Source organism: Anguilla anguilla, chromosome 10, assembly GCF_013347855.1.
Source record: "Anguilla anguilla isolate fAngAng1 chromosome 10, fAngAng1.pri, whole genome shotgun sequence".
NCBI lineage: Eukaryota > Metazoa > Chordata > Actinopteri > Anguilliformes > Anguillidae > Anguilla > Anguilla anguilla.
This window is the reverse complement of record NC_049210.1, coordinates 21,744,091-21,816,179: the sequence shown is the minus strand read 5'-3', so window position 1 is coordinate 21,816,179 and position 72,089 is coordinate 21,744,091. Positions and strand designations below refer to the sequence as shown.

At 40.1% G+C, this 72,089-nt stretch overlaps 1 protein-coding gene and 1 long non-coding RNA gene across 2 annotated transcripts; one reads left to right on the top strand and one right to left on the bottom strand.

The window, feature by feature from the left end:
• Positions 1–25,215: 25,215 nt before the first annotated feature.
• Positions 25,216–26,262, bottom strand: cmlc1 (cardiac myosin light chain-1). The gene has a single exon (XM_035436089.1). It carries the CDS (start codon positions 26,166–26,168, stop codon positions 25,569–25,571), a length of 600 nt encoding a protein of 199 aa, XP_035291980.1. The 5' UTR covers positions 26,169–26,262; the 3' UTR covers positions 25,216–25,568.
• Positions 26,263–50,523: 24,261 nt separating this feature from the next.
• On the top strand, positions 50,524–51,301 carry LOC118237102. The gene is made up of 3 exons (XR_004767121.1): positions 50,524–50,666; positions 50,911–51,092; positions 51,222–51,301. It is a non-coding gene; the product is annotated as an uncharacterized LOC118237102 (long non-coding RNA).
• The last annotated feature ends 20,788 nt before the right edge of the window (positions 51,302–72,089 follow it).

Sequence of the window (72,089 nt, the reverse complement as noted above, 5' to 3'; positions counted from 1 at the left end):
TAACTAAACCACAGTTGACAAATAGCACACACATAAATCAAAAGCCAAATGCCCAATGCATCCAGGTGAACATATTGTATGCAATAATTTAAAATGCAATGGTATAATGATTGCGGAAAATGTGCTGTGGATTGGAAACATGTTTTAGAGAAATACATTGATGAATCCACAAAATTTCACCTAATACAAACTTACCAGAATCAACACCAGACAATGTATTTTAAAAAATCAAGTTTCCCTTGTCCCTCCGACAGAATTTAGCATTTTCTCCCATATGACTGGACAGACAGATACACACACACACACACACACACACACACTCGCACAGGGATGTACCCAAAACATACTCAAACAAAGTGTGGATGGTTTTTTTCCACAATGCAAATCTTTTTTCTTCAATAATTTCTTTCCTCTCTGTTACTAAGTGGCATGTGATAATGTGATATTTCTGTTTTTTATTTTGAATAAATTAGCAAAAATTTCTGAAAACCTGTATTTGCTTTGTCATTATTGGGTATTGTGTGTAGATTTATGAGAATAAGAATGAATTTAATCAATTTTATAATCAGGCTGTAAAGTGAAGGGGTCTGAATATTTTCCGAAAAGCACTGTATATACACCGATCAGCCTCAACATTAAAACCACCTACCTAATATTGTGTAGGTTCCCCTCGTGCCGCCAAAACAGCTCTGACCCATCGAGGCATGGACTCCACCTCTGAAGGTATCCTCTGGTATACTTGGATTTCTGTATATATTTGTATCTACTGTATATTTGTATCTGATATTTTGTATTTACTGTAAATTTGTATCTGATTGTGTTACCTTGTTGTCTTTGATGCTGCAACAGTGCAAATTCCCCCTGGGATCAATAAAGTACACTACTACTACTACTACTACTACTTATTACATTATTGGTTTTTATTACATGAAAAAATTGAAATGAATTACATTATTGGGAGTTATTACACTATTGGTAGTTTATTACATTATTAGTTGCTACGGGGCTATAAAAAGCTAAGATATTGTTAGAGGGTGAATTATTTCCACATGATTTAAAAAACTCTCGACGGGTCAGAGCTGTTTTAGCGGCACGAGGGGGACCTACACAATATTAGGCAGGTGGTTTTAATGTTGTGGCTGATCGGTGTATATGCTCTGCGTTTTACAGCACATCAAAACTACTTATCACATTCTAAATTGATCCAGCCGTGTATATATTCTTCTAGTTTCCACTGAATTAGCTCTTAAGCAAAACATCTTTATTTTATGGCTTGGCAAAAAAACTTCAGCTGCTGAGCCACAAACAGACACATGCACACAGAAGGATTAGCTGTGAGGTCTTAGGTGCTTACCGTTTGTCTACATGCCACCAAAAGGCATCCCTCATTCACTCTCAGTTCACTGATTCAGTCCTGTCTGCTCAACTGCAATCAGTCTCTCTAAAACACCTGTTCTGTCATGTCAGCAAGCTAGCCACCTAACATTGGCTGAATAGCAATAATGCAATGCTAATAATTAACCAGCAATCAATCTAAATACATATTTTACAATGGGAACCAAAAGTTAATAGTGTTTAAAAAAAATAAATAAATTATATATATATATATATATATATATATATTGGCTGAACTCCCTCAACATATGCAGTGAGTCAAGTGCCAACAAAGATCTTCTTCTACTAAGATTAAATTTCAACTCCTCTCATTTCTCTCTGGTTTGTGCATTGTGTGTCAATGAATAACCCTCTCTCATCACGGCAATATCTTGTCACTGTTTTATCATTTCTGGTGCCTGTTTCACAGAGTACCATCATGTAAACCTATTTTGAACATCTGAAAGAAAAGAACAAATATCTACACTAACACTATTTGCGATGGCCCACTAGGACCAATTTCACCTAGTTTTACCTGTCGCATTTAAGAGGCAATATCTCAAAAATTATTCACTGAACATCCATAGTTGAAAATTTAAATTAAAGCTGCAGTTGTGAAAACATTTTGAAAATCTGACACCGCATCTGTTCAACCCCACCTGCTCCCAACTCTCTCGCCACTTTCTGAATTGCGCTCCAAGGTTTATTGAAACTTTAGAGTAAGCTTTATCCAATTCTCTTTTCCTCTCGTTTTCTACTGAGTATTGAAAGGGACAACCTTAACATGTAAAACAATTAATAATATTGTATATTTATTTCATATTTAGTCACCGATATTGATAGCAGAATGACATGGTATAATTATACAAGAATTACTCTTGTATATTTTGCTATTCAGTGAGCAGCATTTTTCACTGCTGCGTTGGCATACCTTTGGGCGGTTATTGGCTGTATCTTGTTCCTATTCCCAGATGGATGCTGTTTTCCCAGATGGATGCTGTTGTCCAGTGTGTCATGCTTGGAGGGTATAGTTGCAGTGAGGGGGTGCTTGTTAAATGGATGACCTATGTGACAATGCTGACACTTAGAAACTCCATATTTGGCATAGTTGTCCTGTATCATCTGCTAATAAAGCTAGAACCGAGAGTTTGTTGTTTCCACCCATAGTTTGATTGCAGGAGCACTGAATGTCTGAGTTGAGCAGGAGCATCCTGGCCACTAGAGGGCTTGTGTGAAGTGGTTATTAAAACAGCATGTTTTCATTAAACAGCATTCTGGTCAAAAACAGCATGTCAAATGCACTTGTATGCATGTGTAGTACAACATATGCCACAATAGTCAGAACATTTTCTCACTGGCAAACCAAGAAAACATAGGTAATGTATATTATATTGATCAGTTATTGGGATTCATTGTGTAGAGTGTCCTAGAGTCTCTGTTCACCAAGATTAAGGTGATGATTCATAATGGGGGTTATGAAAGCCTGCTCAAGCAGAGTGTACTAGTGAACCCGCTGGCCTCCAGACCTGTCACCAGCACTCACAAATGTCTGAGGCAGAACATAGCTTTTGTTTCAGCGTGCACCATGGTGAATTTAACAAACTGGCTCAGAGACCCCTCTGAGCCAATTGGAGTTGCCCACGTAGCCAGAGCGAGCAATGACGGTACCACTTTGGACACTTAGATCTAAAAATAAACTAAGTGCAGGATACAGTGATAAATGCACATGCAGAAGCCAGTATTCACTGCATAAAGCAGTATGGCCCTCTGTCTCCCCGACACCAGGTCTATAAAGAGAAATTAACATCTCAGACCAATTAATCATTGGTGGTTCTTTTTCCATTTGTAAACATATCAAAGTCTAATTCACTTTCGAATTCACTCTGCAGATACCCGAATGTTGTGGAATGACTACACACACACACACACACACACACAGCATGTATAATTTAAACACAATTTTAACCAATGAAACTAAGCACAATGTGCTAGAAATATTAAGTTATAAAAGTTAAGGAACATACTTCAAGTTCAGAAACATTGTGTACTGTACTGGAGAGAATTGAAAACCTGAAAGTTCAGATTCACAGATGTGCAAGTTTTAAAATAGACAGAAGTGATGTGATGTTTAGAACTTGTATAATCTCCTGGGTAACAGTGAGCAGCAGTGACAATAGAAATAAAGACAGACATTTCTAGGTGACTTTGAATGACAGCAGAAATGTTTTACCTTCAGAGTCCTTTTTTGTAGTTTTCCTCCTGAATTACTGAATTAGTGCTTTTCTATCTATCGGAATAAAAAACCCTCAGTCTGGAAACTATACTCAAAAGGCTTTTCCCCATGTTTATTGAAGATGTTTTTAATCATAAAGTGGCAAGACTGTTTGGTATATGCTTTTAATGAGGTTGTACCCTCCTTGTTACATTGTGATTTAGTTTGCCTGACCTCCAGTCCCCCAGTCCTGTAGGTTATAGAGCATGGAGAAAACAAAATTATTCACATTTTTCAAAATCATGGCATGTAATTTTTTTATAATGGCACCGCAAAAATGATACCAATAGAAGATAAAACACACACACACACACACACACACACACACACACACACGCAAGCACATACTTAAATAGAAAATGTTCATGTTCTGAGTTCTGAGCAATTCTCACATAATGTATTGGGCTGAAACATCAGTAACATTAAATTGAGATTTGGCAAGAGACAGTGTGTGGGAGTGTTTCTTTATACATCTTCTTTCTGAGCAATGAAATCTGTGGTTTCATATAGATTGTCTCTATTTAAAATTTGATCAGTTAATATGAAGATACCACTGAAACAATGGCATTTCATTACCATACCATTAATCTCTGAACTCATATAGAAAATGCCCTAGCATTCCCTGTCCTCTCACCCCCATCATTGTCTGTCTGTCCTCTCCAGCCAGTTCAGTTGGTCTCCTGTCTCACTGTGGACATGGAGCTCCATACTCTCATTGTATGATTGTGTAGTGAAAGATTAGCCCCTGGTTGTCCCTGGCTGTCCCAGATATCTCACTGTTACTGGGGAGGGGGGGGGGGGGGTCCACAGCTAGAGTGGGTTGGGGGTAGTACGGAGGTGACATTGCCGACTCACTCAATATGGCTGAATTGCACCAAGGTGAAAAAGTGCAGGTGAACTGCTTACCCTGACTTTCTGTGTGTATTATAATGTCTCATTTTCATTTATAAATGCAGACTTTCCACATTTTGGGTACAAATGATTGTTGTGGCCCAGTCAAGTTTCCACAAAAATGGTATTTAGCTATGATATGTTTTCAGTGCTGGTGATGCATTCACAAATGAAGTCTGTTTCCACATGAAGGTTGATTTTTATAAAAATGCATTCTAAATCATACCCTCTATGAAGATAATTGCACATTGGCTACAACCAGACCTGGGTCAAATACATATTTGCTTTGGATTCAAATACTTTTTCTGAACTTTACTGATCTTGTCTGGTGTATTGGAACCAATGACACACTCTCAGAAAGTGCAAACCCCACCTTTTGGTCATATTGGCAGGCTCAATTACACCAGGCAAGATCAACAGAGCACAGAAAAGTATTTGAATCCAAAACAAATATGTATTTGACCCAGGTCTGGCTACAACATAGCTGGTCAATATTTTTATATTTGTTTTTATAACATTTTGAGAGAAAAGAGAATATTTTATTTGAACATCAAGCAGTGAGACCTTAATGGTTTGATACACACTCAGTGCCCACTTTATTTGGTACACCTATCTAGTACTCGGTAGGTTCCCCGTTTGCCTCCAGACTTTTTTGTGCCATGGATTCAACACGATTTTTCTACTACACATTCATGCAGTGACCCCCACGCCCCCACTTTCACCTCATCCCAGAGGTGCTCTATTGGATTGAGATCTGGCAACTGTGCAGGCCATTGGACTAAACAGAAGTCACTGTCATGTTAGCGGAACCAGCTTGAAATAATGCATGCTTTGTGATATGGTGCATTGTCCTACTGGAAGTATCCATTTGAAAAATGGTGAACTGTGGCCATAAAGGTATGTACATGGTTGGCAACAATGCTAAGGTATGCTGTTACATTCAAATGATGCTCAATTAGTATTAAAGGGCCTAACGTTTGCCAGGACAACATACACCATACCATTACACCACCACCACCAGCCTTCACCATTGACACAAGGATGTATCCATGGATTTGTGCTGTTTAACCAAATTATGACCCTACCGTCTGCATGTCACAACAGAAATCAAGATTTCTCAGACCAGAAGATTTTTGCAGTGTTCAGTTGTCCAGTCTTGGCTACAATGTCCCCATTGTAATCTCATCTTCCTGACAGTAGTGGAACCCAGCATGATCTTCTGCTGCTGTTGCCCATCCACTTTAAGATTCGATGCATTGTGCATTCAGAGATGCCCTTTTGCACACCACTTGTGTAAGCAGCTGTCATTGGAGCTGTTGTGGCCTTTCTGTTAGCTTGAACGAGTCTGTCCTTTGTCCTCATTAACAAAGTGTTTTTGGTCATAAAACTGTCGCTCACTGTAGTGTCTGCAAACCCAAAGAGGGCAGCTGTTTCTGAGATGCTGCTGGAACAACCATGTCCAGAGTTTGTATACCTTATTTCCAATAAATTGGCTGCAGATGGAAAGGAAACCACAAAAAATTTACCAAAACTTTCTGTGGCTTTGTCATTAATACAATAAGACAAGACACTGTTTAGCTGTCTGGGGACACCAACAAATGGGAATCTCCTTCAATCAGAGCTACAATCAAAAATCCCGTAGTCAGTACTTTCATTTCACCACTAGATGGCTAGATTTTGCAATCAGCCTTTGTTGGTGTATGTTTGGGAATGACCTTAATTGTAATAATGAAAAGTAAAATAGACAAATAAAACTCGAAAACAAAATGAACAGGTCAGTTGCTTCAGTTATAACTACTGCACTGCACAATGCATTTAACTGGTCCACTTGCTGTACCCAACCAACCGGGACTGCAGGAGTTTGCATGCCTTATATACTTTAGGAACATGCCAATTGCAATAAAATATAACTGTATAAATATACCAGTTCACCAATTACCTAAACAGCAAAATAAATACTAAAATACTGTAACAGTAGCTATGTCACAGTGTATATCTTTCACCTGCATCAATGACTGTATAATCATGCTTTGTGTTACAGTTGTTTTACTATTGTCTATCATTTGATACAATATAGGACAATACTAGTGACTGCCTTTTTGGGCCATTTAAATAAAAATAACTATGGCTTGAAAGTATTTTTCAGATTTATTTATTTATTTAATGAAGCAAAACCAACAAACATTTTTTTCCCAAATTTGGAGTTTCATCAATGTCCTCTGGTTTGAGACAACTACCATGACATACCTGTACCACATCAATACTGTGGCGGGGACATGTTCAATCTGAACGCTTGTGGCTTACTGGGCCTGGCTGTTGACATAATTTCCTGGCATACTCTCCTGCCTGTCTGGGCTGAAGCAAAACAGCAAATGTTCCAGTCAGCGATACTGATATGACAACAGATGGATGCTAATGCAGATAATTTCAGGAAACACTGCAAATCACAGGGCATGCTTCATTAAGGGGCGAGCACAGCTATGTGCAAGGGATGGGGGATGGGCAGAGAGGCTTCTCTCTTTGTTCTTGTTCTGGCAGTTGAGTCAGTGGGATAATTCAACACACGGTACTTCATATAGGGCCCCAGGCTCCTTGTAGTCTCTTGTGTAACACTGAACACACACAGGGGACCTACTGACATGTTTGTAGCAGCTAATCCGGTCTGTCTTCATTTTCATGCTTTTGGAGCACCGTACCAAGCCCACCCACATACAGGGTACCCAGAACACTCACAGAAAGATAGGGAGAATATTCCCATGTTATTGTCTCAATTTATGGAAGTCCATTGTATGTTATTACACAAAAATACATAGAACAATGTTAGAACTAGTCACAGTGATTAGTCACATTCATTTCATCTGGAAAATGAGCAAGTAGAATGAATCTGCCATTTCAGTGCCTACGTTTAGAACATTTTTTTTCAAATTATACTGACACTGGACAGATATGATGCTTTTTATGATTAAATAACAACTTTCAAGGGATAGAACATTTATAGATGACCTGTCTGGCATATTTTTCTGTAACTTTAACAGAACTTGTTTGGAACAATATATAGAATATAAGTAGGGACACCAGTTTATCTTGGCTATGTGACCGATTTCTTGCATCGTCTAAATCCGCACAGGACACTGTAGCATTGAATTGTTGCAAGATTGCTGCCTTCTTGGCCAGGACTCCCTTGAAAAAGAGATATTCTGATCTCAGTGGGACTAGCCTGGTTAAATAAAGTCCAAATAAATAAATAAATAAATGATTGCAACAATCCATTTCATGTAACGTAATGGATTGTTGCAATCACTTATTTATTTATTTTGGCTTTATTTATCCAGGTTAGTCCCACTGAGATCAGAACATCTCTTTTTCAAGGGAGACCTGGCCAAGAAGGCAGCAGCAGAGTTACTGACAAAACAAAACACTTCAGCGGAGCGTGTCACACAGAGTGAAAACAACTCAATACTCCTGCAAAGCAACCATGAGATGAGGGGAGAGGAGGAAAGAGGATAGAAAAAAAGAGACCAGAGCAACAAAGCGACAGATCAGAACCAGACAGCATCTCAGTCATAAGCAATGACACCTCCCAGTGGATTAATTTTCCAAAGTCCTGACTAGGACTTTGAACTATTTGTTTGTACAATCTGTAATCAATTGTGACCCTCATGAACACAATTAATTGGCATAATACATCAGGGGCCTGTAAGCAGGATTGCTGAGTTAGATGAATAACTCACTGAGTAAAACCCAGAACCATCCCAAATCTGGAACATGGACTGAAGTTGAAAGAGTTACTCAATGCAGTAATCCAGTTAACTCAGTAATCCTGCTTCATGATATACAAGCCCCAAGATTATGAAGAAATGTGACATGGATAGAATGTCAAAAACGAAATAGTTGCTGAGTGACCGGGTGCAAGAGTGCCCTTCTGGTAGCCTTTACATCAACAGAGTTCATTTATTTAGCACAGTTTGCTAAAAATCCATAGACTGGCATTTCCAGATGAAAAATATCAATTGTGGTCTGAAATAAACAACAGTGCATAATTTGGGATTCAACAGGCAAAACTTCCTTTCAGTGGGACTCCGCTCCAAGCACACATGTATCATATCTCCACTTAAGACAGCCAAGCCAGGATGTATTTAGGGGGGGAAAAAACACTTTAACTAGCATGTAAATTTGAATTTAGCACGAGTACTGTATCTCAAAACAGGATCAGTTCCACTATGAATAAATGACATACTGTTCGGAATGTATGCATTTAACATGTACAGAAAGCCTTGTTTTAAAACTTTAAATTCATTTATTTAAATTGAATAATAACAGATCCACCAGTGATATTACAATTTCAATTAATGCATTTTAAATATAATTTACAAGTCTTTTCATGTTCTTCAATGTCTGGCTAGTGGGCATGTATATATTGGGAACATACTTGCATCACGTAGGGAAATAACTCACGGTTTTTGAATTGGCTCAATTCTGAAAACATTACTTGAGATAAATTTTTTAATACAAAAAACCTGCATCCCTTGGCTATAATTATGCGGCGTGGGGTAGACCTAACAGTCTTAATAGCTTTAAAAGATAACACACAGTAAGACAATTCAATAGAATTTCATTTTAAATGATACAAACAAACTTTAATTTTTTATTGATTACATTTATATGTTTTTCGAGGCTTACTTATATTGGTGAAAATCCATCACAAGACTGTACATTATTCTCTGGTTCCCGTCTAATGTCTGTTTCATCCAAACAGCTGTATCACTTGATGTCACATCACCACGTAGCCTGAAGTTAAAGTTAAGTTAAATATATTTATGAAAATCCGTTCCGAGCTGAACAAATCCAAACAATTGGTTAATTAATGGTCTCCTGACAATACGCTAAGAACCCACTTTTGCCAAGCTAGCAATCCCAGCAAGCTTGCATGCTATATCAAAACTATGCGATCTGTTAGTCACTAAAAGACCGCTTATGTTTACTTACATTTTGATTCCTTGACATACACACAATACAGTAGCTGAAGAACACTTCTGTTAAAAAAAATTCACTTGCATATAGCAAAAACAAACTTTTGGCAATATCTCCCAAAATATTTATTGAACTCTTCCGCCGTTCGTTGGAGACAAAGAGATGAGAATTCTGCACATTAACCTGAAATACGTTGTTCAAGCTCGATGTTTCTACCTAAAAAGTTTGTGTTACATTTTACCCCGTGTTTGGCTTTGCCCCGCTCTCCCTATTATGCATTTATGGCTATTATAAAAAATACATTTCTAAGGATGGAACTGTCAGAATTCTGACTTAAATATAGTTTGGCTTTCATGGCCCCCTAAAATAAGAAAAAACATTTCATTCAGGGATCTAACATTTTCTGCACTTAAAATGTTTTTCTTTTTTCACCACAATTTTCATCATCAAATTCTTTTTTTCCCCCACCTTCGTGTTTTTATCTTCACCACTTTTGACATTCATAAGGCCTTCACCTAAATCTGAGTATTTCATGCATCAATGATAAAAAGTTTTTTTGGTCTTTTATTGTCATTTGCTTGAATGTGGAAAATCACTTTAAATGTATGCTTGAATAAGTGAGCTATGATAACAGCTGTCATTTCATTCTTTTCCACAGAGACAAGTACAGATTGACAGTCACGTTTTGAATTTTTTTCATATGTGACTGCATGGATTTCAGAGGTTAATAACTGTTTAAATGTTTGAGATATCTCAACCAGAATAGTTATTTAAATAGTCATTTCCATGACTAGTCAATAGTCATGGAAATTGTCTTTAGTCCAAAAATTGACCAAAAGTGAATAAACTCCATCAAAAATTTCATCCTGTCTGATACCATTAAGGGCCATGCAACAAGTTAAAAACACTCAGCCTGTTTGTCTTCAAACAACGTTTCATTGAATTACATTTATTATTATTTTCATAACAACATTTTCTAGAATTAGTTCACTCATTCTAACTGAAAAATATCACTCTATAACCAAGTATGACAATGAATAAAGTTTCTCATTAAGCCAGGCCTGGACTGTAACAATAACATATTTCAATGCGTAATGATACATTTGTAATAGCCTATAAAAACACACTGTGTCATTCATCATACCCATTTAAAACATCTTCCTTTCAGTGCTTGGTTTATCTTGCCACCACCGTTGTTGGGACAAGTCATAAAACATTTATTCATTCTTTAAAATCAGAACATGTTTCCCAAAAGAGAGTATATTTGTTTGAAAAGTGATCAACATTTCCATCTTATAATATAGCTCACACATTTTTTTTTTTTTCGTATCCACATTTTTTTCTGGCTGTGGCACCTAGTGGGAGGGATGTCTGCAGCATTGACCGATTTAGACCACAGAAGTCTTAAAGTCTTACAGTTCTCAGAAGATAGGAGAATAAGGTCTGCGGGGATATTCCTAAGAATGTTATAGCACAACTGAGGATTTAGTAGTTTGATAAACCATAATGATGTACAGCTCTCACTGCAAAACACTGACATGTTTTAAAACAGTTCTTTCAAAAACATTTGTGTTCAATACACTTAAGAAAGAAGAAAAGCAGATTGTAGGTATCATAAAAAATAAATAAACCGACAAAAAAAGTTCAACAGTAGAAAATGACAGTGATTGGCTTTAACTATTTGTCTGTTGAACACATGAAAGTAAACAAACAAGGAGCTTGCATTCAAGATTTGCCATTAACGTAACAGTAAAATTTAGAATATTCTAGCATCAGGAAGATGCAGGAGCAATAATGCTGGAATGGCAGTTATGCCAAGTTACGGCTTTCAGGGGGCATGCCCCATACCTATTTAGCATCGAGAGGTTGGCACTTTTCAGAAGTTTCCTACAGAAATGACCACAATGACAACAGCCTCTCAGCCCTAAACAACATTAATTTCTGTACTTTATGACATCACATAAAAACACAGAATTCAGATACAACTTCACACAATGAAGCCTCTTGGGTTATTTTGTGTCATTCTCCTTTTTCCAACTGATTTTATCATCACAAATGCTACAGTCCCACAATCAATAATTATCTCCATTGGACATTTTGCCACATCTGCTAATCACAATATCTGATCAATGAAGTCTGCTGAAAGTACTAGGATACCCAGATACACAGGCAAAATGGACATATAAGGAAGTGCACTTGATGCTATTTAACCTGCTTTTTTCTTCACTAATAATTGTCTATTACTTCTCAACAATTGCCTTTGCACAACATCTACCCAGCGTTCACCGAACGTACACACTGCATTATGACGTACCATCTGCACATTAACTTAACCGGCTACAATATTGCCAGGCCATATGGCCATTCAACCAGAGCTCAGCTGTGCTTACTGGCCTGTGTTCTTCTTTAAAACCATGGACAGGTTTGACCATGAAATTTCACACATTGAATAGTTATGTCATGGTGGCCAAAGTTATGCACTGGAAAGCCAGAGGTCGAAGAATTTCATCCCGCCTGGCCCTCAGGCAAATATTTTCCTATTTTACACTAATGTATTCTTACACTTATATTTGCTTTACCAAAAGTCACTCATGGCCAGCCTTATGCATTTCATGACGGCAAATGTATTCATTTTCTTAAAAGGTTACACCAGCTGACCACTGTGCAATTTCTACTAACTATGTTTATTCACTTGGCTACTGTAGAAAATGTTCTTATCAGCAAACGCCACGTTTCTACATTCATGTTACCTCACCCTGTTCTCTATCTACCCACATACAAACAATTACTAGGTATGTACTGTCTGCAACTCCCCATTAAAACACTACATTTAAAATCATGACTCAATCATAATTATAACTACTAGTACTGAACATGAGAAAAGTACAATAGATTTCCTACACATTATCACACGTTACTTCACCCACCACTTTAATGAGTGATTCCTTATACCGTCTGTTATATATACCATTCGATAAGGAAACTCATCTCGCCCATGGTCCCTTTATTTACTTTGCACTATAGTATGTGATGTCAAACTTCACCTACATGCCCATTCTGCTAAAACATATTGTTTCAACTACTCCATTTCATAATTTCTCATTTCTGTCATACTATTGTTATTTTATCATATGCAAAGATTGCTGGGACATATGCATCTGCTCCTATTCTCCACTGTCAAGTGTTCCGGTTCCACTACTTCCAATTCTCACGTAAGGTCACTGATCTAGCTTAGCAAAACAGCAAAGAGGACTCCTACCTGCAGATAAGCCTATCAAAATGCCTTATAAACCTTACAAACACCAAAAGTGCATCTCTAAAAGTGGTGCTCTAATTCTACAATAATTTTGTCAATCAAGGCTCGTAGGATGGCCGTCAAATCCGTGAGTACATGCATTGAGCATAATTCAGCTGCGTTTCTCATGCGGTTATACTTACGCCACCGCACCCTTTGTCACAGCCACTGTTACACATATATAGGAAGGCTAAAGTGCTCAATGGTACATGCTCATCATTATTATTATATATGTTTAGAACACTAATTGAACAACAACAACAACAACAACAACAACAATAATAATGAATTTTATTCACAATGTGCATTGCATACACCCAAAGCACTGGATGCCAGAGGTGAGGCCACGGGTGGGCCTGGGTTGGCCTTGGTCCTCCCGTTTAGAAGGCTGGCCCACCCAATAAAAACGTATGATTTTGCACAATTTGAAACGTGTGTAATAAATAATAAATAAATAAAAATAATTTCATAAATGTAGCCTATGTAAATAATTTAATACTACCAGCAAATTTCTGATAAGACTAATCTCTTTCTTTTATCAAAATGATTTTATCGCCTCATCAATATAAATCATCACTTTAAATTCGGGTTGGCGTTCTTTTCCTCTATGCCATTGCTGCGTGATATACTAAGGCTCACCCACATATCAACACTTTGCCACTGACGTGAACACTGATAACGTTAGCTGAAAGCTCATACGGATATGCTAATGCTTAGCTGGTACAGTTTAATGTTAGCTAAAAATGGCGAAACAAAGCTCAATAAACCAGTACTTTAAAAAGGCCAGATTGGAGGAAGAGAGTACACCTCTCCAGGCTGCCGCCGAACAGCCAATGGTAGCCTGTCAGGATGACAGTGACCACTCTAACGAGCCCACTAACGTCGTTACCAATAACGAGATCCCGACTGCTGTGGACCCGGCGTCAACTTCAGGGGACGTGGGAGTAGTCCTACTGTCATCAGTGGAGGAGCCGCCAATGCAACAAAAACCGCAAAAGTTTCCAGTGACTACCATAGCTGGAAAACCATGCTCTTTTTCTTCTGGCTGGTATGAGAAATTTCGGTTTGTGCGATCTCAATAATATACTAAGGTAAAACAACTGATTATCATATTTCTTGATGAATATTGTTAGAGTCCCTCAGACTATGTGTGTATAAAAAAATTGGGAAGATCTGGATATTATATTGTTCAGTGACTAGTGCCCACCCTGTCTTGCCAAGGCCCACCCCCTGTTCCATCTCTGGCCTTACCACTGCTGGATGCAGACAATTATTCAAACATATAGTATAGTTTCCAGTTTCACAATTTGTAAGCCACAGATAGGTGAATTGAAGATTATTACCACTATAAATGATTTGACACTTTCATGTGACAAATAAAGTTTGAATGACCACATTCTCTTCGGATGGTAAGATAAAAAAACACAGGGCCAAGTTACATTAAACAATTTAAGAAACACTGGGTTGCTATGCTTTGGAATCGAGCTTGTTTGTGAGCTAAGATACACAATATTGTTTGTTGTCACTTGGCTTCATTTTGATAGCAATACTTTTAATAGCAGGCCAACATTTTGTAAGTTTTAATTAATATCTTATAGACAGCGCTTTGTATGCATAATTAATTTCTCATTTTTGTAAGTTGAAAATGTGTTTTTGTTGAGATTGTATCTAACAATAAAATTTAGTAGGCTGTTGTTTGCATTGGAATCCACATTCCTGTTTAATTATACAGACTTCTTGCTACACATCAGGAAGCTAGTGATCTTGTCCTGCAATTGGAAGTGAGCAAGTGGCAACATTGTTTGCTTATCACATTTAAGTCAAAATTTCCACAGGGAACACCCACAATAGTAGGTAACACCTGGGCAATGCACATGTTTGTTTGTAATGGGAAAAAACAACAACAACAAAAAAGAAAAACATTTAAAAACATTTTCAAACAGCATTGCATTAGTGCAGGCACATATCTGAGGAGATACCAGCATATACACATGCATCAACTGCTTCCACACTCAGTCAAGAACCAAAAAGGTTTCTTCTGACACGCATGCCTTATGCACAACACATTGTTAACATGTGGTGTTGCATGATAGAAGCATGTTCTGTAAGGCCAGCTCTATTTTTAATGAGAAATGTCAGCTGCTTCAATTTAAGACATCCCCTTCTGGGCTTTGGTACAGAGCGCCCTGGTTCAGAGGCATAAGTGCAGAGAGCAGCTTCCGCCCTAGAGCTACTGCTGCAATGATACTGTACCTATGTGCCATTTACCAGGTATCTATATGTTAATTCATTCATTCATTCATTCATTCATTCACTCACTGATAGGACCTGTTCTACATGACTTTAGGCCATGGCATCTCAAACTACTGTATTTATTTATTATTATGTTTTTTCCCATGTGTATTGGTGTATCAATTTTTACCATTTGTTTTAACTTATCTGTTTGTTTAACACTGTTTAAACTTTAGACCCAATTGCCCCTTGGGGACAATAAAGATTGATTGATTAATTGATTGCTCCATACTGGCAGGTCTCCAGTCCCAGCTACTTCAGATATATAATAGGTGTTGTTAATTGTGCCACAATGCAGTGAACTATATGATGCACAGCTAAACAGTAACATAAATAATGTATCTTCGATGTGATTTAATACTTGAACTGCTGTAACCTCATTGCCTCAAGGCAATGAGTGGACATAGCAGATATTCTTTGGATTTAAATGTACATTTCCATTTACTGTTCAGACAGGGTTAGGGTTCAGTATGATTAATAAGATCCATGTTTTGCTGTTTAAATCCATGTTTCTGACCATTTAAAACCCTCAAAATATCTGTGAATAGTTTTCTTTAACTGCTGCAGTTAATTTGTAATGGAGCAGGTTTGATGCTTGAACTTTGCAATCACTACCAACCAAAGCTAATGACTCAATACTGTTGAGACCAGGCACGATCAATCACGTGGAAACTTCAGACACAGAGGAAATTAACAACATGCAGTTGATTCCTTGGACTGATGAACTCAGTCGATCAGCAGCTCCGTAATTACTCATGGCTGACTTTGATGAAATGTGACGTCTGATTTGCCACTGTTATTGGTGATTGTGTCCTTTACTGTGTGTCCAAAGGGAGGAAACAGTCTCAAAGAAAGCAAAGGACACATGCTTCCAAGTTTTACAGCTCTTTATTCTGTGGAGTTTAAAGGATAGATATCTTTGAAAAAGCTTTAAATATCCCTTGGATATCAACAAGAACATGACCCCTTTCATATAACTGGCTTTTTCACCCTCTGGTGCAGGGGTGTCAAACTAAATTCTAAAGGGACCTCAGGGACCTTGTGGTTTCCTTTCAATCCACTGACAATTAAGGCTTTGAGAACAAGACGTGTGGTGTTCTTTAGCCAATCAATGACTTGAATGAACCATTGGTCTCGAGGACACCCTGAGAACCAACTGACAATCCGGCCCTCCAAGACTGGAGTTTAACACCTGCTCTCTAGTGCATTTGTAGACAGCACATTGTTAGTGCTAACACCCCACAAGCTGAGGTTGAAGGGAGCCACGTAAACCAGTTCATAAATCTAGTCTGTGAATCCACTCTCAAATGTTTGATGACTGTATTATTTCATAATGTGAGCTGTTACTCTTATGGCAGCCTCTAGATCAGGGATACTCAAACTTGGCCCTCCAGGCCAGTAGTACGGCTGGTTTTCTTTTCTACCTGATGGTTAATTAATTGATTAATGCCAGTGATTGGCCAGAGAATCTATTTCATTCCAGCTCCATCAGGTGTCCCAGGATTAAATCAGTCTTGATTAGAGGAGAGAAGGCAAGCCAGTAGTACTACCAGCCTCAAGGGCCACATATCCCTGCTCTTGATTGTTAGCTCTGCTGTCATTCTTGGCATTTTTATGGCATGGTTTAATTTTATAGATCTGAGAATAGTCCTGTATTTCAGTTATAGAGTCCTCACTGTTTCAGATAGTTGTCGTTAAATACAGAAACTGTGCATATTGGACTTGAAACTGAACAGCACACATGTATGACACGCCCATTATAAGTACAAACACTCTATCCATCATATCTTGCAATAGACATGACTATCACAGCTATATTTCATAGTTTTTGGATACTGAACAAAGATTTTTGATAGTGTTGGGAATCTTCTCCCTTGTGGAATCACATTGGGACCGGTGAAGTAACACACTGACGACAACTTTCCAATTGAAAAGGTTTTATTACGATGTGCAAAGGGAAACTTGCCACGGTGCCACGACAAACCTTCTGCCCGAATCTCAACGAGACAGCCACAAATGAGGGTTTACATATTCTAGTCAGAGGTATAATAGTTGCCAAGCGTGAATGTTCCCAGGAAGGAATATACATTGCACCCAGACTTCCAAACAGTATGTCTGTTCCTTCATATGAGTTTGAAATGCATAGAAATAACGCTTTAGTGGTAATTCATCCACCCACCTCTAGCCAAACACAAACACAGAGGTGAGACAGTAAGAAGGTAGCAGCCTGTGGTTGTGAATTTGTGGATATAGATAAATGGGGGGGGGGGGGGTGAAAGAGGAGAGGGGTCGCAAGGGAGATATTCTCATTGCGCATACGCTGAAATTTTCTATCCAAGCAAGAGAGAACAAAGTCTCCATTGAGAAGAGAAGGGCTTGGTAAAGGAGAACCACTAAATCCCTGTCGCTCAGCAGAGGGGAACATCAGCTCCTGTGCTGTATTCAAAGCCTATACCCCCTGTTCAGGTGCAGGTGCAGGTGTGGATCACTTGCATCACTAATTGCTCTTCTCTGGAGGAAGCTGTGGTACGCCCCAAAAACTTGACCTTGCCAAGCCTGGGTTGAGCTGGGAAACGCTTGGTGTACCGGGAATAGCCACAGTTCTCTTCATTCCGCCTCTGTCTTTCTTCTCTTTTCTGCCAGGGAGGTCTTCCAACCAGCCATCATGGGTTAGAATGAAGCCAAGCAAAAACAGAATGGAACACGGTTGTTATCGTTGTCAGCCCCAGTTATTACAGACTGACCCAAAAGGCCATTATTATTACTTTTTGCATGAAGACATCTTTTATTATGTGGGTCCAATTTCTAGGGCCTCTACCTGTCTGCAGTCACTCCCACCATTACAATTCCAACTGGGGCCCTTAATTAGACGTCCAACACTGACCTGTGCTGTCAGAGGTATCTCTGAGAGCGAGTATAAAAACATCATGATCTCTCTCTCTCCAACTCCATCTTTAACCTCCATCTGTGTCACAGCCGGTGCACCCTGACCTGCCACCAATTAAAATCTGCCACAGTGAATGGATCCTGTGACATTTGGCTGTCTCCATGCGAGGAGCAGGCCCCGTAATTGCTACAATGCATGTCCTCGGAAACTGAGACCACTGCGACCGTGGGGGCAGCTCCACACAGCTCCCACTCATAGGCAGATATCAGCTTTTTTCCTCCATTTCTTGGCAAAACAGATCAAGAATAATCAGGACTTGCTTGAATTGTGTCAGACCTTTAGGCCTAGTTCCAGTATAACCATCATTAGCTCTTAACCTCTGCACTAACGTGTGTTAGAAAATGCTACCGTGCAAATGTTAGCTTTTTCTGAAGTTTGGAAGTCCCTTGCATATCCTGAACAGAAAAATGTGTCAGAACTACCATAAATAAATAAATAAATAAATAAATAAATAAATAAATAAATAACAGCTTACCTCCAAGTACTTTTCTCACCTTTCCAGGAACAATAATCAATTTTAGCAACTTGTTCCGTCTGTGTTGTTTTTGAAAGAAATCAACCGGCATTTAGGAAAGTAGCTAACCTTGTTTCTGGTTATGGGTCCCTGTCAGTTCACTTTCTCCTTCTGAATATACCAATGTTGGGGCAAGAGGTTGTGCATACATAGGTTTTAAATGTATGTTCCAAAAAAGTAAACTCTTTAACTCTTACTCAACATTTAGAGGATGGCACATAGCCGTGCTCTTGCATCTGTGTCTCCGAAAGGAGATGATTGTGTTTCTGACTGCCTGACTATACAGATAGCTTCACAACAACCTAAAAACAGGCGAAACAGGCCAGTTTACTCAGTTTAACCTGTTTGTTAAACCTATCCCTGTTTGACATTTGAGAACCTTCAAGATTTTGTATTTTTATTTATGTACTTGTTGTTGGTGTTCGGGGGGTTACAAACCCATATCCAGAAGACAAGGCAGCTGACCTTTGAACAGTCCATGTTGCCCGCAGATAATGCAGTGTCTTCTGTTCATACCTGTCTACTCACAGACAGTTTACAAACAGTACTGTAAAATTTTCCTTTCTATAAGTCCCCTTTCCCGGCACTAAGAATTCTTTCTGGCTCGTTACAAAGATTTTACCCATAATGAGTGTAAAACTTTTCAGTTAAAGACATACTGAGAAATCACACACACACACACATTTATACTACTGCGTAATGTTAGGGTTGAATGCACGACACTGTGCTGAAGCAACCACTCACACAGTTATGCGAGGTTCTCTCTCTTTGTAAAATGTACATAGCCATTGTAAATACCTAGCCCCACTTTCTTTTTGTATGTATCTTTCTCAAGTAGATTATTTAAAACAATAAATGACCACTGGATCCTGGAAGAGACATCTTTATGTGTAAATCCAATGGTAAGATTGCATATTTATTCGATATTTAGTCACAGATATTGATTGTAGAATGACATGGTATAATTCTAAAAAAATTCCTTGTGTATTTCCTATTCAGTAAGCAGCGTTTTACATCGCTGTATGGGCAGATATTCGGGCTATTGTGGCTTTATCTTGTTGCTATGAAGGAATACAAAATTTTGGTGGTAAAATAATATTTTTATGAACTCCCAAATATTGTCCAGTGTGTAATGCTTGGGACGTGTAGTTGCAGGTGAGACTGCAGGGCACTCGACTACAGCGGCACATAGAAACCCCATGTTTGGTATAGTTGTCTTGTATTGTGTGCTAATAAAGTGGGAACGCAGTTTGTTGTTTCCACTCATAGTTTGGCTGTAGGAGCACTGAATGAGTTAAGGAAACTCAGGACAACAGTGTCCTGGCCACTAAAGAAAACAGAGCCTTAGTGTTTAGATTAAAGGTATAAAACCTGAAATAATAGAATAGAACAGTATAAACCAAAAAAAATTCCTATTAGTCCTGTAAACTGACAGGTAAAAAATGGCTTGGTTCTCTGTTCTGTGTCTGGTTAAGTTGTGTTGCCATGGAAATGTCAACTTTGGCCATTAGTTTCATTGTTCCCAATAGATATTCCTCCAGTATTATGATTTTGTTGTTACAGAATATTACAGTCTGGAAGGTCTGCTCTAGAGAGTCCAGATTGTTTTACAGAGAAACTGCTGGTAATCCTGAAGAAGGATACAAATATATTGTGCGTTAAATCAATATAAATGGCTGTAAAAATCTCTGGAGGCAAACATACTTTTGCTTCAGAGAATCACAGCTACACTTCTGAGAAATTTAACATATCTAATTATGTCTGTCTGCTCTTCGCTGGAAGGAGAATTTTGTCACATGAATGCCAGAACAGACTGCCACAACACATACTCAAACACAAATACACACATGGACACACACACCCACACACGTGTGTGCGTGCGCGCGCACACACACACACTAGCAATAAAACATTTGATCTGGAGAATAGGGCATTTAAATCTAATTCACTGCAGACAAAACAGCAGTTGATGGCCTTTAGCGATTAAGCATCTGTCCCACTAATGGTTGCAATGCAGGGAGCAAGATAGGCTCTTAGGCTCTTTAATAATGAACTGCATGGGACACATTCGTATCCCCACGTCTGAATCGAAATTGTGAAATTAATGATGATTCTCTGCGCACAGTCTGTTCCCAAAACATGTTTCATCATGTTTAACAAGCATAGCATTTATATATGGAATAAAATGTGTCTAAACACTTAGAGAAAATGGGGTAAGAATTGGCATTAAAAATGCATTTGACTGGTTCAAATTCAGCCTGTATATAGTTTTGTAAACCCATATGCTACAAGGGCATGTTGAGTGTACAAACCTGGCAATTTAGCTTTTGTTACAAGTCCAAAACCTTTTTAAGTAGCTGCCCAAATATATCTATCGTTAATAAAAATGGAGTTGCAAACAGCAGTCTGTGATTCCAGCTACATCAGACATCTTCAAAAATCTAAGCCAGGAAACACGGGTTTGGCTCTTCGAAGTACCACTGTACTCCTTAAGAAGAATATGGAATATTGACACCTTATTTCTTTGGAGGATGGGACAAAGGGGGTTGGGATGGTTATTCAGATGAGCCACTGAATGGCATAATGAATGACATCATCACCTCAAGTTCAAGCTGATCAGCAGACTTTTATCTGGGGTGGCTTTCTTGTTGCCACAGAACTAATGAGGTGCAGGTTGGCGTAGTTGATTAATCTCTCAACACACACAAGGAGAACAGCTTTAGCTTCCTCTTAGCTCATCAACTTATGTCTCAGAGCAGATGTCTTCCCCCTGGCATTGAGAAGCCAGGCCTAGCCTTTGTGATGAGATTTGGATAGCAATTTAACATTGATCTAGGAGGATATAGGACTTGTCTCTGCAGCAAAGCTAAATTAAGGCCAAGACAATACAACAAATACTTTTTAGTTATTATTAGTAATTCTGTCATAATTCTTCCCTGCCATTTACATTTAATCATGACCTGGTCTGAATAAAGCATTGGCATTGTGCTTTTCCTTGAAAGAGATGTGTGTGTGTGTGTGTGTGAGAGAGAGAGAGAGAGAGAGAGAGAGATGGAAAACCGTGTGGGGCAGAGATAGCCTGCCAGCTTTCTGTTGATGGAACATCTGCTTCAGAATGAATGCCAGCAGAATTAGTGTCATTTGCCTCCATGGTTTGACACAGTGTGTAATAAACGTCCGCTGATCAAACGGCAGAAAGTCACATCTGAGCGTGCAGATGTGTGGGGCTTTAGAAAACTGTGTTTGAGATAATGGAATGCAGATGTGCTGAGCTAACAGCCACTGCGAATGCGCGCACACACACATATTCAACTACATCATACACAACCTCACATATAGATGCACACCTGCAAATGCACAAACACACATGGATAGACATGCAATCATGCACACACGGCACACACATACATACACATACAAGCACACACATCTACTTTCACAAAATAACACAGACACGCGTGCAAGTGGTCAGAAATGCACACACAAGTACATACAGGCACATGCAAGCATACAGTTTTACTCATGAAAACACACAAAAGCAAGCAATTAATATATGCATGTGCACGTACATACACACATACACACACACACACGTGCACCAGCACACATACATGAATACTCACACACTTAAATGCTCATAGATTGATTGGACTGAAACTGAAACGCCATGCCGTCCCTATGCCAGATGAAGGACAGTCGGAACGACAGTCAGCGGGCTTTGTTCTGTAACAGGATTACATTCTGTGATCTAGCACTTTCCCTGAGCACCTGACGGGTTCAATCCTCTCTTTTGTCCCGGAGCTGGTGTTTCAGCTAAACAAATGGCTGTTCCTGTCCCTATGCGCACAGCTTTACCGCCATTGTGGACAGGATATAGCGTGAGGGGGAAACTGCACCGCACGCAGTGCCTCACACCCCCTCCCCCACCCGGCCCGGGTGCATTCTTTAAGCTGTAACGTTCAGAATCGTATGCTCCTCTAACATACCAGCAGGCTTGTCTGACAGCTCTATCTTTTCCCCTCCCAGAACTGCTACGTGGAATCTCCAGGCCCCTTCGATGGAAATGAAGAAAGAGAAAAAAACCCCGCTGCATCACGCTGTTTCCTGCGCAGCCGGCCCAGCGTGCGGCAGGCGCAACCTGGCATGTCGATTAAATAATGCAGAGGGATTCCGCAGCAGGAAGCACCTTGGAAATGTGCATGTTCAAGTACTGCATTGCCTCACGACAGGGACGTGCTCCGTGATAGCCATATTTCAATCTATTATTTTTTTGACCATTGCTCCATGGTAGTTGATGAAGTCATGGTTCCAAAGTGAGACTTTTTTTATTATTTGTAATAACTGTCTTCAAATGGCCAATTTCAAATTTCAAGGGTGAGAACACCAATGAAATTTGACCTGTAAAGGGCCAGTCGGAGGTCTCTCGGCAATAGAACGGGGTATCAGAACATCCTGGAGGACATGGACAAGCAAAAAAATCAATTGTTCTGTTGCATTTATTTATGTTATGTTTCCCTTTCCTTGTGACGTGTGGCTTTATTAGGCTTTATTGGCCATTCAGTTTGACAAATGCACCGTTTGGGATTAATATTGATGTTAAAGTATTCTATATCTTGTCAAGGCTCTGAGAGACGCTGTTAATTATCAGACAAGTTATGATGAAAGGCAATATATTTAAAGATGGAAGCTAAGATGTGAAAACAAAGGCTCTCATCGCATTCAAATGATTTATGTTCAAATAACTCCTCTTATTGACAGTCCGCTGGTAGAATCTGCGCTGATATCAGCTCCGTATTACATGCTGGTCAACAACGAACCTCGCAATTTTTACAGAGCGACGTGGACAGAATTAAACATTGCCCGCGCACACGTTTGTTTGGGGCTATAAAGGCTGGCAGACCCTTGAGGGGTTTAAGCTAATGAAATATTTCAGCAAATCCAATACATTCCATTTACTTCAGAGGGTCTCCTGGCCCTACCGAAACACACATCACACTTAATGTCATTTTGAAAACGCCTGATATTAAATGACCTTAATCTGGTCCCCACTGCCGAGTAATGTTTTGTTCCCGTCTCTCACCTGGTGGAGGTTGTGGGTCCGCAGACTGGCGTTCTTTTATCGCACAGGGCCGATTGACCTTAGCCTGAAATATGGGCACAAATAAGTCTACGAATCCATATAGGAGCGTGGAATGTGCCCATAAACATATTGATGCATTTTTGAATCGACCTCCACTTAATGGACTTTTGGAAATGGTGGAGGGAGAGGATGACAGAGGTTGTGTAGCGATCACGCTCACCCTGCACGTGGCCACTACCATGGCATTTGACCTCAGTCACGTCACGCAAGTCAAGTGACTGGAGAAGCAAAGTGTGGTGTGTGGTATGTTGGCATCCAGAAATCTTTGTGAATGTCAACATAATGTATTTTTGGTATTACAGTATCTTCTCATTAAGCATCTCCTTGAAACAGGAACAAAATAAAATTCAGGAAAAAATATGAATCGATTTAAAAACATTAAATAGTTTTTGTAATTTATATTTAAAGGATTAATTTTGAGGTTGTGCTTGTTTATTTGAAAATCATCCTCCCATTAACTTTAATATGAATGAGGGGTGAAGATTTAAAGGGGGATGAGACTGCATTGTATTTATAGTAGCATTCCACCATTTTAATGGCAGTAGAAATCAAGGACAGGAAAGTGATATTCATAATTCCCTCACACTTTTTAGCTGGGCTAATGCTTTGGGAAATTGAGATCACAGCAGGACAGGTAGAGCTGTGTAGGATACGGATTGCAAAGGTACAGCTATCCCTAAAATTGTGACCCAACTAACAATTTTTATATCTCATAACATTCCCTGAACGTTAGGACAGCATGTATTAAGTTACCACATATATTTATACTTTCATTTTTAAAGTAATATTTGTCTGCTTCTGTGTTTTCCTGTTTTCCCTTGAACTTCATCTTCATCAAAACACTTTTGTTACTCAAGTTAAAATAAATTTGACCTGTGAATGTTCATTCATGTAAATTTTATCAGGAATCCTAGCCTTTTTTTCAGTTGAAGTACTTCTAAAGACCTTTCAAGGTCAATGCTAAATTTCAGGGGACATTTTCCTGTGACTTCCGAATTAATTTGAAGAACATTCTCATCATAACATTATCTTACAACAAAATTAGGTTCTATGGATCTGTTGCATGCTGTCGGATAATATGTTTACCAGAAAATATTATGAACATACAGCCCTATGTTAAAATACTCGTAGAGGTGGGAAAGTGATCATTTCTACTCAAAACACTTTGACTGCCACTGGGAAAGGTTTAGCACCAGAAGAAGTCATAGATATACCGCATCACAACTTGTCTTTTCTTGCCCTGGAATATTGATTTAATTGAAATGTAATGTAGTAAAGCAAGTAGCTTATTACCTACATGCAATGCATTATGCAATGTTAATACAGTATACCACAGAAAATAAATTATATAACTCATAATGATAGTCCCCCTTTTCTAACCCTGAAAATAAATATGCATGGATATTTCAAGGGGTTTAAAAAAAGAGACCCTGCAGTGGTGTTCAAATAGGTGGATAATGTGTATGGCATTATGGTGAATGAACATCAGGAGTAGATGAAGGACAATCAAGACAATACAATTTTTCAAATTTATTATTATGATTATTATGGCATTATCATGTAATACTCTGGCAATTATAACATGTAAATGAGTCTCTTTTTGAGTGGACAGGATCACAGTACATCGGCTTTCATCCATTACATTCCGCTTTGATCGTGGATACCGGTGAATTTTAGGCACATCACAAGTGCAGCACAGGCTGCTTGCAGCAAAAAGAAAGAAAGAAAGAAAAAAAGACGAAAAGGCAACATCACAGCATTCAGCGGTGGACGCCGCACGCTCGTCTGAGGTGGGGGCCGGCGCATGAGCGAGGGCGGGGTAGGACAAAGGAGAAAAAGGTTAGGCGCACCTGGAGAAGGCGGGATCACCGCTCACCCCGAGAGGATGTGATTGACGAAGGAGGTGTAGTTGATGCAGCCGTTGGCATCCTCCTGCCCCGTCATCAGGCGGTCCACCTCGTCCTCGGTCATCCGCTCGCCGAGCGTGGCCAGAACATGCCGGAGCTCCGCCCCCATGACGGTGCCGTTGCCCTCCTTGTCGAAGACCCGGAGGCCTTCCACGAAGTCCTCAAAATTTCCCTGGTCCTTGGAGCGGGAGATGTGCTGGAGCATGGGCAGGAAGGTCTCAAAGTCCAGCATCTTGACGTTCATGTCCTCCGCGCGCGGCTTGCCCAGGACCTTCAGCACGTCGGCGTTGGTGGGGTTCTGGCCCAGCGCGCGCATCACGTCACCGCACTGGGCGAAGGTGATCTTCATCTCGCCCGCTGGCGTGCGGTCGAACAGCGTGAACGCCTCCTTGAACTCCTCAATCTGGTCGGCGGTGAACTCCACGGTGATGCCCTTTGGGTCAAACTCGGGCTCCTTTGGGGGCTCTGGCTCAGGCTCGGGGGGTTTGGGGGCGGGCGCCGCCTCCTTCTTTGGTTCCGGCTTTTTGGGCTCTGGCTTCTTGGGTTCTACTTTCTTGGGAGCCATGATGTCAGGATACGTATATGAATATATGTGTGTGTGTGTGTATGTGAGTGTGGAAGAGACAGGGAGAGACAGACGAAGCAGTGGCCCCCAGAACTTTTATACACGACTGACTATGCAGGGGATATCAGTAGGCTAATGGGGTGCTTTCGGATACTAAAAAAGGAAGAATCCAGATACAGACCCGCCCCTTCAACACTTCACAATGGAGGATTGCAAATCCGCTTCTCTCACCAGCTCCACAGACTCTCTGGCATGCCATAATCAGCCCACACACCAGCCACTGCTTTTGACAGACAAATGTTTGACGGTCCATTTGTCACGACCCAGCTCGTTGGCCGTGACACACAGCAGACCAGCTTTAAATGGAGGAAAAGCATTTCTGCATATGCGCACACACATGCATATATCTTTACTTTTTAATGTGTATCTTCACTTTTTAATTTAGTAATACTTGTATCTCTTTCCTCTAAACTCGATCGCTGGCGAAATTCTTTTGTTCATTATAGAAAAAAGAAGTGTGACATTAAGACACAGATAAATTAGTGAATACCATTAACCTTGTTCATAGGTTTAACTTTACACAAATAATCCACGAGTATATTTAATTTTTTGTTTCATTTTCATTGTTTTAGTTTCATTTATTTATTTGTTTATTTAATACTCATTAAGCAAAACATTGACTAGTGTTTTGATTTCCTTCAACACGTACTGGACATGAAAAAGGACTGAAAAATTCAAATTGGGAGGATAGTTTGTAACTACAGTGACTACAGACATACGGCCACGTACAAATTTTGCTGAGAGAATGTCTCTCCATTGCTTTGATAACTCTACAGCAAGTCAAGAAAAATCAATGAAATGCAACATCAATTTGGTGAACATTTCTCATCAGAAATGTATGAGTAATAAATATTATATTCAGTAGCACTGGCCGAAGTCATATCTCATACATCAAAGAAATGAATTCAATAGTTTGAAAAAAAATCTTAATAAAAGATGAAGGCTCTTCAGATTTAATGCATACTAACACTCTTTATTAACTTATATCCAGTGTGCCTGGTACAAAACCTTTGCAAATATCTCCTCTGCTTCTGATTATTTTGGTAAAGGATGAGCAGACATCCCTGGCATATATAGTATATAATATCAAGCTTTTAAGTGTTATTCACATACAAGGCTATGTCCAGGACATAAATATCTGGGTGTTTACAATGGCAAAGAAATAGATATTAGATCCACAATAACACCAGGCACACATTGTGTGATCACAGTGGGACTAGATAAGCGACTAGACTGCTATTATTTATTTCCCAGCTCTGTGAGATGAGCCCGTTTTCAAGTGTGTTAAACGAGTGAAAAAGCAGAATGTTTTCTCGCCGGTGCCTTTGTATCACGGTTTGGTATGGCAAGGTAGAGCACCTTGTGGACGCTGTCAGCTCGGTAAACACTCCCACTCTGTCACCGCCAGGCGATAATTCAAGTCCTCCACAAAAGGAGACACATGTTTAAAAAAGCCTCACGGTGAAACCTGAATGTTTGTAGAGCTATGCAAGCTGAGGAAGAGGAAACAGAGATCAGTTCTTTTTGTCGTTTTTCAGAACACATGGCCAGACAGTACTGTCAGAAGGTGGTGAGCATCTGACGATTTCTTGTGCCAGACTGGTTTTTGCTTTCCTTTCTTGAACTGAGATCTCGCTGCAGTGACAGGATTTGCGACCCCTTTACTGTCTCCTTGAGAAAGTGGCTTTCTGCTGACAGCACAGAAGAGTATGAGTTCATCAACATGACATGGGATTGATCTGTGAATGTTACATGTACTCCCCAGCAGCGGCCATTTTGATTTAAATGAAACGCCTTTCGTAATTAAATGTGAGCCTTTCATAATTATATAATAATGGAATATATAAATGTATCTTTAATATATTTATGACACACATGCACACATGTTCTTTCTCTTTCTCTCTCAAAAACCCACATACACACAAATGTGTTTTAAATGTAATATCCTGTAATAGGGCACTAATAGGTTTCTATTTTTATGCATTTATATCTATGTAAATGTATCAACATTTACTAGGTAGCTCAGCTTAGGTGTCAAGCTCGCTTCAACGGAGCAGACACATTAGTTAGCTTAGCCTCAATTGTCAAGCTGGCCCTACTGAGTTGACACACTAGGTAGCTTACAATAGCATCAAGTGTCAAGCTGACCTTAACCTTATCTTCTCAGGTTCTTTTTCCATGGGGCTTCTGCCCCTTAACTTACCACAAGTCCAAAGACCTCTCCAGCCTGTTTCCTTGGTCTGAATTGACGTGATCACTCTGGTCCTGTCCTTTGCTCCATGATCATGAACTGCTTCAGCCCTGTTCCTCCCCTGCCCATGCCTTGACGCTGTCTGGAGCTCCAGATCCCTCATCTGGCTCCTCTAAACACCACTATTCATAACTATACCATTTGGTCTTCTATTATCCCTGTTAAATTTCACCTCAGCTGTAACCTGTTCAATCCATTTTATTTGTTGTCTGTTACTTTACACCAGGCTGGCCAGTGGAGGTTGGACTCACCCTCTATAGCTGGGTTCCTCTCAAGATTTCTTCAAGAGCTTTTTGTTGCCACTGTTTGAGGGTTTGCTCCCCATTGGGAGTTTTTTTTTGTACCTTATGTACTTGCTATTTCGTGGTTCAGGCCTGGTGTTTGCTGTTTTTGCTCTTGCCTTGCTAATCAGTAAAGTGTCTTTGTGACAGTTCTCTGTAAAGAACGCTGTACAAATAAAATGGCATTGAATTGAATCTTATAATTTACCAGCCAAAGGTCAGGTTCTTCAGTAACTCACAAAAGTCTGAAACCCCTGAAAATTTGTTCATGTTATTTTCATCAGCTTTCATATTTGGCACTCTTGAATGATTAAAGGGCTATCTTTAACACATAACTTTAGCTCATGAAAGATCACAGCAAACTGAAATGTGCATATGAAAATGCACAACTTATGATGCACTGTATGATTATTATTAAAGCTAATGCTAATATTACCCAAATCTGTAAATCTCAAAGGGAAAGGTGATAGGACAGGTACAACAGAGTAAAATACAGTAGCATCATTTGTAGGGAAAACACTAGGACCAAAAAAAACTATACCGTCTCATTCCAAACTTTCATCAAGGAGAACATGACTTCAAGTACTCTGTACCGTAGATTCTGCAGAGGTAGAACCTGACTTTTTGCTCTTAAACAAACAGAGTTCTTAAACTCCAAAAAAAAAAAAGCTGCCGCTTTAACACCACCATGTACGATTCCAACTGACAAGCACGCCTGCTTTATATGTGTATGCCAGTCTAAGAGAGAGCCGATGTGTGCATGTTGATTCTAGTTGTTAGAGCTGATATCTCTCTGACTGCTTCCCAAGCATCTTTTCTGTTCTTGATGTCTCAGTTTTCCCTTTAATAATTTCAGCTATTAATGCTGAGTTAATAATTAAGCAACTAAAAGTATTATGGCTGGTATTATTGCAAATGACTCCCTTACATTTCCCAGAAGGCATTAGGCACAATTTTCCTTTTGCTAAACCACCTGAAAAAGGGAACTGTGTTTATCCTAATGCTGCCTTGAAAAAGATTTGATTTGATTCGTAATGAAGCTGTCCACCCTGCTATTCACATGCATACTACAACTGCTGAAATGGCAGCCCAATATCATTACTGATCAACAATGATTACTACTAGTACTATTACAAATAATAATAATAATAATAATAATAATAAATTCTGCTTAATAGGCATACCTATCCAGGGTTATCCTCACACATTTGTACCCAAAACAATCATGTTGCGAGCACTACCCCCTTAATGCGCAGGGGCAGGTGGGCTGGGTGGGTATTGCACCCCCACCCCACCCACCCCGCCAAGGTGAAACCCAGTCATCCAGACCTTATGGCTGTGCTGGCGGGAAAGAGGACCCAGTCCAGATGGAACAGAAACAGAGAGTCGCAGCCATCACTGGATGGATCAGGTCCACCGGAGTTCTGACCTTGACTTTGCGTTGTCTGGGAAACACTGCCTGCTTTAACGGAAGGTGCATTAGCCTTCTTCAAACATTATATTAAAATGTTAATGTCCTGTAATTGTCGAATACCTGCCCAGGTCATGCAGAAGAGGGAGGTTTAAAAAAAAAAAATAATGCAGAATCTGAAGAATGCAAATGTCACTGATACTAATTTTACAGCTCTCTGAATGGACTTTTATTTAAAAATAGAATATGATGTCATTGCCTCTACCCAGTGCAAGCAGAATGATGTTAGGGTGGAATTCGAACATGTTGCCTGGGAACTGAAATTGTTTGTCAGGGTGCTGGGTGCATATCTGAGGAGGAGCCTGTTTTCTGTTCCCTTTAGCATGTTGTGCTCTTCGACAACCTTCATTTCAAGGCCCCCATCTGAAAAGTTATCCAAATGACCCAGTTTTAGAACCCCCGATCTCTAATATCCAGCTGACATGGGGGATTTTTTTTTCATGTTCTCACAGATAAGGGTATCTGCTGAGCAAGCAGAATGATATTTACATGCATCAAACATTCTGAGGGACCCTGACGACAGGACTGCACAGGACTTTTAGCCTAATGGTCTTTTAATTTTTTGTTTTTCGTTATAGCAGAAGAGCAAAGAGAAGCAATATATCATGAAAATGAAACTCTATTTAGAAAAAAAAAAATCCCTGACCTTGAATATGTTATCTGAAATAAGAGACTTCAAAAATAGAAGGAGCATCGCTCGAGTGGCGATGAAGCGCTATCTTTTTACGCTAGGTGTTTAAAGCTAGGCAGTTAGGCATGGGGATGTTAAGCCTCCAGAGATAAGCCAGGCACAGGGCTAGTGGGGTTTCCAGGAAGCAGGAACACTGGGACGGATCACAGTTAGTTGCGAAAATTGGAGCCGGTGGGGCAGTAGCCAACGTCACCGCTGATAGGGGTGGCATTTCACTGCGCAATAAAGGAGGTGTGAGATAATGTAGGACCAATAGGCACTGGCCAAATACTGTTGGCCAAGACTTCCCAAACCTCTTTATTTCAAGGTCCTCTGAAATGGCTGCCCTCAGGCTGAGGACCCCCACTTCAGTAAAACACTTAACATTTGACAAGTTTATCCCTAACACTCACTACAAGCTGCTATAAAGTGGCTACCACTGTATAAAAAGGTGCATTTGTGGGCAGACACAAATCTGAAAACGGACACATTTCCTGCCATGTGTGGCATATGTCAATGTTGGAAACCACAGTTCTGTGTTGGAAACTGACATTATTTTGTTCACGGAGGTGTTCTTGTCCCGACACCTGACATAAATTACCAGACATTGCCGTCCACGTCTCAGGACATGCCTTGAAATTTCAGTGCGGACAGAGTCCATAAATCAATTGAGAATATCCGAGTCCAAAAATCCCAGATCACAGACCCAGGAGTGTACAGAAGTTTCAGGAAATATGCATGCTGGCATGGGGAAACTACATACCCAAATTTCACTAACATTTAGCAGACTGGATATCTTCCACAATCTCAATTTTTCATGCAGTGTATTTAAAACACATGAAAGTACTGTATAATATTGAAGCGTGTATAACACAGAATGTTGTATTGTGTGGATTTGTGTCGGACATGAACACAAACAACATACATAATCATGCTGTAATATAATGCTAACAATGATGAGCAAACAATATTCCTTTGCAAACCAATTAATAAAATATCCTTATAATGGAGAATAACTGCTTTCCGGAGAGAATAAAACCTAATTGGTTCATTCAAGTCATTGATTAACTGCATTTTAGCTCCACCTATTATTGCATTTGAAGCCTCACTCAATCAGTACCAGTGCTGCAAACTCTTTGTCATGAGCTCTGTGTTCTGTGACTGAGTGCATCAGTCTAAAACTATGTTAACCATATTTACATATGAAAGTATTTATTCAAATAAGCAATGCAGGTAGTGTTCTCGATAACCTTTCTGAGAGTTGTACTTTGACCAAGTCCTGTATCAGGCTTTCAAAAAAAAGGTTATCATCAATACAATCAGCAATGAGGACAACACTAGTTTATTCCAATTTAATAAAAATTGGAATAAAAGTTAAATGAATAAAAAATAAAAGTACTGGCAATAGGAACTACTTTGATAATCCTTCTAAGAATTCTGAGTGTTTGCATGTGTGTGTTGCACATTGTGTTTCAAATATTTTACCCCAATTTTAGCACAGATATGACAAAACTTTTGCCCTCTTCTCCTTTCGAATAAAAAACTAAAGATAAAGTGAACACCATATCTAAACTTTAGTGCTGGTTATGAAGACTTTTTGAGAGGCTGGAGTTGTAGTTTATATGTCTCTGCTATAGTGCTTGCCTCAAAGGAGAATACTGTGACCTTTGATAAATTCAGAAGTACCTCTGGTCTTACCTAGAGATCTGGGACTGTGATGGCTATCAAAATATGGAAGGTGAAGAGGGAGTGTTTCTGAATGAACAAAAAGGCAGACGGAATGCCTTGATATTCACACTGCAAAGAGCACCCACACACTTGCAGGTGATAAAATCCCTGAGGTGACATTTTGACTGATGGCTCAAAATTGCTTAACAAATTGTAGCTCAGCGTCTGATGGAGAAGGAGCTGAGTGCTTTGGCAGTGGACATATAGGAGCACAATTGTGCCATGCATTGCTTCATCCTATATACTGTGACAAGACCATACCTGATTATGCAATGGCCATTGGTTTAAATAAAATTGATAAAATAATTAATAATACTTGAAACTGATAAAAATACTTCACCATACAAAACTATCTGTCTACCTAGACATCCAGATAGCTATCTGTATACAGTATATGCTAAATGTGTCCTTAATCATTCTTCAAACATGGCTTGTATGCAACACAGTGCAACCTGCTTACCAGAATAGTATCTTCCCAGAAATGTTTTATTTTTATAAGTGACATTTTCAGAGAAGTAGAATGACTTGAAACTATTGAAATGGGCAAATCTGTATAAAGAGAATGTACTCATAAATGGTAGGTACTACTCCTGAACAAGGCCATGTTTGTTTATACTGTAAGATCACTTTTATGAGTACAATATGCAATGAAGTAGAATACTTTACAGTAAATGTCTTTCTTACCACATGAGAGAGAATGAGAATTGCACTGACCCACACTGCATCTGAACTTTGCTAAATGTATTTGCCACATGGAGGCACTGTCCACTTAACTGAAATATAAAAATAGCACATTATATTTGGATCTGATATTAAGAATAAAAGCTATTTCACTGTATTTTAAACTAGTTCTAAACATGAAAAAACATATGACATCTCATCATTATATAATTTGGTAGCAATCACACAATGATATTCATTGATAAACATTAACAGTGCTTCAATCATTCATTCATTCATTCAGTCATCATGATTTTTCCCCTGTTATTGAAAATTATGCAGTGTATATTGGGGCATGGTCAGACATTCAGTGTCTACAGTTTATTGTAATATTAAAACTGTTAAATGCATGCAATGTGATGTTATAGTATAACATCACGTAATGAAAAAAAAAAAAACATTATAAAATTAATACATAAAACATAATAAAAACATATATCTATTTATATAGCTGGATATATACTGAAGCAATTCCAGTAAGTGCCTTACTTAAAGTTATAACAATGGCCTACCGTGGAATCAAGCTGCAATCTTTCGGTTACAAGCCCATTTCCCTTACCACTGTACTACTGCCGGCCCCCTGCAAGCCTTTTTTTAGCTGCCATGTTGAAGAACAAATGCTTATTTTGTGTCATTCTGTTTACCTAAATATGAGGTAGGGGTCACGTATATTGGGAACTGTGGTTGGTAACATGTGATGTTACCCATATGTCATGACCTTCTCAGTCACCACATCTGAGCCCAACTGAGCACAAAACCTGGAGTCCTGAACAATGGGAAAACATGATGTGGTCTGATGAGCCATCTTTTACTCTAGATCTGGATGGGTTTAAGATTGGGGAATGCTGAAGGAAGCCTTCAATCTAAAATGTATGTTGCCAACTCAACGTAGTGCATCTGTCATGGTGTGGACAGCCATCTCATTTCATTGAGTACAATGATTAACCTACATGGTTGCATACTGGTCAAGGGGTATGAAGCAATTTTACAATTCCAGAAGCAACCTAAGGTGCAAATACTGTTCCCGTATGATGTCTCCACACACCAAGATGATAACTTACCCATAAATATTGTTAAACAAATTCAAAAGAGGTTTCATGAACACTAGGATCAAGCCAAACACCTTCCATGACCTCCATATTAAATATCATGGAACCTTTATGGCAAGTACTGCAGTGCAGAATTTAAAGTAGAACTGGATGCTTGAAAAGTCCAATATTGCAGTACGCACAGCTCAGTGACATATGTGACAGCATTTCCATTCATTTATTGTTAGATGTGTTACATATACAAACCACAACGGGCTGTCTCGTTATTGGAAAATGGGGGTATGACAGGGGTGGTGATGCGGCTGAGGCGAAGCCGAGGTCAGTTAACCAGCCCGAAGCACATTATTTTCCAATAACGGGACAGCCCGGAAGGGTTTATTCCACTTATACAACGGGTTACCAACAATGACTATATATGTTTACTTTTATATTTATTGATTTTATTGACTTAATCAGCTGAAAGTCAAATATTCTTCTGCGACCGTTTGGGCTTATTATTTTACCGTTGTCAAGAAAAAGCCTGGTTGGTAGTTCTATTTGAACCATTGTTATTCAGAAACTCTGGTCAGTAGTTCTTTTTGCGCCGTTGTTAAGCAAAAACATCTGGTCGTTAATTCTATGAAAACAATGATTATATCAAGAAAAAATAGTTCCTTCTCGTTTTATGCCATACAGTTAGCACCAATTTTGGTCATTTTTGTCATTAGATTATTTAAGAAAACTGCATGAAACCATAACTCAATCAAATTAATCTCCCAAACTCTGTCTTGCTTTTTAAAATGGTGCGGTCAGACAGTGTAGACATGGTGTTTTTCTAAGACCGTCTGAAACAGGGTTTGAATGCCAGCTAGCTTTATGATTTGCCGTAAAAATTCAGCTGGGTTCAGGTCAAAATGGTCTCACGGCATGCTTTTTATCCCGGCCAGCTAGCTAGCTAACTACTGAATTATATTCAAAACAGCGGTTACTATAAATGCAATCGTTAACAAAGATACTGAAGAAAATGTGTCTCATAGCCATGAGTTTAATACGGAACGCCTATTCTCCTGTCCAAATAAGGGACGATTCAGTATTTTGAGGGATGGTTGGCAATCCTAAATGAAGCCAGTAACTAGAATCATGATTCAATGCTGCCATAAATTGCACAATTGGACATTAAAAAGGAGGAGGGGACATAACAACAATTCAAAATCGAAAGAATAATGTTGCTGTTTTAACTGCTTTAGAATGATTTTTTAAGCATTAACACAAAACGATGGACCTCAATGCATTGCAACAGCAGACACATTGTACAACAGGTACATTGGTCAGTGTGCATCTGATTGTGTCGTCGCTTCTGCCGTACCCCGCGATTCAGATAAGCGTATCTTCACTTGATTTGTTTCTGCTGTTGCTAGTTAGAGAACATAGTTGTGTGTAATTTAGATAATCTTTTTTAAACTTGTCTCAACTGTTGCTAGTCAGCAAACTTAGTTGTGCGTTAGCTCAGAATCTCTGTAGTTGACTCACTATTGTTAGTTAAACGCATTAGTGAAACTGTGTGTGGGGTTGGTGTTTAATTGCCCGGTATTGTTGAGCTAATTTCGAGTAGCTTCACCTGGTGCTTATCTGCCCTAATGAAGGTAATGCAAATACGTAATTGCCACCTGGTATTTATAGCTCCAGCGGAGGCTGCCATAGACAACCTCGTCATCAGTTCATCATGTTTATAAACCCCATTCCCTTGTGCGCGCTGCCTCGCCCCGAATGGTCTGTTCACGGCAGGCGCAATTTATCTAACCTGATCTACCCACCCTTACCCACACCTCAGGAATTCACTGTCACAGGTGGATTATGGAACTGCCAGTCAGCTGTCCAGAAAGCTGACTTCATTACTGCCTTTGCCAAGACGAAGTCTCTTGACTTCCTGGCTCTCACAGAAACCTGGATCACTCCTGACAACACCGCCACCCCAGCTGCACTGTCTGCGGGATACTCCTTCTCGCACACCCCCAGGGCCTCTGGCCGAGGCGGGGGTACCGGTCTGCTCATTTCCTTGTCCTGGAAGTTCTGTGTCCTCCCCTGTCCTAACCCTACTTCCTCCTCCTTTGAATTTCATGCAATTACTGTAACTCATCCCTCAAAATTTCACATTATTGTTCTGTACCGTCCTCGAGGTCCACTCGGCTCTTTCCTGGACGAGTTGGATACTCTCCTGAGCTCCATCCCTGAGGATGGCACTCCTGCTATTCTACTGGGAGACTTCAACCTCCCACCAGAGACCTCCCAACTGTCCAGGGTTGCCTCACTCCTCCAGTCTTTCGCCCTATCCCTGTCCTCCCCCCCCCCCCACACACAAGGCTGGTAACCAACTAGACCTTGTATTCACCAGAAGCTGCTCCATTCCCCAACTTACAGTGACTCCCCTCCATGTCTCGGACCACTTCTTTCTTTCTTTCTCCCTCTCCTATTTACTCCCTCTCAATTCATCCAACAGCTCACCCACAGTAACTTTCAGGAGAAATCTCTCTACTCTGTCACAATCCTCCCTCATCTCCACTGTTCTGTCTACACTTCCCCCTCCTACGTCTTTCTCTAACCTGCCAGTTGATCTTGCTACCTCCACCTTCAACTCCTGCCTCTCCCAGTCCCTCGACTCACTTTGTCCTCTTGTCTCCAAACCAGCACGCTCCTCACCCCCCTGCCCATGGCTGACTGAGTCACTACGCTCCAGAAGAATATCACTGCGGGCTGCAGAGAGGAAGTGGAGGAAATCCCGATCCTCTGATGACCTGACCGCATATCATACCCTGCTGGCGACTTTCACATCTGCCCTCACGTCAGCTAAAGCCTCATTTTTCCAATCCAAAGATCAGTGCATGTGTCTCTAATCCACGCAAACTATTATCCACCTTCTCTTCCCTCCTCATTCCTCCTCCACCCCCACCTTCCTCTTCCCTCTCTGCAGATGACTTTCTGGCCACCTTTGAAGGAAAGGTGGCTACAATCCGGAACTCCTTCGCTCATCCAGTGAGCCCCCCAACCCCCCGGGACAAACCCACAGCCACACTGACCTCCTTTGAGATGCTGGAGGATTCCGATGTACTACAACTCATCACCTCTCATAGTGCAACCACCTATCCACTTGACCCCATCCCATCTACAGTTCTCCAATCCATTTCCAGCAAGTTCCTTCCCTATCTGTCCTCCATTATTAATTCCTCTCTTTCCTCTGGTCATGTTCCCTCTGATTTTAAGATGGCTTGTGAAAAAACCCACTTCTCAAAAAACCCACCACAGACCCCTCCGATGTAATGAATTATCGACCCGTATCGCTTCTACCCTTTCTGTCCAAAACCCTTGAACGAGCAGTTCTTAAACAACTAACCTCTTTACTCCATCAGAACAACCCGCTAGACCCTCACCAGTCTGGCTTCCGATCCGGGCACTCAACAGAGACTGCGCTCCTAGCTGTGAGGGAGGCACTTGCCACTGCAAGAGCCTCACGCCTCTCCTCTGTCCTGATCCTTCTTGACCTGTCTGCAGCTTTCGACACGGTCAACCATAAAATACTCCTCTCCACCTTGGCTGGGATGGGCATCGCCGGGACTGCCCTGTCTTGGTTCGCTTCCTATCTTGCAGATAGGTCCTACAAGGTCACCTGGAAGGGGTCTGCCTCTGCTTCTCATCCCCTTGTTACGGGAGTGCCGCAGGGATCTGTACTGGGTCCTCTGCTGTTCTCCTTATACACCAGATCTCTTGGCTCAGTTATTAATTCACATGGCTTCTCCTATCATTGTTATGCAGATGACACACAACTCTTCTTTTCTTTCTCCCCCTTGGCTACACAGGTCAATGATAAGATCTCTTCCTGCCTGGCTGACATCTCCACCTGGATGGCCAGCCACCATCTGAAGCTCAACCTCAACAAAACTGAGCTGCTCTTCTTCCTGTGCAAGACCTCCTTACTTCGTGAGCTCTCAATCATGGTTGATGGCACCACAGTGACTGCCTCTCACTCTGCCAAGAGCTTGGGGGTGGTCCTGGATGACCAACTGGACCTCAAGGAGCACAGCAAGGCAACATCACGGTCCTGCAGATTCCTTCTGTACAACATCAGAAGGATTCGACCATACCTGACGACGCACTCCACCCAGCTGCTCGTCCAGGCTACGGTGACCTCTCGCCTTGATTACTGCAACTCTCTCCTTGCAAGCCTGCCAGCTTGTTCCATACATCCACTACAGATGATTCAGAATGCCGCTGCTCGACTCATCTACAACCTTCCCAAATTCTCCCACGTCACTCCTCTGCTGCGATCACTCCACTGGCTACCGGTCGCTGCCAGGATCCGGTTCAAAGCCCTGACCCTTGCCTACACTGCTGCCAACAGGACAGCCCCCATCTACTTGCAGGACATGACTCGATTCTATGTGCCTGCTCGACCACTCCACTCTGCGGCAGCAGGGCGCCTTGTAAGGGATCACAGAGCCTCTCCACCCTAGCTCCCCAGTGGTGGAACGAACTCCCTGTCCCTCTCCGAACCTCCCCCTCACTACCCATCTTCTGCCGTGGCCTGAAGACTCATCTCTTTAGACTATACCTAGACTAACCACCACCACGCTGTATATTTCACTCTAAATCCCCCCCCCCCACTTGTTACATGTTGCCCCATCCCAGCACTTCTTGGTAATTTGTATTTGTCCTAATACTGTAGCTTATTCTTCTGCCTAGTTGGCTTTGCAGAGGTTAGGTCCGAATAGCGTTCACTGTGTGAACTAAACTGTGTTCTTGGCTAGAAATAGCTGTACAAAATAAGTATTATACCTTACTGAACCTGTGTTTAGCAGTTGTCTATGACCATGAAATGCACTTTTTGTACGTCGCTTTGGATAAAAGCGTCTGCCAAATAAATGTAATGTAATGTAATGGTCAGCTAAATTTTCCATTACTCAAAGATCATTCCCTGGATCCCTTGCACTTCTAAAGCAAATCACACAATGTAATTGTGTCCAACCTCACATGGAGAAAATAAAGGCCCACAAAAACATCCCCTTCTACTATGTGGGATCAAAGCAGGATGATACAAAACAAAACAAACAATAAATAAAGTGAGCAGGAAACATTGGAAAGGGAGTATAATACAGAACTAGGACTCGAACTAGGATATTGCAGTTAGGCTATACTTCCATTTCTTTGGATACAACAGTTATGCGATACTTCTTTTTCTTTGCACCGAGCCAGTTGCTTAAACAGACAAGCCTGTTTACATTGTCGGACGACAGGGCAGCTCCCTTCTTCTGAACAATATGCCCAGACAATGAAAAACTGCATTCGTGCTGTTTTACTCAGGGAAACATGGATTCCCACAGAAAACGCTGCTTTATGTTAAGGAGTATATTAAAAGAGTAAATAGAGTGAAACCGCGAAAATAGTTAGGCTGCAGTAGTACTGAAATGTAAATATGGTATCACTGCCAGGTGTTTCGTTATATCATTTGCAGCATTTATTTCTGAGCAAAATAACGTTTTCTAGCTAAGCTGGCTAGCGAAAAAAGTTGCTGATGGATATCGTAACTTTTAAATTTCACATATTGCTATAATGAATAGGAAACATAAACGATACTAACGCATATCACATAATCACACACCCAAATTAAAATGCATGAAAAGCCTAAATACACCATTTTTCTTTCTTACCAAACTACAAATGCCGCCATTTATCTTAATGTGACGTCACAAATCCGGAAGTCAGAAAAGTCGGAGCTCAGAAATGATGCTCAAATTTCCGACCTATAATTAAGTTTTTTTCAGAAGTCGGACCTCGTTTTTTACTAGTTCCGAGTTGTCCTGAACGCAACATAAGGGTCGGGCAAACGTTCATCATAACAGAACATGCGTTAACGTTTGTTAAAAAATATTTATCACAGAGTACCTCCAGAATGTGGGAGTAGAGAGAATGGAATAGCCTGCCAACAGCCCAGACCTCAACCCAATTGAACACTTGTGGGATCAGCTCGGGCGTGCTGTACGTGCTAGATTGACCAACGCAACCACGTTGGCTGACCTGCGACGAATCCTGGTTGAGGAATGGAATGCCATCCCACAGCAACGCGTGACCAGGCTGCTGACCAGCATGAGGAGGAGGTGCCAGGCTGTTGTGGCTACATATGGTTCTTCCACCCGCTACTGAGGCTCCTGACTGTTTGTTCAATGAATAAAGCGTAAAATTACCAATATGTCTTGTTTGTTCCTTGTTACTGATAGAGAGTTCAATCATCCAATCCCCTAAACAACTCAAAACAATAGAGTCAATACCAACAGGAGAATACACTGTTTGACATTGGCAGGGAAATTTGGCACATTTCACTTGGGACCCCACCCAAATAATCAACGGTGCTGCTCATCCCACAAATGCATCATCCTTACAAATGGGACATCATTGTAAAGGGAAATGAACAGGCTTTCCAGTTATATAAGATATAATATAACAATGCTAATGATACAGTAATAACAGAGATATTTCCAAACTTCTTTTGAGGAGTTTATATATATATATATATATATATACACAGTCAGGTCCATAAATATTTGGACATTGACAAAGTTATTGTTGTTTTAGCACAGTCTGACACAGCATATTGGAGTTGAAATTAAATAATGAAAATGACCTCAAAGTGCAGACCGTCAGCTTTAATTTGAAGGTATTTACATCCAAATCGGGTGAACGGTGTAGGAATTCCAGCACTCTTTACGTCGTCCCCCCCTTTTTAAGGGACCAAAGGTAATTGGACAATTGGCTGCTCAGCTGTTCCATGGCCAGGTGTGTGCTATTCCCCCATTATTTCATTTATAAGTAAACAGATACAAGATCTAGAATTGATTTCAAGTCTGGCATTTGCATTTGGAATCTGTTGCTGTTAACTCTCAATATGAAGTCCAAAGAGCTGTCACTGTCGGTGAAGCAAGCCGTCATTAGGCTGGAAAAAAACCCATCAGAGAGATAGCAAAAACATTAGGTGTGATGAAATCAACTATTTGGTACATTCTTCAAAAGAAAGAATGCATTGTGAGCCTGGAAGACCGCAGAAAACAACTGTGGTGGATGACAGAAGAATACTTTCCCTGGTGAAGAAAAACCCCTTCTCAACAGCTGTCCAGATCAAGAACACCCTCCAGGAGGTAGGCATATCTGTGTCAAAGTCAAAATTCAAGAGAAAACATCACCAGTGTAAATACAGAGGGTTTACCACAAGATGTACACCATTGGTAAGCCTCAAAAACAGGAAGACCAAATTAGTTTGCCAAAAAAACATCTAAAAAAAAGTCTGTACAGTTCTGGAACAACATCCTATGGACAGAAGAGACAAAGGTCAACTTGTACCAGAATGATGGGAAGAGAAGAGTATGGAGAAGGGAAGGAACTGCTCATTATCGAAAGCATACCACCTCATCTGTCAAGCCTGGTGGAGATAGTGTTATGGCGTGGGCATGTATGGCTGCCACTGGAACTGCTTCCCTTGTATTTATTGATGATGTGACTGCTGACAAAAGCAGCAGCATGAATTCTGAATTGTATAGGGCTATATTATCTGCTCAGATTCTGCCAAATGCTTCAAAACTCATTGGACGGTGCTTCACAGTACAGATGGACAATGACCCGAAGCATACTGCGAAAGCAACCCAAGACTTTTTTTAACCTCTTAGCGCACAGCCCCTAGTGGATTGGCAAGATTTGGCTTGTGCCTTAAGAGGTTAAGGCAAAGAAGTGAAATGTTCTGCCGTGGCCAAGTCAATCACCTGACCTGAATTTAATTGAGCATGCATTTCACTTTCTGAAGGCAAAACTGAAGGCAAAACGCCCCCAAGAACAAGCAGTAACTGAAGACAGCTGCAGTAGAGGCCTGGCAGAGCATCACCAGGGAAGAAACCCAGCATTTGGTGATGAGTATGGGTTCAATATTTCAGGCAGTCACTGACTATAAAGGATTTGCAACCAAGTATTAAAATGACAATTTAATTTATGATTATGTTAATTTGTCCAATTACTTCTGAGCCCATAAAATGGGGGGGGGGGGGGGGGGGGGCTATGTATAAAAATGGTTGTAATTCCTACATTGTTCATACAATATTTTTGACAAAACCCTTAAAGGAGTAACATGGTGGTTGAATGTGACACTTGCCAGTTGTCTTTTGGCAACAACAAAACAAATTGCATGATTTTTTTTATTATTCAGTCATTTAAATGTATTTTAAAACATATTTTTCTAAGCCTAAATTTCCCACTATGAAAGTTCACCCGAACTGTCTGGGCGTGGTAATGAGAACTGTCAGTTAGCTATGATTGACAGACCGTGCCCCGTTACCATAGCTACCTCCATGATACACGCTCATCTTGGGAGACTGAATTTTTACAAGCTAGCTAACTTAGTATATCAAGTATCGACAGCTAAGGACGTTGACTTGTATCCAATAATAATTTTTGCTAGCTAGCTAGCCAGCCAAGTTAAGATAAAACTACAACGTCCGTATGAAAGCAAACTAGCTTTACATAGCTAGCTAACGTTAGCTAGCTAGCTATAAATGAATATAACCAACCAGAGATAGTCTAATAGTCCTTAAAAGGCACTCTAATAAGTGAACCTAACGTTAGTCAAATATTTGTCTTGCCAGTAAGCCAGCGGCACAAACTATGGGTCACGAGTTATCAATTTAGAATGAGCTATCACAGCAATCTGACTGACTGTAGGGATGGCAAAACGTAGTTTTAGAATGTCGCCAGCAGTGTATGCGCGTGAGCTCGACAATACATTTCTCACAGAAAAGGTAGTTTGTCGCCTTTTTTTTAGTTCATTACAGTGGTGATAGAAGTGACAATAATTAAGTGATGCTGTGCTGTTAGCCTTTACTGATCGCCGTACAAGGATAATGTGAAGTAGCTAGCACAATCGGACAGCACTAACCCATAAAAATGTACTTTCAATGATACTTGCTCAATCGAATGGTAAATCTGAAAAACATTTGATTATAGTCAGCAGCACCAAAAAAAAATTTCACACCCTCAATAAATGGCACAAGTCCCAGTAGAAGATTTAATTAAACCTTTTAAAGTTATATATTTTCTGAAATGTTATCGATTCCGCTTGGCCACAGTGAGTGAAACTAGGCGATCTGAGCGTGTAGTTTCTATGTAAATTACGTCAGAAGGATTCAGCCTTGTTGTTTGCTACCTACACTTCACAGAACACTTGTAGCAGGACGGTGTGTCCAGTCAGATTTCTTTAAGGGGCGTGGAAAGGGGAGTGGTTTCTGTACTTGTGACACACGAAGTTGATAAGATTCTCAACTGGCTGACAATAGGACGATAAATTTAAAACGCACATTTCTACAAAAATGAAGAACGGACATATTTGATACTTTACTCATCGTGTTTCTTCAATGTGTAAATATTGAAGAAAGTATAATATTGAAATAAAACCGAGAAAGTGGTTTTGATATGTATATAATGAATGCTTATATTTATACAGTGAATGCATAGAAAATATTTATATTGAAAACATGATTCATATATACAGAATATTTAATTGATATTGAATGAAAATGTCATATATATATACATCAAACTTTGATTTGCCATTAGGCACCGCTTCGGTCAACTATGCGGGATCCTCCACTGCAGAGGCCTGTGAGGCGAGCACAGTGTGCGAAACATTAAATCTCAGCTATGGCGGAGCAAGCGAGGGAGTTAACACTTATACAAAACCAGGAATTTATAAACAGTCTGGCGATTGCAGTAAATTGTAATAATGTACAACCATCGCGAACATTTCAGTCTCAGCGTGCCGAGGACGAAGTCTGGTCATTATTCAACAGGGGCTGTCAACAAAGCCAAACCGCTAATGTTTTTGTTAGGCCAACGAACATAGCGTAGGACGTCAGCCATCAGTCCCAAGCTCCCCCATATAATTTAAGGCGGTTGCCTATGGCTAGAATGAACAGCAGAAGACAAACCAGGTAAGTTAATTAAATGATAGAATCAGGGGTGTAAACTACTTGAGTAATTGTACTTTGTTACAATACTTAAGTACTGTTTTTGTGGATATGTACTTTACTCGTATTATTAATTTTGTATACTTGTTCTTTTAGTCAATTACATTTCAGAGAAAAAAAACCATATTTTTTACTCCTTACATTTAAAATGAAGACCTTCAAAGTACAAATCTCGCAGGTCCAACGATTTTAATTAGTATATTTGTTTCTCTGGCCAAACTAACGTTAACGTAATTAATCCCTCCGGCCTCATTTTATTTAAAACAGCCAATCAAACCCCTATCAATGGAAAATTAACCCGCCCAGGTTACTGAGAAATGTCCACTGCAAGCTTGTTAACATTTTGTAGCAATGCTAGTGGAAGCGAATGGTGTCAGCTAGCCAGTTATCTGGTTTGGTAAACTGGCGAGCTGAACCCATTTGTTTCCATCACCATTGCTACGAAATGCTAACAAGTAGGGTTGGGCCGATGTAAAAATTTTCAAACCTGTTTGATATTCAGCCAAATACCAGACCGGATTGGTAATACCGAGTTCTACCACTAGTGGTCGCACGTGACTCAGCCGCTCCCGAGTAGAACATAATGGCCCTCATTTATCAATCTAACGTAGAAACCAGCGCAGATCCAAGCGCAGAAATCATCTTACGACAGGGGTCACGTGTGATTCGTGAAATGTTCGTATCTCGCCAATCACAGCGTAAGAATAATCGGGCGTTGATAAATGTGGCAGCTTAAAACAATCGTCATTTAAATATCACGCCCATATATGTTCTCGGTTTAGAGGCCTCGCCCCTAGAGTTTACGACATGGAGACGCGTAATACGGCCAAGAAGAGAAATTTCTCTGACGTAGAAATAGAATCTGAACCAATTAGTTCTATTTGGCAGCCTGAAAAGTGGCATAGAAGTCAGAAAAATTCAGTGTGGAAGGAAATCACTGCTGCGGTCAACAGCGTTGCCGTAGACAATCGAACTCCAATTGAGGTTGGAATATTTAATTTATACATCCGTGATATATATATATATATATATATGATAGTAATTAGCTTATATCGTAATTCTTTAGGTGAAGAAAAAATGGTCAGACCTCAAAGTCGCCACCAAAAAGTGGGTTGCAGCCCGTAGGTGCAGCACACAGCTGACTGGAGGAGGCCAGCTGGATTCCAGCCTTGCATTGACGCAGACTGAGGAGCGAGCGTCCGCGTTTATCGGGTCTGCTTCCATTTCAAGCATAACAGGTGGCGGAGATCACAGAATTTTATAGCCTAGGCTACTATTATTTAAATAATTACACGGTTGCAGGGTTAATTTATTTCTTCATTTTAATGATGTTTTAATGATGTTATAAACATGCTTTCGTTTTGTTCATTTCGTTTTCGTCTTACAGGCACGTAGAGGTCTTCTAACAGAGCCAGATCTTCCATTGCCGAGATTTGATCAAAAAAAAATCACAAGCGGCGCATAGATAGTGACGCGTTTTCCATCACCCATCAGTGGTTGGTCTGCCAGAGAGGGTAAATGGTAAATGGACTGCATTTATATAGCGCTTTTATCCAAAGCGCTTTACAATTGATGCCTCTCATTCGCCAGATCAGTTAGGGGTTAGGTGTCTTGCTCAAGGTCACTTCGACACGCCCAGGGCGGGGTTTGAACCGGCAACCCTCTGACTGCCAGACAATCGGTCTTACCTCCTATGTCGCCCTAGGCGGAGCTAACGCAACAGGCTTGCTCTTCAACTCACTTGTGTGTGAGCGGCATACTGTTTTTTCCGGTGTCTGCTAGCGTTAAGGTGGGGGGGGGGGGGTTATGGAACCCTAATAAGTTTTTGTGTAACATGAGAAGTCATATTATTTGTTGATGTAGATTTCGTATTACATTTGATGACAATGTAACGCTACTAAATTACATAGCTATTTGCACAGCTAAGGCTAGCTACCGGACCATGTCAATAAAGGCAACATTAGTTTAGACAATGTTGCGTACAGTATCCATCTCTCATATCAGGTATCGTTGCGTTAGCTAGCTAGCTAATGTAATTAACACAATCTAATGTCAGCTAACAATTAGAAAAAACGCTAGCTAACGCTACCGACCGGTACCGACCTCGCAAACCGTCTCTGGAAGGCAATGCTACCTTGTTGCAGCGTTGCAATATAGCTAAATAAAGGCCAGTTCAGATCAATGATTTGCAACGAGACTGGATGCAACTTACAAAATTCCAAGACGTCTGATTGTGAACGTTCTAAAACTGCACTTGGCGATTTGACAAGGTGGGTCTTTTGAGACCCCAGGCAACGGCTTAAGACGCTCTGCAACTAACCAGTTCACCCCGCTGCAATTTTCTCTGCAACATTCTAAAACCGTTTTGTCTCGTTGCGAATCATTGATCTGAACTGGCCTTAATGTTACCGTTATTTACATTGCTATCAAGTTCATCAATATATTGATCGGAATAAAGCCGGGGTATAGGTGGAGCAGAGCGGGGTCTGATTTCTGTGTAAAGATGTCAAGCCGGAGAAAACGAAATAAAAGAATACGGCAGTATGGATTAGCGTTGTTATTACTTTATTACGCTTCCTCATATGTTCCTTCACCCTTTTTTGATGTTTTTGTTTTGTTTTTGTTTTATTCTTCTTATTCTGATTGCTAATTTAACCCCAAGCTCAGCTTACATGAACAGTTTAGCTAGCAAAACCAGAAACAACAAGGCAGTTGTTTAAAAAGTATCACAACAATCATTCACGATGATGATGCACGAGATACATAATTGCACGAGCCACAGCGAATCCCGCAAATTCTTCTCTGCAGTGTAAAGATGTTCATACCGAGCAAAAGGTGGATAAAGAACGTTTGTGGAAATTGATCATCACTAATTCTATCCCAGGTCTGCTACAGCATTTTAACCCGGCTCGGCAGTGTAAAGACAGCTTAAGTTAGCCTAATGTTAGACAGTGAATGAGTATGTACATAATGTTAATTGCATAACAACCATTTTTTATTCAGTAAATAATAACTGCAATAGTTAGCGTGGCCCAGGTGCCAACTGACAGACGTCACACAGGCGACACTGGTTGGATCCGGTTGGATCTATGGGAAGTGAAGTCCAAAAACACACCTGCAATTACCGCTTCTCGCCATTGGTACCACCAAAGAGAACGAAACAAAAATCTTTGAGATTGTAACTTTAAGTACATTTAAAAGTAGGAACTTTTTTACTTTTACTCAAGTGTATTTTTAGCCAGATACTCTGACTTTTACTTGAGTAAGATTTTGAGACAGTACCCATACTTTCACTTAAGTATAATTTCTGGGTACTTTTTACACTCCTGGATTGAATATGCCAACTAGCTAGTTAAAATGGCAAGCAAGTGAGCCAAATAACTGTAGCTAGCCTCTCAATACAAGCAAAAACGGCTAGCTAACGGCTAGCCAAGGTCAGTCCTGCTCTTAAGAGCAGTCACCTATTGTCAGGGTTTAGCCCAGCTAAATGAATGCATGCTAAGGTAAGTCACAAACAAGTGACGTTAATATGTGAGGGGTGTAAGATTAGCTGTGATTAAGCTAACATGACTACTAAAGTTAACAAAATATGGCTAATTTTTTAAGCTGACGTTGTGCAGTTTTGTCAAAATGTTGTCTATCCCCCCATCCCTCCAATTTGCGTTCGGACATAGACGAGGACCCGGACCTGGACCCGCGCAGCATGACACTTTTAATAAAGAGGTTGTCCTACTGCCAGTCAATGAGACAACATACATGCCAAGAAGAGCAGTCAAGGCCTGGCTGTTTGAAAAAGGCCACATCAAATCAGCCATTGAATTCAATATCGACTGGACAGGCTGAAGGTTATGGCCACTATATGGAAGGCATTCATGCCACATGCTGAGGGTTGTGCGTAAGTGAAATGTTAACCTACTCAGACCATGTACGAAAACTTCCAGTTACCTGTTTTGGTTCCCTACAGAGGTTTTTGGTAATTGTAGCCTATTGCTCTTTTCCTCTCCCATAAGTATTAATTGGTGATGCAACCCAACCATAGGGTTGACCATTAGGTCTACTGGTTATACATGTATGAAAACAATTATCTATTAAATTCAACATGTGTAGAACTTCAGGAATATCATACTGAATTCTATGGTTTTATGATGATATGGTATGGAAGCCTATGGTTCTGACATCTTGTTCATCATTGTCTGTAATTATCCATTTTTGTAGTTTACAGTTGCTAATGGGCTGCCATAGCAAACTTGTTAAGCCATCACTAAGTCAACATCAAGAAATGACTGCACGCATGTTGAAGAGGGTGTTCCACCAACACTCTGTGTATGTGAAGCCAGACAGAATACTGCTCCATCCATCTGTAAGTGTGCAGTTAACCAGTTCTTCAGCAGAAATGTATTATTTGTCAGGGCAAGTGGGTGTTTGTGGTTCTTAAAGGATAAATTTGGTGTTCTTCAACCCATACTTTATTAAAATGGTTTGTCACATCTTTCGTAATTGTCAGTAAGTAGCACAACTTTGACGGTTGCTCCCGTATTGACAAATAGGATGACTCTTTGCAGCCTCTCACTGGGTTTGAATGTAAAGACAGTTGCAGACTATTATTTGTTACTACAGGAATGTCCACTTTATTGTTGCTATACGTTATTGTGGTCAGCCTAGTGTAAGCGAGGAGGAAAGTCCTGTTGGGGAGACTGACATCGGAACTTCCGATAATGAAAATGAGTCTGTTGGTGAGTACAATTTAGAAATTACATGCCACTGTTTTCTGAAGAGCAGAATTGGCCTGTCTTGTTCATCGACTGTAATTTTATCACTCATCCAATTTGGTCAATCAGACCATTGTGCAGTTGATTCCATAGTGCAATTTTGAATAAAGAGGAGAACATGAATGATGCTTGCTATGTATGATATTATTTGTTTGAAAAATCAGTCCAGCATCATGTAGGCCTACCACAGGTCATGATGGAACGAGATAGAGACAGACTCCCCAAGGAACAAAACAGCGAGGTTCTCCCCAACGAACAAAACAGTGCGGTTCTCCCCAACGTGAAAAACGATGATGTGGTAATGTGGTGATGAGACAAGTGAAAATGAGACCAGCAGAGCAGGCGCATTCTACAGGTGTATTTCAGCATAGTAGTTAATGTAGTTGATAAATAAGCATTGTAGTTGTGTCTCAAGCTTTAGGCTTATGTTCCACTTTATTAAAAACCCCCTTGTGAATTCATGAGTTAAAGGGATACTCCACCCCAGACATGATTCTGCCTTATTTTCGTTCACTTTCGGATCCAATAAGCTCTTCCAGACAGTTTTTAGAACTTTTTTTTAGTACTAAAAGATACGTACAACTTTTACTTGCTAGCATTTGGCTAACAATGAATAGAAGTCTAATTAGCGCTTTTCGCACTGACGTCCATTTATTTTTAACTATAACATGATAGCATCTCCAAGAGATGCAACACAACACACATTAGCTTGATTTACTGGAATGTTGAAAGGTTGATAAAGGGAGTGCTAGTGGTCAGAAACAATTTACCAATGTTACCATCTTTTTAGTGAGTATGTGAATTTGTTGGGAATGGAAGAATATGAGCCTGAAGATGAAAGCCTCCAGGAAGCCATTGCAAACTCCCTCTCCGAGACTGGTTTTGGAACTTTGAAGTAAGCCTATTGAAATATTTGTTCTGAATGTTTACTATATGTACAGTATTAACATTAGATTACACTATTTTACATTATTAGGTGACATCACACATTACATTACAGTGATTTGCTAATTGTCAATGTTATTTTGTAAATAGAAGGTAGAACAATTTCATCTTCCATTAGTGTGCTACACTGTTTGCGTGAAGATGATGAATATGGTTTCCAGATATAAGAAAACTTTGTAAATGAAAAGAATACTCTTCTATTATTCAAGCTGACAGTTGTTTAAAAAACTTTTTCAGATTAGGGGACATTAGGTTTGAATCCCAGTTTAGTGATCCAGGATTGTCTTAATTGTAGTTGGTTTACTAAATACATACAGCATGTTTATTTATCTGTTTACTCTTTTGCAGAGATGAACATCCAACAACTCAAGAAATAGTCAAAGGGCTTAATCTACAAATCAACCAAGACCAAATTGTCCGATTTAATATAATTAGAAGAAATGTGTGGGATGGGGCCACAAGAGCGATGACTAGAGCCAACTTTTCTTCAGACAAGGCAGCGGATGTCAAATTCACTGATGACCATGTAATTTCCGAGGGGGCCGTTGATAATAGTGGACCCACCAGGGAATTTTTTAGATTGTGTCTACAGGAACTAAAAGACTCTTGTGCCGTTTTTGAGGGGCCGACAAATGCCAAAACATTGACTTGCAATTCCAAAGGTTAATTCCTTAGCACAGGATTGTTTAAACAACATTTTTGCCATTGTTTTCAATGCTTTGATCTACTGCATAGCTTAAATGCAATTTGTCCATTATCTTTCTTTTCAGCTGTGAAGTCAAACTGGTACTTCCTGGCTGGCCAGCTAATGGCCATGTCAGTTCTCCATGGAGGCCAAGGCCAATGCTTTTTTTCTCCAATACTGTTTGAGTGCCTTGTGAGAGGTCCAGGTCATGTCAAGGTCACAGTATCAGATGTGGCTGATCCAGAGACCAGTCTGCAGTTGAAATTGGTAGGTCTGTTTAATTAATTCCTTTCAAATACCATTAGTGTTTTGTCTGAAGTGTGGGCTGCATGTAACAACAAGACTGTGACCTACAGACAGCGGTGACTGCAGCATCTTGTCTCATAACTCTGGCAGGATGTAATCGGAAGATCACATTGACAAACAAAGAAGACGTGTCTACATAATTGGCAGAATGGTATATTCTACAGAAGACCAGAGCGCCATTCGAAAGGTATGGATTTATTTCAGTTTTACATAGACAATTCTGTAATAATGGATATAACAAGTTTTCTATGTATCATTTAATTGAATCATGTAAATACAAGTGCTTGCATTTCACATTTGGCTTTTGAAACAGTCCTCAAGATATTAAATGTAGCTACTTACAAGGCTCCCATTTTGGAATGATTGTCCAATGGTCCAATGGTCTTTTAATTTAAGGATTCAGTAAATTTGTCATGCAATATGGTAAAAACATTTGTTATTTATTTGCATTAAATTTAGGTTCTGTGACAGCCTTTGGAGCCTTGGTGTCTTGGTTGCACTGCAGAAGTTTCCACAAAAGTTCCAAGAGATCTTTGTGAAAACTGAGAAACCATTAACTGCTGCAGTGCTAGAGGTGCTCTTCAAATGTACATTGGCAGAGAAAGGGAGCAACAGGTTCGAGGCACAGTGCCGCACTCTGGCTTTCTGGTGAGACTACCTTCAGGATGCAGAATGTAAGACCATCATTGAATACTATTGCACTTTAAGAGGAACTATTGCATTTTTTCTGTGCATAAACGAGGGCCGAAATGTTTGCTTATATTTTAGTCGATCTAGAGACGGTCACACTGGAAGAGATCCTAATCTTCACGACTGGGTGTGACTCCGTGCCAGCACTGGGATTTTCCCCAACACCCTCCCTGGAGTTTGAGGAATTCTCTACATATCCCACAGCCAACACATGCGACAGCATCCTCTGGGTGCCCATCAAAGGTTCATATGATTTCAAAATGTCAATGGATTTTGGCATCAGAAATTCTGCAGGTTTTGGAAAAGCCTAAATCAACATTGGTTACCTGCTCCAACATTTTGCTGGCCAGTTTGAAGAATGTTTGACATGTTCAAAATAAAAATAAAAACATGCTAGACTATGTCCCCGCACTTTGACTTTGTCATAATTTATTAATTTTTTAAGTTTGACTGTATAATTCATTGTTGTTGCTGTTTTTATAACCAAATATTAAAGGTGAAACAATGGTCTAAACTGGGGAAAATTAAACTGCAGACAAATGTGTAAATTAAACAAATTATATTGTCCAGAGAGGGGGGATAGACTTTTCACATGTAACTCAGCATCATGGCTCAAGGCTCTCCAGGAAGTTACAAGCTGCCAGAAAAAGTTAAATCCTGTTATTACCATCATCCATTAGGGGATTGTTGTGCATGGCTCTATTTGGCTGGGCATGAGTGGTAGGTGGAGGCCTCTGATTCAGTGGCATGTTAGTGATCCATAACTGCAGTGGGGACATGCCTTCTGCAGTCCTTAGACTTTGGTTGTTCCACTGCAGACCAAATTCTTCCAGGGCCCTCTTAATTCTTGGCAAGAAGATTAAGTGTAGAGCCCTAATATGGAGATAGTTATTCTCATCTAAGATCACAAAGTTCTTCATGAAGAGGAAAAGGTCTTTGAAATGGGCTGACACCACCCTATTCACTGCGGCCTAGAGCCGCTCCATGCGTACATTGTGTACACTGGGTCAGACCATGAAGCTCCCTCTATTCAACCCACGGTTCGCAATCATAAAGTGTGCAGTGTCCATGTTCTCACTTCCAGCATCTCCCCGTACTCGACTGGGCAATCCAAACTGTAGGGTAGCCTCTTGAAAAAGTTCAAGGGCTGTGGATGCTCAGTTGTTGGTACAGCATTTCAGGTAGGTTATACATCTGCTGAAGCCATCGACACAGCCATGGAAAACAAAGCCCCGTGCATTTAATTTGTGGTTTATGTCGATATGCCTGCAAGAAAATGCTGTCTTAAGTTATGCCTTCACAGTCACAGCAATCAAGTATTGATAAAGGGTCAGAATACTTTGCAATTTATTGTGAACACATTTTCCTTATTTTATAATTGCATAATTAAATGCTCTTCCTTTAACTCCTTGATATAATAAATATATCCAAACAAAACAGATTCCTTGTGAGTCGAAAAACAAAATTATAACATGGACGAATGACTGCATGACAGATGTGTTTGCACAACCCTGAATACACATCTGATCATTTGAAACTCATACATATATATGAATGAGTTTCATGTATGAACTCATACATTCTGGAGTGTACATACCATAGATGATTAGGAAGATGAACATTGTAGACCCTCCTTCTGATCACTTGTCTTCTCCTTAAGGCTCTTCCACCTTTGTACTCTGATACCTCTACCTCTTAAACTCCCTGTAATATAAGTCTCTCCACCATTGGGTGTTAGTGCTATCACTTGTAGAATAAGACTGTCAAGATCAGTGTTTGGCAGAGAGCTATGAGTGCCATAATCTAGTAGACCCAGCTGCCTTCTATGATTAAATAAAGTGTGGATATTTACGCAGAGCATTCGTGATATAGCTGCCCAGCTGAATCCCAAATCACTAAGATTTACAAGTTGACAACCTGGTATTTGAAATCTTAGAAGAAAAAACAACAATAGATCATAATTAGTTGTATTTCCCCACAGTTAGGTTAATGCATCTACTGTATTTTCCGGACTATAAATCACAGTTTTTTTACTCGTCTGGCTGGTCCTGAAATTTACAGTATATTCCAAAGAGATTTATACAATGTAATTTTTCCGGATGAATACACTGGATATCAACTAAGGCCACTAGATGGCAATTTAATGTAATTATGACATTTAAAAATACTGTACCACCGAAAAAGAAAGTTTACATTTACACTCAACTGAAATACTAGCCTACACTAACGGTAGTCTATGCAAGGTCTCAAACAAAATGCCATCAAAAAGAAAGAGTTGTAGGCTACTGCAGAATTTAAACTGCAGATATTAAAATATGCAGCCGAAAACAGTAATCGGGCAGCAGAACGAAAGTGATGAATCAAAAAGCACTTGGTTTCTGTTCATTGTGAAAGAAAATTAAAAAAAATGTAATATAAATGCAACTTATACACAGAAACGACCTATATATGTTTTTTTCCTCGCAACAATGCGTTTTTTACTGAGTGCAACTTATACTCCGGTGCGACTTGTACTCCAGAGAACATTTCAGACAAAATTAATTAAATAAATAAATAAATACATCATGAAATGTGAGCATAAATAATTAAATGTGGCACGAAATGTACATATGTATTTATTTATTTAATTATTTATTTCAGAGATGCTACGTGCGACATGAAATAAGGCTTGAAATGAAAACCGTCACTTTTATTTATTTCAGTGACACTACATGTGCGACATGAAATAAGGCTTGAAATTAAAACCGTAACTTTCACCCATCAAAGTTGGGAGGGCGGGCTCTAGCGAGTACACAAAACACAGGGCGCTTAGTGATAGGTTGAGTATTTAATTATTTATGCTGAAATTTCATGATGTATTTATTTATTTCATGATGTATTTATTTATTTAATTTTGTCCGAAATATTCCTCCATAGGAAAATACGGTAGTCTCTCGTAATATATCAATCTGTTAAACAACAACTAGGCCTAATTAAAAGCCATGTAAGCCTCTCAACTGCAGATGGTAAATGGATTAATTAATGTGACGCCTACCTTGGTCTTCCAGGGTAACCAGAGCCTTGCATCCCTGTGGTTAGATTGTTTTCTAGTGGTTGTCTATTCCTCTCAAAGAATTCTAGTTGGCTGGTGACATCATTTAGCATGTCTTTGAGAATTCCACAAATGTTGCTCAACAGATATGTCACACCAAAATAGTTTGCATCCACAGGACCAAAATTGTTCAGGGCTGTCAAGAATGCCATTATCATCATGATATGGTCTTCAAGATATCTTGATCTTTGTTCCAAAATATTAAAATCCATAGATTGATGGCTAGATCTAATTAAACAGTTTGTAGTTCCATAAAGTACTGCTGAATATCAAAAGATGTCATTTGAGTGAACACACATGTATTTTAAAGTAAGCCAACACCATCTACCAACAGCATCTAGTTTTAAAAGGATAAGGAAGTTGTTAACAGGAACAGGAAATGCTTGAACACTAATTGGCTATATAATGGCTGAATTTAAGTCAGAAAACAATGTTCATTCAATATATATAAATGTTCATTCCATATATATCAATGTTAATACTATATATATATATATATCAATGTTCATTCCATAATTATAAATGTTCATTCCATATATATCAATGTTCATTATATTTATATATGTATATATATATATATATATATATATATATATATATAATCTCAGCGTTCATTCAATATATATCAATGCTCATTCCATAACTATCAATGTTCATATATATCAAAGATCAATATATAATTCATGTTTGGCTTGCCACAATATATATATATATATATATATATATATATATATATATATATATATATATATATATCCGTGTGTGTGTGTGTGTTAAATTATTCACAAGTTACATTACATCTCTATCTCTTAGGGGAATAGATGTGGCTTACTTGCTAGTATAATTCAGTGGACATTTAGTAGCAGTTGTGTGTTTGCAATCACCAAGTGGTTCAATTCAATCACTGTGATGGATGAAAATAAATTATAAGGCCACAAACACAGAAAGGCTTTTCCTCCAGGTCTGTGTAAACAGTGTAATTAAGTGTGCGAATGATAAAGTGCGCTTGCAAGGTAACTCCATTAATGGCAGGGCTTCTTAATTATACAATCAAGTTCTGCTTGTTCCCTTTTTTCACACTTTCATTCTATATGCTGAAGAATTGAAAGAAATAGCCCCCAAAAAAGAAATTTCACACTCTACTGAAGCAAAACAACCAATTTAAAATTAATCAAAACATAATTCTGTATTGAAAGTTATAAAAAGGCAACATTTTAGAAAATGAAGCCAAACTATTTGACAACTGTTCCTCACCTTTGAGTCAGCTGTAATATCTATTATGTATTTATTTATTTTCGGTGTAGCCAGTGACCAGTTGGTCAATGAAATAGTAGTGCAAGGATATTGGGCTAGGTGTTTTCATGTGAGTGTGTGTGTGTATAAGTAATCGCATGCTTTCATTTTCAGACAAAGGGACTTCAAATCTGTTTGAACCACAGCTATATTTAAACTATAGTTATATCACAGCTAAATTCCACTTCATGGCACCAATGCCTGACTTCAAAGGCAATAGAGGTCTTTCCATATGAGATCAAACTAAATTCAGAGTGCTCTTAAACTTTTGCTCTATGTAAATCCTGCTGCGTGCTGGGAAATGATGGACCTGTCACACTTAGGTCACTGAAGGCATCAATGCAGGCTGTTGCATATTAAGCTTCTCAGTTAGTAGTAAGCAGTTAACAAAAGCAAGGATCTGGCACTCCACCATCCACACAGCAAAGGTTTGACACCATTATTTACAAAGATATTGAGAGAGAGAAAAAGGTAAACACTGACAGTATAGGAGGAAAATAAAGGTACTTCACCATTACTGGAGATAGAGTAGCAATCATTTTCTTATTTCTTTTATTTTTTATCAGTGAAAGATTAATGTTTTCTTTCAATTCATGAAAAGCCACGTTTACACTCTGTTCATAGAGATGTCTATTTTGTGGTGTAATGGTTCTACACAGGGGTTAATAGCTCTTGACCTGCAGACCCTGAGCACTTCTGTTTTCGTTTCTAGAGCTCGCGGAAGATCAGGGAGTCAGTCTGTATCTCAGAGAAACTCCTTTTTAACCTTCCCCAGGTGAGTGGAGGCTAGATGGAGGGCCTCAGATCAGTTGTCTCTGGGTTATGAGATAGGAGAACAGGAAGCAGACATGGCAGCTCTGTGGTGCTACATTTAACCAAGGAAAGTGACGTGTAGAGAAGTGAAGAGGAACTTTGAAAAAGGGAAAATCTGTTTTGTTTCCAAGAAGGTGTGATTGACCTTTATTGTAATGAATGTGGTCCTTTGGCTTTGCTTCCTCCTGAGTCGCCCTTTGGGGGCTGTATGGGCCCCAGTTGGAGTGATGACAGGCCAAAAAAATGGGAAATGTGAGTGGGCAGGGACTTAACCTTATACGACCCCCCCCCCCCCTCTCAAAAGCTAAGAATACTGGCTATACTCCAGGCTGAGAATGTGGCAGTAGAGGATAAAGATTAGGAAGTTTCCATCCTATCCTTTACCAGCCCATATCTGGATGTTAAAACCAGCGAAACCATTTCAGCCCGGCCTCCTGGTTGGCTGATCTATTTCTGCACTGCTATGAGCTGTGACACAAAGGCTGGGTCATGTGTCTGACCCTCTGCCCACCCGCCCTACACACACCCCCACCCTCTGTTTAATTCCCAGACACGCAGGCTTACACTCAGAGGCCTCTGGGGTTTACATGGCTTTATAGCTCTGCATGTAATAGATATTTAGTGCTGACGGTCATCCCAGCAACAGTGGTCCTGTTCATGCAAGATATTTCTGACGTGGGGTGACCTGACCTTAGATATCGCTTTCTGTGTTTCCTGAATCTTTTATTCCATTTGCCCCCAAAACCTTTGGGCATAGTGGGGTGCTTGCAAAAAAACATTTGTGATGCCTGTTTAATCTTTGCTGTACGTAATGACTATATATATTGCTGCCGATTTTACAATTTCTTTCTTTCTGACTAGTTAGTGATGAATTTACTTTTCAGACCATTAAATCAATAAAATCAAAGTTAGCTATGTATAATCACTTCCTATGATTCAATCAAATCAAATTTTATTTATATAGCGTATTTTACAACAGTTGTCACAATATGCTTTACAGACAGCCCTAGCCTAAACCCCCACAGGAGCAAGCCTAAGGCAACAGTAGCAAGGAAAAACTCCCTGTGGCAGATGGGGAGAAACCTTGGAAGGAACCAGGCTCAAGGGGGAAACCCATCCTCCTCTGGTCGGCTCAGGGTGCCGACTGGTGACCAGCATGTCAGCCAGTTTATGCAGAAGATATGATAAGTGATGTGGCTCAGATGATGGGTGGGGCCGGGTGGCGGTGATGGGGAACAGCAGGTGGCGGCAGATGTGGGCAGGGTGGAGGCAATGACGAAGGAGGGGCTGGACCGCAGAGGTGGGGGAGACCAGACGACTCTCGAAGCACTCTCGAGGGTTGGGGCAAGAGCCCCGCCGGCAGCGTGGGGAAGAGGGTGGAAACAGCAGTTAAGGAATTTGCAATATAGCAGACAGTGAGTAAGTGCCAGTGGGGACCCCGCCAGGAGTAGAATATGGCTGCATATCTACTAGGACAGGGATGGAGAGCCCATGCAGTCATGAGGGGTAGACAACCATTCCCGCCTATCAAGAGCCAGCCCATGTAAAGTCGGGTCACAGCTGATTGACAGGTGACAGTAAGGAAAGGATTGCCACCTACAAAGCTCTATGACTACAGGCTTCTCGCACCCTGTCTCCAGACTATAACTGATTGTAAGCTTGAGCATAGAGGTGCGTTTTTAATCTAGATTTAAATATTGAGACTGTGTCTGACTCCTTTATAAATATTGGAAGCTGGTTCCACAGTAGTGGGGCCCTGTAGGAGAAAGCCCTACCACCTTTTAGGTTCTTGGAAATTCTTGGGACTACCAAGTAGCCTGCGTCTTGAGATCGGAGTGACCTTGTGAGCTTATAAGGTAGGAGCAGGTTCGATATGTACACAGGTGCACGTCCATGCAGAGCTTTAAAAGTCAGGAGCAAAACCTTGAAGTCTATCCTATGCTTAATGGGTAGCCAGTGAAGCGACGCTAGTACTGGTGTAATGTGCTCATACTTCTTAGTTCTGCTCAAGATACGAGCAGCTGCATTCTGCACAAGCTGGAGACTCTTTAACAAGTTATTAGGGCAGCCAGAAAGCAGGGCGTTACAGTAGTCTAACCTAGACGTAACAAACGCATGGATCAATTTTTCAGCATCCTCGACTGACAGGAAATGTCTAATTTTAGCTATGTTGCGCAGCTGAAAGAAGGCGATTCTGGATATGTTTTTTATATGGGTGTCAAAAGATAGATCAGGATCAATGGTGACACCAAGGTCTTTAACAACCATATTAGGTTCAGCCAAACAACCATCACAGTTTAAGGTGAGAGTAGACAATTTCTCCCTTAATATTTTGGGACCTAAAACCAACATTTCAGTCTTGTCTGAATTTAGGAGCAGAAAATTTGAAAGCATCCAAACCTTGATATCTACAATACAGGCCTCTAACCGTGAAAGCAGCAGTGCTTCGCCAGGTTTCATTGAAATATAAATCTGGGTATCGTCCGCATAACAGTGGAACTCTACGCCATGTGCCCGGATAATATTGCCAAGTGGTAGCATATATAGCGAGAAGAGTACTGGTCCTAGAACTGATCCTTGTGGAATACCGTATTTCATTATTGAGGAGCTGGACTCATCTTCTTTTAATTTGACAAACTGTTTCCTGTCACATAGGTATGATCCAAACCATGCAAGTGCCTGTCCATGAAGTCCAACACAGGCCTGGAGTCTGTCCAGGAGAATTCCATGGTCAATTGTATCAAAAGCTGCACTCAGGTCGAGGAGCACAAGAACCGACAGAGTTACGGTCGGCTGACAGTAGTAAATCATTTGTAACCTTGATAAGTGCGGTTTCTGTGCTGTGGTGGGGTCTAAACCCAGATTGGAATACTTCATGGATACCGTTAGAGCTAAGGTATGCACTTAGTTGCTTAGCAACAATTTTCTCCAATAATTTTGAAAGAAATGGAAGGTTTGAAATAGGTCTATAATTTTCCAATTTATCGGGTTCTAGGTTTGGTTTCTTCAATAATGGTTTAATGACTGCCAGTGACTCAGGTACGTATCCTGAGACTAGGGATGTGTTAACGATTTTTAGTATATGCTGGCCTAGTACTGGAAATAGTTCTTTAATCCAGTTTGAAGGAATAGGATCGAGTACACAAGTCGTTTTTGAAGACATAACTAATTCAGATAACTCAATCATGCTAATGGGCGTAAAACAGCTCAGTACTGCTGTCTGTAAATCTTCCTGTTGTAACCAGGTGCGGGGCTGTTTATTAGCATGAACAGGAATAGTGCATGATGGAGACAGTTTGGAAATTTGGTCTCTAATAGCCTCAATTTTCTGATCGAAGAAGTTCATGAAGGCATTGCTGCTAAGGTTGGAGGGATAGGATGACAACTCTGATGATTGTTTTTTAGTTAATTTATCCACAGTGCTAAATAGGAATTTTGGCTTATGTCTATTTTGTTCAATAAGTTTTGAGAAAAAGGCAGATCTAGCAGAAGCAAGAGCTTGCTTATACTGAAGAAAGCTGTTTTTCCATGCAAGATGAAATACTTCTAGCTTTGTTGACCGCCATTTTCGCTCTAATTTTCTAGTAGACTGCTTCAGGGCCCGGGTGGTATCGTTATACCATGGAGTGTGCTTTTTCTGACTAGGGTTTCTTCTTTTAAGGGGACCAACAGCATCAAGAGTGTTCCTGAGGGTAAAGGTTAGCTGGTTAGTCAATTGGTCCAGAGCAGCTTCATCAGCATTTTCATCAGTCTTTTCTTCTGTGGAGAGGAATGACTCCGGAAGCATATTTAAAAACTTTGGAATAACCTCAGGGTTTACTGAGCGGCTGTAGTAATATCTAGGCTGTGATACAGGAGGATTTGATGCCGTAATATTGAACGTAATAAGGAAATGATCTGATAGTATAGGGTTATGAGGTGCGATGGTAAGATTTACCACACTAATACCATGTGACAAAACTAAGTCGAAGGTATGGCCACGGTAGTGAGTAGGCTCACAAACATTCTGTACAAAACCAATGGAATCAATAATAGAGGCAAAAGCTGTTCCTAGGGGGTCACCATTTTTATCCACATGTATGTTGAAGTCACCAACAATAATGACCTTATCTGCTGAAATTGCAAGGTGTGATAAAAACTCAGCAAATTCCCTTAAGAAATCAGAATAAGGCCCAGGTGGCCTTTAAACAGACACAAGAAAAAAGGACTGCCCGCTAGCACTTTTATTAGCTAGATCGGGCTGTACACAGTTTGTAATAAGAGCTTCAAAAGAGGAGAACATATAGCCATGCTTAGGCGCTAGACTCAATAAGGACTGATAAATAGCTGCAACGCCTCCCCCTCTGCCTGATGGATGGGTGGCACAGGGACAGCACTGAAAGCTATATCAAAACTCATTATGTCTCACTAGTTTCCCATGGTAAGTCCTGCATAGAGTAAATGCTTTTGATAGGCTATAATTCTGCTCATCTTGAAATAGGGCTACAGATAACATGGTCAGTACAGATATAGCATTTCACCTTCTCTGCATCCCACATTACTCTTCACACCAGACACAGGAACACAAACATTTAAAGGCAGAAGTGTATTCTTTGAGGCGAATAATCTGCACCCCACAATACTTTGCCTCATTCTTGTTAATGTCACAATGAAGATTAGCCAAGAGTAGCCCAGGCCACTGATATCTACTCAGGAGGAAGTTCAGGATCTCTGTCTCTGCAGGCTCATGTATCTACAGTTGAGTCCAAAGGTTTACATTAACCTGAACTAAAGACATTCCAACTCATTTTTTCACAACTCCACACATTTTATGTTACCATACATTTCCTGTGTTAAGTCAATTAGGGTATCTACTTTATTTCCAAAAGAGGTTATTTCAAAATAATAGCAAAGAGAAAGATTTATTTCAGCTTTTATGTACTATATCAGATTTTCAGTGGGCCAAAATTTACATACACTGTTTTTGGTGGCATTGCCTTTTAATTGCTTAACTTCAATCAAATGCTTGGGGTAGCATTCCACAAGCTTCTCACAATACTTTCCAGGATTTTTTGTCCATTTCTCCTGACAGAATTGGTGTAACTCAGTCAGGTTTGTGGGCCTCCTTGCTCAGATATGCTTTTTCAGTTCAGTCGACATATTTTCAATGGGATTCAGGTCAGGGCTTTGTGATAGCCACTCCAATACTTTCACTTTGTTGTCTTTAAGCCATCTTGTTACAACTTTGGAGGTATGCTTAAGATCATTGTCCTGCTGGAAGTCCCAGTTGCAACTTTCTAGCTGATGTCTTGAGGTGTTGCTTCAATATTTCTAGTTATCCTCCTTCCTAATGATGCCATCTATTTTCTTACGTGCACCAGTCCCTTTTCCAGCTAAACACCCCCACAACATGATGCTGCCACCCCAATGCTTCACAGTTGGGATGGTGTTCTTCGGATTAAAAGCCTCACCCTTTTTCCACCATACATGGTGCTGATCATTATGGCCAAACAGTTCAATTTTTGTTTCATCTGACCAGAGAACACTCCCCCAGAAGGCTAGGTCTTTGTCCTGGTGATCACCTGCAAACTTCATTCTTGCTTTTTTATGCCGGTCTTGGAGCAGGGGTTTCTTCCTTGCACGACAGCCTTTGAGGCCATGGCAATGTAGAATTTTGTTAATGGTGGATGTAGATACTTTGGTACCTGATGCCTCCAACTCCTTCACCTGTTCCTTTGTTGTTGTCTTGGGGTTCAGTTGAACCTTTTGGACCAAAGTTCATTCAGCCCTGGGAATTAATTTGTCCCTCCTTCCTGAATGATGCAGTGTCTGTGTGCTCCCAAGATTTTTATATTTGCATACAATTATTTGTGCAGATGCTTGTGGTACCTTCAGTTGTTTGGAAATTGCTCCTAAGGAGGAACCGGATTTGTGGAGGTCTACAATTTTTTTTTCCAAGGTCTTAGCTGAGTTGCTTGGATCAAGTGCAAAAAGTCAGTGGCTCTAAAGGTAAGCCCTTAAATACAGCCACAGATGCCAATTTACTCCCAATTGACTCCAAATTATGACAATTGACCAATACAGAAGCTTCTAAAAAGTGATTACATCAATTTCTTGAATCTTCCAGACTGTTTAACCTTCGTAATGTGTTAGAATGTTGCACGCACCTTTTGTGTTGGCGGGTTAAGTTTGACTGATGTCTAACTCAGCAGAAAACACTCAAAAAACAATGATTATCATCCAATATAGTTTTTTTGTTTGTTTTACCTCATATCTAACTTATTATCCATTCATAACCATACAATCACTTTTATATGTTTTATTTCATGGTCCCAAGACCATTTACCTTACAATATACCACTTGTTTTCAGTAAAAAAAAAAGTCTACATTCACTCATTATATTTCCTATAATGAAGACAAGGGGTAATTATGTTATCTGACTATAACAGACTAATATTAGAACACAACTTTCTAGAATAAATTCCTTGTCGTTTTTTTTGTTTAATTTACATTATTAATCATAGTGACATCTGTGGTGTTATGGTCAAAACTGACCCTATAGATATAGATAGGTATAGATCTATGTCAGAAAAAATATAAAAAGTCTTCTTTTTTCCTAAACTAAATTTTTTTCAAAATAACAAATTCAAATTGAATATGAACATGAGGGTTTCTCAAATCATATGTAGTCAAGGCAGTCCACCTTACCTAAACAAAGGTACCACCATGTGCATCCATTTGTAATGTGAAAAATGACCTGTTATTTGTCTGAATAATAATCCGTACTTAAAACTCAATTGAAGGCCTAAACAAATATTTGACTATATCAGCTCTTTGCCAAAGGTTGCACAAGGTTTGATTAAAGGCTCAAGATAGTAGTCTCCCTCATCAACCGCCAGCCCTGGTGTTCTGCCTTAGTACAGTGACTGGAAAAATCTCAAATCAAATAAAAATGTGTATATATATATATACATATATATATATATATATATATATATATATATATATATATATATATATATATATATATATATTGTGGCGCCCCGATCCCTTATCGGTGCTCCCCACGAGACCACCAGGACGGCCGAGCCCATCGACACCGGCGGCCGCTGGGAAAAGTGGTGAGTGGGCGGTACCTAGCAAACCCCTGCCTAGAGACGTTCAGGACCCTGGACAGCCCCCGGCAGACCAAACTGAGGCGACAACCGGCAGCACCATGGACAGGGCTGCAGCAGAGGGAAGGTAGGTGGAATTTTCCACTCTGCCACACACCTGAAGCTGCTTGCCGGATTGGCTGCCGGCGCCCACCTGAAGCTGCCTGTACTAACGAGCAGGCAGGCTTATATAGACCAGCACAACCCAAGGAAGAGAGAGTTGCTGGGGCTTCTGTCGCAGCTACGCCGGACGACTCTACCCCGGGAAGAGACTGCAAGCGGCCGTGGGCCAACTCGCTTGAAACGGAGGATCACCAGCCGGCAGCCGGAGCAAGGAACCGGAACCGGACCCGGATTGGGATGACCACGCCCTGTCCCCCCCTTAACCCACTTCTTTTTTCGTTTCTCTCCAGGAGAGGGTGTGAAGACCTGGAGCGGAGCACTGATACCCTGACCGGGAAGACTTTTTAGTTGTTTTTGGCTCCCCCTACCCCTACTCCCACTCATTACAATTATTAAAGACCTTTTTTGTTAAACACTACCTCTGTCTCACCGTGCTGGTTCTTCCGTCACTCAACCCCCCGTTGGCTGAGAGAGTTCACAATATATATAGTGCATTTCACAAACAATTGTCACAATACACTTCACAAACAACCCTGGCCTAAACCCCCACAGGAGAAAGCCTAAAGCAACACTGACAAGGAAAAACTACCTGTGGCAGATGGGAAGAAACCTTGAAGGAACCAGGATCCAGGGGGTGCACTCATCCTCTACTGGTCGACTCAGGGTGTAGCTTTGTGACCAACATGGTCAGTCAGTCAATGTTCACACTAATCAAATCAGTGGCAGCTAAATGACAATCCTGAGTTAGCGAGTCAGATGATGGGTGGGGCTAGGCGGCAGTGGCAGGTGGAGACGGAAGCTTTTGCGTATCGTGCGTACGCAAAAGCGCCCTGGGAACATCCGACCACGCAATGATACACTTGGCTGCTATCTACAGCCAAAAGGTAAGGTCTGTCAAAGCCCAAACCAGAACTGTTAAAAATGAATCAAATGATGCAATTGAAACACTAAGAGGCTGCTTTGAATGCGCCGACTGGAGCATTTTTAGTGAGTCATGTGAAACCCTGGACGAATACACAGACACAGTGACAGCATACATAGACTTTTGCGAGAACATCTGCATACCTATTAAATCTGTGACGTCATAAGGAAACAATAAACCCTGGTTCTCACATGATCTAATTGAATTGCGCAGAAAGAAAAACACTTTATTCAAAAGTGGGGACATGAAAAAATACAAGGCAGCAAAATATAAGAGTTGACCAATTACAAAAAATAGTCACCTAACCCCACTGATGCAGACCCCAAACTACCAGACAGGTTGAACGCTTTTTTTGCCCGGTTTGAGTAGCCCACTACAAACACATGGCCATTTCCAACCTCTCACCTACCACCACCATTCACAATTGAAACAAATACAGTGAGAAGGGTGTTTCGTAAGCTGGACATAAACAAAGCAGCAGGCCCAGACCATCTAACCCCAGCCTTACTAAGCCACTGCTCAGAACAACTGGCCCCAGTCTTCAGGGACGTCTATAACTCCTCACTCAGCCAACAAAAGGTCCCAGCTCACTTCAAAAACTCCATCATCATCCCCATTCCCAAAACAGCAAAAGTATTTGGCCAAATATACCTATGCAAGAATTCTGTTAATCAATTTCAGTTCTGCTTTTAATACTATCAACTCTCTCAAGCTGTTCAGGAAACTCCAGGATATGAACATTAACACCTCTCTGTGCCTCTGGATCCTGGATTTTTTGAAGGATGAGCCAAGTTGTCAGATTCAACAACATCACTTCCTAACCCCTCACCACAGGCACGGGGGTGCCACAGGGATGCGTTCTGTCCCTGTTGCTCTTCACCAACGATTTCAGATCAACATCAATCTCCATCAGGATTCTGAAATATGCGGACGACACCACAATCATAGGACTGAACTCGAAAGACAATGAAGACGCCTACAGGCTGGAGGTAGAGAAGTCAGTCAACTGGTGCAAGGAAAATGACCTGGTCCAGAACGAAAAAAAGACTACTGAAATGATCATCGACTTCAGTACAAAACAATCAATAAAAGCACCTAGCCTCTTTGACAGCCAACCAATTACAATAACCACCTCCTTCAAGTTCCTTGGCACACACAGAAATAACCTGAAATGGGACCTCAACACCAACCACCAAATGCAAAAAACCTAACAGAGACTCTACTTCCTGAGACAACTCAAAAAACACAGAGTCAGGCAAGGTCTACTAGTCCAATTTTATACAGCCATAATCCAGAGCATCCTGTCACTATTGATTACTGTCTGGTATGAAAACACATCGAAGCACACAATAAAGAAAATGGACCGAATTATCACCAGAGCATCAAAGATCATAGGCTGCAAACCCCCCCCACACTGGACTCCATATACGGATGACCCTCTTCACCCAGCTCACCATCTTTTTCAGCGTCTCCCCTCTAGCAGAAGGTGCAGGTCACTAGGAGGCAGGACAGAACGCCTTAACCGGAGCTTCTTCCCCAAAGCCATACAGTTGATAAATACACAAAAGTCGGTCTAATTGTATGATATGTGTAGTTTTGTACTGTAAGTTTTTTCTTTTTGCACTTATGTTTGCACTAGTGTTGTATGTGGTGTATTGTTGCAGCCATTCCATCTGTACTGAGATCAATTCCACCAGCCTAGCTGTGTGGTAATAAAATAAACTTGAACTTGATAGCTGTTTTTTGAGGATCATGAAGCCTTGTTCCAATAAAATAAAATAGATGGTATTTATGACATATTTTAACTTGGAAACGAGTCAAAGTTGACCCTAACACAATGGAAGGGTTAAAGAGACAGTCTGAAGTCTCAAATTCATCCTCTCATTATCTCATTTTCTCCTAAGGGGGTTTTAGGAGCAACAATTCAGGTTGACGTGATCTCAAAAAGATGTACAATTGTGATCTTACTACTTTCTCAAGAGTTAAAGAAAAGACTATCCTGAGCAAAAGATTTTTCCTCTGGGTAAAGCTGAAATATATCTGTCTCTAATCGACTGTTTTAAAATGACCTCTGATGTGAACAAAGTAGATGCCCTAATTGATTTGCCAAAAGAAATGTATGGTAACGTGAAATGTGCAGAGTAGTGAAAAACTGAGTTTGAATATCTTTAACCTAGGTGTATGTAAACTTTTGGCCTCAACTGTAAATACTTAATTTTTCAAAACATTCAAGTAAATAAGTAAGTAAAAGCAAATAAATCATTTGGTGAGGTGTGTGTGTGTGTTCCATAGTGTTTGGGAGAAATACAATTTTTAAAAACGATTTGGCTCTGTACTCCACAATTTTAGATTTGTAGTAAACAATTCACATGTGGTTAAAATGCAGATTCTCAGATTTTATTGGCGCATTTTTATACATGTTAAAATTACAGCACTTTTATACATAGCTTCCTTATTTCAGGACACCATTATGTTTGGGACATAATAATGTTATGTAAATTAGTTAGTTGCCTTAAGTTTTCTTTTCAGCATATGAAATGCACGTTCAGTTGAACTCAGGTTGGGAGAGTGACTCAGCCAGTCAATAATTTTCCAGTTTTGTGACATTGAAAAACTCCTTTGTTGCTTTAGCAGTATGTTTGGGATCATTGTCTTGCTGTAGGATGAAGCTATTTGCTTGAACTTGAACAGATAAGATGCCTTCATACATTCCAGAATTCATTCTTCTGCTGCTATCAGCAGTGACATCACCAGTGAAGACAAGTGTGCCATTACCTGTGGCAGCCTAAAAAGATGTGTATCTTCGAAAAAACCCTTGATATGTGCTGTTGACAAGAAGAAAAGTGGGCCAGTGTGCCATTAACTCTGGACCAAAAAGATTGGGAAAAGGCAAATCCTTTTAGTCCAGCAGATCACAGTTGCCATTTCACTGTAGTCAGGGGAACTGGTTTTCTCTCTAGGGGCATTGAGTTCTGCCTGTAGTTGTGGTGCAATTTTACAATGGTTTCTGATGCTAAACATCACAAGATATTTGGTCTTCTGCTGTTAACATTACTGTCCACCAGCTGAACCCTTCTGAGTGTGTACTAAACACTGCACATGGCAATCTTAAGGTTCTTTTGTAATTACTAACAGAATATTTATTTTCTTTTATTTAACCTTTATTTAACCAGATTAATCTCTTGAGATTCAGAATCTTATTTGCAAGAGAGACCTGGCCAAGAAAGCAGCCAAAATACCTATTACAGACAATGACACATATAAAACATAAAAAGGACAATAACACACACACACACACACACACACACACACAAAAGAAACTTAAAAATCATACAAAAATCAAAAAGTGCAATTACAGTTACCAACTGTGCTGAATTCCAGGTCTATGACCCTAGTTTTAAATTCAGTTAAAGTAATGAGCTCTGGTAATTTAAAGCATTTTTGGAGATCATTCCAAGAAGCAGGAGTGTAAACAGTAGTCACTGTTATTTTGAGGAATATGTTTGCTTGGCCCCGCACATCTAAGCCTAATGCCTTCTTCTTTATTGCATTTCTTTCAGCTTTAGTGCCTATTTTACTTACACTACAGGCATGGTATTAGGCTACCTATGTTTAAAAAAATAATTAAAAAAATTTAACTGATGGTAGATAAGATTGCCGTAAATGTAACTACCCCTCCACCTCCCTCCCACCAGCATTTGCACATAGGTGATATGGGTGTTTGATAACATTTTTCATTAAATAAATGAATTATTAATTTTTAAAAATGCATTTTGTGTTTGCCCAGTTTCCCTTTGTCTAAATTAGACAAATATAAATATAAAATTTTGTCTAAAGATCTGAAACCATTCAGTGTGACAAATGTGCAATAACAGAGGAAATCAGGAAGGGGGCAAGTACTTCTTTCACAGCACTGTATGGGCTAACTGGCTATCTTTAGCTAGGTAATAGGGAAGTCCACCAGCTGGAAAATCTTACTATCCTGTATAAATTAGGACGTTGGGTATTTTTTCCATATACTGCTGCAGTTTGACGACTACAGACCAACATCCTTTATCTGCATTTTTACCAAAATTCATATCTTAGGTGAATGTTTTTGAATGTTAGGTGAACATATTATTTTTCATTTGTATTATTGAATTCATGATATTTACTTGATTTTTAAAGAGTAATTAGATTTTTACAAATATGTCTATGGCTTCAATTAAGTTTCAAGGCTCAAATTAGGTTTAAGCTTGGGTTAGAGTTAGGAAAACCGTAAGTCTGAGGGTTGAGAAAAGTTTGTATTCCTGATATTTACTTTGTTTTTTATCAATTTTAAATGAGTAATCAGATGTTTTTAAAGGTACCTATAACTTTGGTAAAATAGATACACAAAGTTAGACAATGTTTAAGATGAAAAAATAATAAAATTAAAATAAAAGCAACAATGAATTGATGTGTTTGTGCATATGCTTACTTATGAGACAGAATGTGGTCATGCTTCCAGGCAGGCTACAGCAGACTGAAGCCTGCTGGTGCTGTATTAGCAGTGGCTAGCGCTGGTCCATTCCATCAGCACTAAGCTAAAGCTGGCTACCCTGTCACTTTGTAGCATATAACACTGAAATGGCAGTTTATTTTCCCATCAGATATGTTGGTCGAGCATTTTGCCATACTTGTGACAGACTGACTGCTATGAATGCAGCTATTGCTATATTTTTGAAAGAGATGTGATTCTAAGAGTCTGTGATGCGATGTTATACAGCTACTAACACAGCTAGCCAGAGCAAAGTATCTTGTTGTTTTGTTGGTATGTTAGCTTCGTCATCTTGGGGGTGTTGGCAGAGTTGAGAATGGAGAAGGAGACATTTCTGATTGTAAACGCAGTCACAAAGCAAGGAAATAAATCCTGCATAGTATGCCTCTAAGTGGAATTGGACTTATCAACATGGATGATTGGGGCAGTGCTGTGTGATCAGTGTCTAACATGTGCGATCAAAACAGGCAACACTATCCTCGTGCTGAAGGATGACTGAAATGCAGGTGAGAAAACAACTTTGTAAAAAATGGTGACCCTATTCACATATCTATAAAAAAGCTAACATGGGAGTTTGGGATACAAGAGCTGTTTGCAATGATAATGTTACAATATTGTTAAATACCACTGTTCAAAAACCCAGTCCAGATTAGGCCACATAAGATATGAAATAACTTGGCTTTCCATATTTCATGACCATGGAATATATGCTAATGTAAGGTTTATTGAGAAACTGGAGTTCCCAGGTCAGGTAAGTAACTGCCTCTCTTCAAAAAGAACATCTTACCCACTTGCAACAGGGATATTAAAATGTGTTCTTAAGACTGCAGGTGGAATTTGCAAACAGCATCCTGAACTAGGTACAAAAGTAGGCAGTGTGTCAAAAATAGTGTCAAAAATAGTCAATGACACAGAAGGAAATGAAAGCACCACCTGTCTTCACATAAAAAGTGTAATAATGAATAGGATAGTTTCTATTAAATCTGAGAAATCCCTTGTAAACATACACAATGAAGAGGAGGTGTCACATAAAATATCATTGAAACCAATAATATGATGGAATGTGGTTTAAGACCTTGTTTTATCTTAATGTATTCCAAAATTAAAAATAAAAAGCTTACCAGCTTTACTGTGCATTTGTGGGGGTAAGACATATACATGAAAAACCATAACCACCTGCAATAAATCACCTGGCTGCATTTATTAAAACTTGAACACATGCATTTAGCACTCATTAAATGTGATAAATGTTGGGGTCTCTGAATCTTGAACGTTAGTCTTACTGCATTTGTATTTTTCGGAATTATGATTTGAAACTGCAAAACCTGGGCGGAGGGTATGCATATGAACTAGCAAATGGGATTTATCAAGGCTTTCTACAATTACAGAAAAGATAAAGGGCAAGAAATAACTTGATTGCATGCATGCTTCTGCCTGGGGAATGCAGATCTTCACTTTAGATCAGGAAAGAGAGCATTGACATGACTGGTGCAATTACAGTTAGAAGGAAAAAATCCTTGGCATCAGCAATTACAAATTCAAAATGAAAAGAATTCCCTGCTCATACATGCCTCTGAGAGATGTCTTGGGGATGGGGGGGGGGAGCATCAAAACCTATTGACCTATATGTCAGTCAGTACTGCAAAGAGGAAAATATTATCTAGAAATGAATAAAATGCACCATTTTGGGAGTGCATATGTGTCTATGATACATGAATGTGTTTCTGGTTTATCACTCAGTCAGGCTTACAGTGAATCCGACATTTCATTTGTTCTGAATACCACATGTGCAAGGCATGCTTTTAACAGCAGTCCGGAAATACATTTTTTGTTGCCCTGCTCATTACTTTGTAATGTTTTTTTTTTCATGTTTTTCCCTTTTTCTCACCAGTCAGGAATATGCAGCAGGAATACCAATGCTCGTCGTGACCTCTTTGAACATCGTCTTGATTCAGAAATGCGCAGACATCCGTTTGCTCTCCCTCGAAGCGCGTGGTGTCAGCCTCCGCTTCTTCTCCCACCGCAGACGGGCTTGCGCAGACATGGGAAACTTCATACGCAGCTCATCAGGCAAATTTGCGGGTGCCCAATTGATCAGCGGAAGTCAATGGTGCGCTCTGTGGCGCAGTTGTCCCTGGGCAATGCTACAGCCAGCTGTGCTTAGCCCTGCAGGACTGCTGGCCACAGCCGACACTGACATGGTCTGAATTCGATCCCAGACCGTGGGGCTCATCCATGCTCTAGAACAGTGCATTGACTGGATGAGACACCCAGCAGCTGCTGTACTCATTTACACAGTCACTTTTAGTAAATACCCCACTAAATCAACCACTTTATTTCCAGAAACACCTGTGTAAGTTCCAGCAGTCTGAA

Excerpts from the sequence above, each read along its gene's own strand:
- cmlc1 (XM_035436089.1), bottom strand. The coding sequence starts at position 26,168 with ATGGCTCCCAAGAAAGTAGAACCCAAGAAGCCAGAGCCCAAAAAGCCG.